The sequence below is a fragment of the Atractosteus spatula genome, chromosome 14 (genome assembly GCF_055471065.1).
Source record: "Atractosteus spatula isolate fAtrSpa1 chromosome 14, fAtrSpa1.hap1, whole genome shotgun sequence".
NCBI lineage: Eukaryota > Metazoa > Chordata > Actinopteri > Semionotiformes > Lepisosteidae > Atractosteus > Atractosteus spatula.
In genome coordinates this window covers 19470608-19530734 of record NC_142719.1, presented here as the reverse complement: position 1 = coordinate 19530734, position 60127 = coordinate 19470608, and the positions used below count along the sequence as shown (strand labels likewise).

At 38.8% G+C, this 60127-nt stretch overlaps 2 protein-coding genes across 2 annotated transcripts; both read left to right on the top strand.

Annotated features, from left to right (window-relative positions):
* The first annotated feature begins 28784 nt into the window (after positions 1 to 28784).
* On the top strand, positions 28785 to 49018 carry LOC148820874 (CD209 antigen-like protein C). The gene is made up of 9 exons (XM_088931529.1): positions 28785 to 28855; positions 29894 to 30005; positions 39367 to 39516; positions 40371 to 40472; positions 41155 to 41217; positions 43372 to 43425; positions 44224 to 44372; positions 45312 to 45421; positions 46325 to 49018. The coding sequence occupies exons 3-9, from the start codon at positions 39435 to 39437 to the stop codon at positions 46446 to 46448; spliced, it is 684 nt and encodes a 227-aa protein (XP_088787655.1). The 5' UTR covers positions 28785 to 28855; positions 29894 to 30005; positions 39367 to 39434; the 3' UTR covers positions 46449 to 49018.
* A 2872-nt stretch (positions 49019 to 51890) lies between these two features.
* LOC148820873 (uncharacterized) lies at positions 51891 to 54977 on the top strand. Its single transcript, XM_088933402.1, has 3 exons — positions 51891 to 52053; positions 54048 to 54142; positions 54856 to 54977. The coding sequence occupies exons 1-3, from the start codon at positions 51956 to 51958 to the stop codon at positions 54975 to 54977; spliced, it is 315 nt and encodes a 104-aa protein (XP_088789528.1). The 5' UTR covers positions 51891 to 51955.
* Positions 54978 to 60127: the final 5150 nt, after the last annotated feature.

Here is a 60127-nt window from a genome sequence, read left to right as displayed (position 1 = left end):
ACTCAACACCATTCCTTTTTAATGTCTCATGCATTAAATTTTTACTTTATGTAAAGATCCAATAGAGTTCAAAATATTTTTTGTTACATATTATATGTTTTTTTTACATTTTTTACATTACATTTTTGCTGAGTCAGTGTTTCAGTAAACAAACTCAGTTACTGGTCATGTTTACCGGCTGTAATGACCAATAGCGATTTAATTCATTACAAATTTATAAAACTTAAAATAACCTAAACTTGCTGCTCTTACACATACTGTATAAATATGTCTTCATTGCTGGGTGCAGCTGAGAAGTTCCTGAGAGGCTTCTGTAAGAAGAAGCCATTTTAACTAATCTGGGAAACCTGGGTAGTCACTGAGCCAAAATGGTGACTGACATCCCAGTAAGTGAATACAGCTCTAAGATAGGTGAAAGAAAGAAAAAAAGATAGATAAACAAAACATGAATGAGTTAACAAATGTGAATACTGTCAACAGTGGGAGTAAAAACCAGTTCAACCAGTTTAATTAAATTAAATTCAAAATACTTTCTTTATCCCAGGGGTAGGGGGGCAATTTAAGACAAGCCTTCACAACAAGCTCTAAAATGAAATCATATATGTTATAATTCAGGGGTCAGCAAACTTTTCAGAGCAAGGGCCACTAAAATGTTTTTACTAACCTTGCTGGGCCATTTGAGTGAAATCCTCTATCTAGCCGATAAACTCACCGACTGGAATAGGTTGCATTTCTCCGGGCACATCTCCTCCACGACCTCTTGCATACACTGCTTAATAAACTCACCATCCGTGAAGGGTTTGCCAGCTGCTGCTACAAGCTGTGGTACTCAATAACTAGCTTGGGTAGCCACAACATTTTCTCCTAATTTTCTCTTGAACAGTTTTTGGTGCCCCCAAAGCGACTTTTTTCTACTGTTCTATTTTTTCCCTCCGTCTATCTCCTGTACCATCATTTCATTTGATCTCATGCTGTGACATAATGAACTGAACTGCACAGAATGTGATGAAAAATGAATAGACTAGATTAGATTATTCTTTTTTGCCACATAACAATCGGTAAAGCAGGAACGCAGATGCGACATACAGCACATACAACATATACAGTACAAATTTAAATAGGACAGAAGACAGACAAACATTGTCACATAAATATGTAAACAACTTTCCATGTAGCAGTATAAATTATACAATGGAATTCAGAGTTCAACGTGAATTAAGAGTTTGTATGGCAGTGGGAAAGAGGCTGAGGTTGAAGCGGGCAGCCCTTGAGAGGAAACATTTGAATCGTATTCCAAAAGAGAAGCTGAAAGAGATTATGAGCTGGGTGAGAGGGGTCTAAGATTTTCTTGGCACGATTGGAGGTGTGGCTTGAGTAGAGAGATTACAGAGAAGGGAGTTCACAGCCAACAATTTTTGCAGCTTTGGACACAATCCTTTCCAAACTTTCCAAAAAAGTTTGTCTTTTGAGTAGTTATCGAAGCTCCCATACCAAACTGTAATAAAGGTTGTCAGAACACTTTGGATTAACAAAAAACATCCTCTGCTGTGCTTTCTTGACTATGTGGTCAGTGTTGGTGCTCCATTTAAGATCACTGTTTATGTATGTACGCAGAAATTTAAATGAATGTATGGTCTCTATAGGAAGGTCATTAATGAAGATTGGAAGTTTTGTGTTCTGGATGTATCAGAAGTCAATGACGATTTCCCTGGTTTTAGGAGCATTGAGTGGAAGGTCATTGTCCAAACACCAGGCTGTTCCCAAGTCAATCTGCTTTGGTAAGTCTCATCATTATTTGAGAAGAGGCCAACAATGGTAGTGTCATCTGCATATTTGAAAATCTTGACAGAGTCATCCCGAAATGTGAGATTGTTTGTGAAAAGGGAAAAGAGCCATGGGGATAGGACACAGCCTTGGGGAGCACCTGTCCTGACAGTCAGAGGGCAAGATGTCCTGTTATTCACTCTGACAATCTGTTGGCTATGTGTTAAAAAGTCCAGAATCCAATGACACATAGCAGGGTTGATGTTCAAGTCCATCAGTTTACTGTATAATTTATGTAGATCAATGGTATTGAATGCTGAGCTGAAATCCAAAAAAAGGATGTAGGCATAGGAATTAGGCTTCTCCAAATGCTGGAGTATAGAATAGCGAGCCAGGTTAACGGCGTTTTCAACAGACCTGTTGGCCCTGTAGGCAAACTGGTGAGGATCCAGCAGGGAAGATGTACAGTGCTTGAGGTGCTTAAGCACTAGATGCTCAAAGGTTTACATAGCCACCGAAGTCAGAGCAACTGATCTGTAGTTGTTGAGGCAGGATATTTTTGAAGATTTAGGTACAGGTATTATAGTGGATATTTTTAAAACTGTGAGGGACTTTCTGCTGAAGAAGTGAAGTCTTGGTAATGTTGGTAAACACAGGTGCCAGTTGATCAGCACAATAGCTGAGGGTTGCAGCTGACAAATTGTCTGGGCCTGTGGCTTTTCTTTTCTTTTGTTTTTTGAAGATTGCTCTTACTTCGTCATTATGGACGGAGAAAGGAGGAGGCAAAGGGGTAGAGGAAAATGAAGGAACGAGGAGGGCTTCACATCGGGTTTTTCAAAGCGAGTGTAAAACTGGTTGAGTTTATCTGGGAGACCAGGGGTCATCATCCAGTAAGGGTCAGCTTCCGCTGGAGCTGTTCCGGGCATGTCCCACTGGGCGGAGACCCCGTGGCAGACCAGGACACGCAGGAGGGTTTATATCTCTCGGCTGGCTTGGGAGCACCTGGGGATCCCCCAGGAGGAGCTGGAATCTGTTGCTGGGGACAAGGAAGTCTGGACTGATCTACTCGGCCTGCTGCAACCACGACCCTCACCAGGAAAAGCAGAGTGAAAATGGATGGATGGTTTCTTGTTACAGACAGGAAAATATTACCATCATTTTATGGCCAGCAGTCATATCAATCTGCAACTCACAACTGGCAGCACACCAAGGGGTCTGTGTGGGTCCTAATGCCCCAGTATAGTGACTGGGACACTATACTGTAAAAAAGGCGCTGTCCATCGGCTAAGCCATAGAACTAAGGTCCTGTCTCTCTGTGGTCATTAAAAATTCCAGGGCGTTTCTCGAAAAGAGTAGTGGTGTAACCTCAGCATCCTTGCCAAATTTCCCATTGGCCCTTACCAATCATGGCCTCCTAATAATGCCCATCTGTGAATTGGCTTTATTACTCTGTTCTCCCCCCCACTGATAGCTGACATGCGGTGAGCATCTAGGTAGATGCTGCACATTGGTGGTGGTGGAGGGAAGTCCCCTTTACCTGTAAAGTGCTTTGAGTGGAGTGTCCAGAAAAGCGCTATGCAAGTGTAAGCAATTATTAATTATTATTATTATATAAAAAGAGAGAGTTTTTGTATTGTGAACTTAATCTTGTTTAGATTTCAAAGCTGAGCATATGATTTTGAAATAGGATTTTAAGATGTTATATCTGAGACTCTGAAAATATAATTAATGAAAAAGACAGAAATGGGTGTTCTGTCCTAGCTGGATGATAAAGCTAAAATTAAGATTTTTTTTTTCACCCATCCTGTCCAACAGCCTGGAAACAGAAACTGACTATGAGTTTGGAACCAGAAATTCAAATTTGTCACTGCAGAGGAGAACTGAGAATCTGAAATGATGTAAGAACACCCAATTGGTGACTATATTGATACAATATTTGTATACTGGTAATTGCCATGACACAATTTGTACTTAAGGTACAGTCTGCAATGTACAATATTAGGTAGCTCAATAGAACATTTTCAGCATACACAACTTTAATCCCCAAACTAATGGCACCAATAAGAATGGTTCATTTTATTTATTTATATAATCAGCTGGAACCTATAGTATATCACAGACAGTATAAACTAATTAGTCATATAGTCCAATAAGATATAAAAAGTTAAAATCACACAGAATAGTTACATATTAGGGTCCATTATAAAAAACACTGTGCTAAGATGACATTCATTTTAGGTTGTTTGCATGCATAGTGTCTTAAATTAATTCCAAACATTGACCTTTCAGTGTCACTTTTAAATGAGTTTCACTGAACCTCTCTGTCTAAAACAATGGTTTGTCAATGCAGCAGTCACTTAGTCACGCAATAAGCCTGTGGTAAGTAGAAAGCTACTATCAGGTGATTTGCTTGAAATGTGTACTAAGTTAGCCTAGATAGGCTCTGTTTGGCCTTTGACTGAAAACACTGTGCCAGTGTTACAAGATCCCAAACACAAACACCCTCCTACACAGGTCTTGAACCCTACTAATCCTTCCAATGTCTGTTTCCACATGTATTTATATACAGTATTTTATATATACAATTTCTTGTCAAGTTTTGTGAAATATTTAGCTGTAGGTGAAAAAATAGGGTAAAAATGCAAATGAAGCAAAATTTAGTTTTTAGAAAGCATTTACAATCAACTCTCTTCTAATAAAAATAATTCCTCTACAGGAATGCAAAAGCAGACAGGAAGTGTCAGCAGACACAGGCAGTGGCCCAGAGAAACTCCCTCAAATGGATCTTTTTATTGTTTTTTTATTGTTACTGTTCTTAGTTCTCAGTTTCTCTCTCCCCAATGTTCACGTACATAACTTACGATTCACAAACACTTCTAGACATCGAAACAAGATCCGCAGGACTATCACTGGACTGCATCAGCTCACACGGACTTCTCCGACAAGGCCTGGAAACCACGGTATCAACTGAAGAAGGTAACCAAGCCAGGAAGCGTCGCAAGCGATGTGAACGGAAACGCGGTAAGTGGGCTGGGCTGCAAACTAGACTAAAGACTGAACGTAACAAACATCCTTTACCAACCAGTTTACTCGGCAATGTCCGATCCCTCGACAACAAACATGCAACATGCAAAAAACACACTCAAATGGGAATTAGAGGAATACTTCAGCACTAATGACTCTCGGTGCATGTGACAAGGTAGCAGGCCCTCACAGTCTACAAAGGGAAGAACATCTGTGCACCTGCCCATGATGCCGCCCTGCCAAACAAGCTCTACACCTTTTATGCTCGGTTTGAAGCCAGCACCACAGAACCAGCCAACAGAGCTGCCCCCTCCGCAGCTGACCAGGTGCTCTAGCTGTCTGCAGATGAGGTGAGGAGATCTCTGCTAAAAGTGAACATACGCAAGGCTGCCGGACCCAGTCGCGTCCTCAGAGCCTGCGCCAATCAACTAGCAGGTGTATTCACAGACATTTTCAACATGTCCCTTGCCCAAGCTGTAGTTCCCACCTGCTTCAAGACAACCACCATCATTCCGATACCAAAAAAAACACAGTGACATGCCTTAGTGACTACACCTGGTGGCACTAACCCCTGCTATCATGAAGTGCTTCAAGAAGCTGGTTTTGGGACACATTAAGGACACCATTCCAGACACACTGGACCCGTATCAATTCGCCTACCAGCCCAACAGATCCACAGATGACGCAATCTCCATTGTCATACACACTACCCTATCCCATCTGGATAAAAAGAGAACATACGCAAGACTACTATTCATCGATCTCAGCTCAGCTTTTAATGTGTGAGGGAGATTCTTTCAACCATATAATGTAGGAAAGGTGTGCTGACTTATATAGAATAACCCACTCAATAACAGGATGTCAGTAATGGCTGAGCAGCCCCCAGTAGTCAATAAAAAACGTGCTGTAAGTGAAGAGAGAGTGGACAGTTCTCTCCTGTAATCAGTCTAGTCGCATTAGACCATGACTCAGTGTGTCAAAGACTTTGTCCCTAGATTTGTAGAAGCCACATAACTTGTTTTCTTTTGATAATCCAGGTGTTTTTGCTAAATGAGTGCCAAAATTTCCATTTAAGATTAAGATGCTCCATATTCATCTTTAATCTCTGGACAATACAGTATCACTTCTTTACATCAGTAGTTCATATAACTTAATGGGCTGGATGCATATGGCTTTCAGTACTATGCTTATTTTGCACACAGCTGGTTTGAATGTTGTATCCCTCATATTTGAGATGCAAGCATAAAATAAGAACAGGTACAAATGAGAGGAAGTCATTCTGCACATTAGTACCTACCTGAGCCAAGGATCTTATCCAACCATCTCTTGGAAGAAACCAGGTATAACACTCACTTTCCTCATTCTGACTGTAACGGAAATGTGCTGTAAAACAATTGCTGCTTAAGATTTCCAATGTTTTATTAATATTATGTTCATGTTCATTTTTGTTTTAAAATTATATTGTTTCAATTATTTTGAAATGTTTAACTTATTAACAATGGTGTTGAATTTCCCAACTGAAGGTAATGAATCCACAGTTGTCTTAAACTTGATACAACAATGATACTATTTAATCATTTCAAATATTCTCACTTCGCATTATAAAATGTGTAACTTTTGATTTTTAAGATAAATATTTAGTGAAGGTATTGTAATGCATACGGCCGACAGGCACTGTGTAAGAGCCGGCTTACCAGAGCGGTGACGTCACCGCCCTTCCCTGTAATAGCAGGACCACAGCCACTGGGCTGTGGAGAGATCTCTCTCTAGCTCACCAGGCTGGGTCCCTGTTGAGTGATGCCGGAGGCCTGGGTTTGTGTCCCTGACGGTGGGGGGCTGACCTGTGTAGGCAGCAGGTGAGGGTGCCCACCTGAACCCTGTTGCGTTACAGTATTATTTGTTACAGTCAATTCTGACTACACCGTTTTTTTAAACTATTTTATAGATTCTGTGACCTTTGTATTATTTTAGCTTCTTAAGTTTAAAAAAATAAACACATTTTTAATTACAAATATTTCTTTATAAAACAATATATCTTTGAGCTGGTCAGTGTCGATTTCTATTTTTTTTCTTTCCCTATCAGCTCCTGTGATTCTAGACTCCAACACAACAGAACCTTGACTCTTACTGTCTGAGGATCTGACCAGTGTGAGATGCAGAATTGAGAGACAGCAGCTCCCTGACAACCCAGAGAGGTTTGATTATAATTTCTATGTGCTGGGATCTGAGGGATCTCAGGGAGACACTGTTGGAACGTGGAGGTAGGAGACAATAGCTTTAGTACTTAGGTTTGGGAAAAGAGTCCATCAACAGGAACGGATTAATCATTTGGAGGCCAGAGAAAGGAATCTGGGTTCTTCAGCTGTGTGGAGGTGTTTACAGTGAGCTGCCCTCACAAGGGAGACAATTTACTCAGAAGAGGAAACCCCAGATGATCAGAGTGCAGCTGGACTATGACAATGGGGAGGTGTCATTCTCTCAACCCGGTGATGAGACTCCCATCTGCAACGTTAAAGGCATATTTACAGAGAGGTTGCATCCAGTTTTCTTTCCTGGCTCTGACCCTAATTCTCTGGGAATCTGCCCAGTGAAGGTGTCTGTAACAGTGAACAGTAACACAGTGTATTGAGGATGAAGATCAGAGTAAAGATGGAGTGAAAAATCTCCATTGAGATTCAGTGAGTTCACTGTGTGATGCTGCTCAGACTCCAATAGCAGGTGGGCAGCACCACCCTCAACAGGACAGGAGGAGGAGACAAATCCAAACAAGACTTTCTGGAATGAATTCTAGGTGTTCATTGTGATGTGATAATGCAGAATACTGTATGTCCCAGTTGTGATTTAATTGTGTTGTATTTCAGACAAAACATTAAAAATTACTAACTGTACAGTACATGACATTCATTCTGTGATCGTATTTTGTAATTACCAAATATGTCCTAAGGATGTTATTGTTTACAGAGATATGATACAAGTGAATTCCTAGCATGAATGTGTTTGAATATCTAAATTATGAAGAATTTCCATCTTGTACCATCATTTTGATCAATCTCATGCTGTGATATAATTAACTGAACTGGATAAAATGTATAATTTCTGTTATGAAAAATACATAGTGTTTGTAATGAAATTGACATTAAAAAAAAACAAGTGTAATGATTCTAAAGAGATACTAAAACATTGGGGAATTTGTATTGTAAAACCAAATTATTTTTCTGTAAAGTGTTTTGCCAAGTCGCCAAGTCACTGTGATAATGATGGGTTTGGAGGAGGTGGGGTTTACAGACAATAGCTATCGAGACGTTAAGCTGTGTTCCTGTGTTCTCAGAGCTGATCTGAGAGTGTGTCTGTAACAAACCAGCCCATTGTGAGACTTCATCTGGTCTGGCATTTTTCCACCCTCTGAAGTGTGAATAATGAATATTCAGTGTTGCTTCAGGTTAGAAAATGAGGAAACCATCACAATTACATTGGGACATAAAGGGAATACTGAATTCTGTTTGTATGTTGAGCGTTTCTAGCAAGATTCCAGTTCCCTAGTATACTACATTAGTCTAGTACCAGTGTAAAAATCTCAATCCAAAGCACCAAACTGCTATAGCTGATTTTTCATGAGATTCAGTTGCAGACTCCCTGTATTTTCTTTAGTCTGTTCATCTGAAGTAAAGAAGTTCACACTGACTTATGCCTTTTAAAACTACAGTACACACTAATCTTATAAGCACTTAAGTGTATGTTGTCTGAGTTTGACTGTAGAAAAAAAAAACAATAACAGAATCACTTAAAGGCTAAAAGATCTCTGTTACTTGAGACACATTTATCCGCTGCATTTTTGAATGTCTGGTAAGTAATGAAAGAAGACCTGGGCTGCGAACGTCCGGTCTTGCTCTTGTACATTGAGTAAAATGATTGGCCCAAGTAGCTCCAATCCCCAGCTGTATTAATGGCAACCAGGATTGCTGGGGGCCCTGGGATGGTTTCATGTTCTGTTCTGTTCAGAGGAGGGAGTTACACTTCAAAATTTTTTTGATCAAAGTCAATGTTACACTTCTTTATACAGTATGTGGTTTATTTTTGAAATGGCATGAAAATCAAACATATATGTTCTCTTGTAATTATCTGCACTTCCAGACAACAGCTTTCACTTCATGTTTCCATTTTCTTATATTCTTGTTACACTGAAAGCATGATGGCAGATATTTGTTCTTATCCTGTTCATTATGTTTATTCTGTCTTTTTAGTTACCAAAATTATATTGTATAATTATATACAACCTGGCAAAAATTGTAATTAAATACAGAAAGAACCAGTAACATCGTACTGTTAACAGAAAAATAAATGGCTTTTTATGAAGTTTATTTCCTTTTGCATTTTTGTATTCATCCTCATCAGTTACTGTTGTGTTTCATTAAAAACTTTGCAATTTTCTGGTCTTTACTTGACAGTGTTGTTTTTTTTCTTTTCACTAAGATGTCTTCAGAATTCAGAAATGCAGAATCCAAAGTTGCTCAGCTGAAAATGTGCTTTATTGAATTCTTGAATGGTGTTTCCATTAATGGAAAGATAAAGGTTGTCGCTATTTCTTTCCTAACCAACAGGGACCCTTCCTAGAAATCAACAGAACATACAGTACATTGCAGTACAGATTCTCACACAAAAGGTATTGTGATTCTTTATCCTTCTCTGTGCCCTCAGTGTGCTGTTCTTCTTCACTCTTTGAGTCTAGAGGTAGTGATGACACTGCCTCTAGACAATGACCATCATGTCTTCTGTCAGAACAACTACTGTGGCTGCATGTCTTCATATGGGGGCTACTAAGATTTTGGGTTTGAAGTCTGTATGGATATTTGTACATGTTGTTTATACATTGTTCCTTTAACATCTCAGGGAGTGTTTTTAATTGGCTTTGCTATTAGGATGGCAGGTCATTGAGGCATTTGCATGGCACCATGGAAGTGAAGAGATTGTTCCTCTCAAAACTGTCCATGTGGCTGTTTTCAGGTCTAGTGTTGGAAGTCCTTTCGTCTGGCACAAGATGTCAGATTCAGAGGGTTATGAAAACTGTGATTTCTCCCAGAGAATAGTCCTAGAACAGCAGCATTGAGTTTGGGAAAGAAATGTTCAAACAAGTAAACCTTTTTCCCAAACAGCAGGCCTGCCATCTCAGAATTATATCCTAATGCAAAAGAGCTTCTTCAAATATACTGTACTTCATATAACTGGCAGCAAATTCTATCTGTGATTTATTGTTATTTATTAATCAATAGAGTGTTAATGTTGTCGGAAAAAAACTCTAATAATAATGAACTACATACAGTACATTTATATGTGAAGTTGGATGTTTTTATATACAGTGTCTTAAATGAAAATGCTATGCAGCATTCTTAGTTCATACAGTAGGTTGGTAAAGAATGATTGTTGCACAAAGTGTATTCATACAATATACAGTATATAATCAGTAATATGTATTGTATTTATTAAATCTATTCAACTTGTCCTAAACATACAAGTTGGAGTCTCAGTATAAAAGTATAAAAGTACTCAGTATAAAAAGTATTATAAAATATTATATAATTAATATAACTAAATTACAAATTGATAACTAAACCGAGAGGTTCCTAATAGGCCTTCATTCTTAATTGTTGTGCAGGTAAGTCCTGTGGATAATGGGAAATCCCAGACACATGAAGCCATTTACTTAACCAAACAGCCAAGCAGCTAAAATTCTGGACAGCCAATAAGCAGTTAGAAGAACAGTATTAGAACTGAAAACATAAAGAGTGCACTATGCAAATTTAGTGTTTTTTTGGAATAGTGGAGTTTTTCCAATTAATAATGAGTTTAAATTATATTTCAGAGTTGCAAAGAGATTCTAGCGAGATGCAATGAAGCTCTTTTCTGATGAGAACATCCATCAGCTTCTTCTGCTCCTCTACTGTTGCTAGAATCCAGTAGGGAAAGAATCTAGTAGTAATTAGAGGTTTTGAATGATGGTAATTGTATTACTATTATCTATATTCAGGTAATGTGTGGTAGCATTTATGTGCCAGCTGGAGATGGAGAAGTAAGAATTTACTTGACCGATTTAATTGAGAGCAAACTATGAGAACACTAGATATGCAGTACAAACCCCAAATGAAATTTAACCAGGATACAGGGGTTATCAATCCCAGTCTTTTAAAAAAAGTGTCATTGGACATTAATGACCAATTTTTCTGGCTCAGATGGTTCGAGGTTTGATGGATTGAGGGGTGTGATATAGCAGTCTCCCCAGTTACCTCTTAATAACCAGGGCTTATGTGTAGAAATTCCGGTCAAAAGAAGAGAGCACCACCTACTGGTCCTCCAACACCACTTACAGCAGCAGCCTAGTTTTTACCGGGGATGTTGCACCTCAATACTGAACAGGCCCAGCCTTGATGAGCTTCTGAGATCTAACAAGATCAGTCTATATCCGTTGCCATCAGATATACAGTAGACTGATCTTATCAGATCTCAGACATAGGTGGTAACCCTGCAACTACTAGTCTCTGCTCTCTCCATGTGAATAGTGTTTTGGTGCGGGTGGTGACCTATGGATTCACTCTCCATATTTCACAGTATCAGTTTGTACCACCAAATCAAAGCAATAGCCGCAAGGCAGGATATACACTGGACGGGATGCCAGTCAATTGCAGGGCACACACAGGCACAAACACACACACACTCACACCAGGGCCAATTTTCCCAGAAGCTGATTAGCCTAATAGTACATCTTTGGATGGTGGGAGGAAACCAGAGCATCCGGAAGAAACCCACATGAACACATGCAGAATATACTACACAAACTCCACATCTCAGTTAGCACCCAAGGTCTGGAATTGAACCCAGGGCCCCTGCACTGCAAGGCAGCAATGCTAATTATGACACCACTGTGCTGCCTGCACTCAAGAGCAATTTTAGGAGGAACCGGAAGCCTAGCAGCAAGATAGAGGAGGCTCATTAGACAGTAAAGGAAAAAATTGAAGTGTTGAAGAAGTTGTTACCATTCTTCTTTACAATAAAGGGTAGTCATGGAATTTATCAGTTTTGCCGAGACTATTAGCTTACTGTATGTACAGCATTAGATTTATGGAAAATAGCAGTACTGTTCAGTATCTTATAAGCATGTTCTATGAACCTATACTGTATGTACTTAATGTGCCATTTACTTTACAGAGTTAGAAAAGTTTTGAAAGGTACATCGTTGCTACATTTTCTTAGTGCTCACAAGATTGTTTCTTCAGAATAATATCAGGTTGAAATGAAGACAGTCAGACTGCTCACTTCTATCCACATTAAATTACAGGGGAGACCTCATTTCTTCCATTAACATGTTGATCATCTCAACTGTAGTTTTATTAGATAGATAGATAAGACTTTATTAATCCTGTAAGGAAATTGATAAAAGCAATGTGTTAAACACATTAAGCAATATGTTGCAGACTGTTCAAATACTGACATTACTTTCTTAATTGAGCTTTTCTTTTACAACTAAATTAATCATTTACAGTAGGTCAAAGAGCAAACCTTTAGTCTCAGAGAGAGATCTGCCTCAGTCTCTAACACTTATTAATACAGATACAAGAGAGGAAGTGAGCAAATCAGCACTTAAACTCCTACTGTATATACAGCATATTTAAAATTAACACCATTACTACCAAGCAAAATGTAAAGTGTATATCTGATGACAGATAAAGCATAATAACATATCCAAACCATTTAATAAACAGCTTCTAGAAGGATAGTAGATAATACATAATTTACATTAAATTATAGAACAAGGTTTTAACTATAATAATTCATTAACAGATATATTGATGTTTCTGATAATGATAATGCCCTATGTTATTCAGGACCCATGTTACAGTAGTATCTAGAAAGTCTTATAATTAATACATTGTTGTGTTCAGCTTTATGTTTCTTCACTGCTAGTGCAGTAGAAACTGCATTTATGGCAGATGTTAAAGTCAGGAAAGCTTTCAGTTCTTTTCTGTGAGGATTCATAGTTCATATTTCACTAAACCTGACATGTTTTGGGTCTATCATGAGACAATTCCTCTGTAATTTGCCAGGCTATACTGTAGTTAACACCCAGAGTGGCAAACATGTTTGAGGGAATTTTGCAATGAACATGTGCAGTACTAAAAAAACATAATTAAAAGTTCTTTATTAATTCACTTATCTGACACTTTCATTTAAAGCAATTTAAGAAATGAAAATTACCAATTGTTCTTAACATGAACATTTTAACTTCTATTTATACAGCTCAAGCAATATGAGGAAAGTGCCCCTCTTTGAGTTTACAAGAGACCGGTCCCCACTTAGGATTTGAACAAATTATCTTTTGGTCCAGAGTACATAGCTCTAATACTAACTACAGTAATCCATTCACCGATACTAATACTAACTAATTCATTCACCAATATTGCCATAGTGAAGTTAACCAAATGTGTGTATTATGTAAGGAACAAGAGACTACCTGCAGCCATTTTCTGAAACATTGTTGCTGGTGTGGGATGAACCCCATTATTTTTCACACTTTATTAGTGATTGCCATCATAACCTGGACAGTCCACATCATAGTGGTCTTTACAAAATATGAGTATTAGAATGAACTCATTAGTAAGACCACACTGTGTACAGCATAGTGAAGATTTATCAACTCAACAATACATTGCTGAGATTTTATTAACTGTTTTTACTGTACCTAATACAGAATATCTGACCATTTATTACAGGTTTGTACCTATTAATGTATGTATGTATTATTTTTTACTACCTGCAAATGTGTAATTTTACTAAATACACTCTCAAATTTTGTGGTACAAAAATGCACTGTGAGACTAAAATGCATTGCTTTCTATCTTGTAAAGAGTCATATAACACAATTGCATCATAAAATATCAAAACTCATAACACTGACGAGGAAAGAGGAAAGAGTACGGTACACTATCTAATCAGATTTAAAAATAAGACTGTGTTATTACTGAAAATGAAAATTCGAAAAGAAATTGGGCATGGACACATACTGTACTGTTTGTATCAATGTATTGAAATTGTGGGAAGCTACTGTATGTAGAGGCTTACCTCTTAGTTAAGAAAAGACAAATTATAGTATAGGTAAATGAGTAATAATACATTTAATAATGGGCTGGTAGAATAAAATCAATGAAAACTCTCTGGATTTTTAAGTTAACTTAAAGCCTAGAAATATATACATAGAGATAGCAGAATAAAGATACAAGCAATATCCTTATATGGGTTGAATTGTGTTATTGTTGTAGGACATAATTTTAGAGATTTATGTAAAATTACAGTTTGCTGGAGCACATAACCTGGTACATAAATTTGTGAGATGTGGTTTTAATATTATTGTTTTAAAATTACTGCAATCAGTCTGAAGAAATGAGCTGAGTACTACAGCTGCCAATTTATTCACCAGTAAATGTAATACATTTGTCCTTTCCTGGGAGAGTTTTAAAAAGTTCTGTGTGTTTATCACAGTAATCCTGGTGATTTCTATATGACAATAATGGACCTATGCAGTAGGTCCACCACAACCAACACTAACAGTGAGTAAGAAACAGCATTGGCACAGACATCTCTCTGTAGGGTCCTGAGCAAAAAGCTCATTATTTCTAATTATTTCTTAGACCTTGTTTTTTTCTTTCTTTGTCTCTTTGAAGCTTCTGGAAAAAAGGAAAACTTATTATATGAGGTTATTTTAAGTCTCCTACTGGACTGTATGTAGTAAATACGTAAAAATAAAGAGGATTCACAGCTCTGTAAAGTTTTTGTTTGTCTTATTACAGGGCACAAAGGTTAAGGCCGAGGTTTATTTAGGAGGATGTTCTTTCACCCAAGCACTACAAAGTACCGTAAAAGTAACAAAAGGGATACAGTCTGAACATGCAAGATATTAACTGAAATACACTTGCTACCCATAGCATGTTCACAGATAATGAACCAAAGCAGAAATAATTTGCTTTTTGTAGAAATAGAAATAATGTTCTATTTTTGTAGAAAAGGTCTCAGTTTCTGCTAGAAGTGATAAATATGATTTTTCTAAGTTTTCTAATCTCTTTCTAATTTTGCATGAATTCCTGATGTTTATCTGTAGCACCATTTGTATAACTCATAAAAATAGTATAAACGGTAGATTTGTTCCTATTAGTTCTTTATCACCAGAGAATAATTGGATATGTGTAAAGCATTTTAGTTACACTGTCTTTCCATGGGGAGGTGCAGTGATTAACACTGCTGACTCTCAATGCTGGAACACTAGGTTTAATTCTGGACCTGGTGTACAATCTGTGGAATTTATATCTTCTCCCCATGTGGAAAAATGGTCTAAGTGTGAGTGTCTGTGAATCCTGCTTTGCACCCATTGCATGCTGGGATAGGTCCCCTGTTCCTGATACTGTGTACTAAAAATGGTGAATGCAACCTTATTGCACCTTCTAATATCTTGCCATACTATATATATTTTTGTGTTTCACTTTGTCTTTTCTTATTAAATGTAATTATTTTTTTTGGACAATTTGCATTATTGGTGTACACATTAATTTCTTTATTATTTTCATCATAGTAATGTTGTATTTCCCATTTTTTAATTATTAGGGATTCGGCCAGTGAAACCGAAACCAAGTAATGAACCCACTTGCAGGAGCCGATAGAGACAGGTCGTGATCCAAATACCGTAGACGAAGGAGAGAGCCGAGAGTCCAGGGGAAGCCAGAGATCCAAACAGGGAGAGAGCAACCGAAGCTGAGCCGTAATCCAAAAAACGTAGTAAAAGGGAAGAAACCAAAGTCGAAACCAGAACAGGACGAAGAGGTAGAAAGCGTAGCGCAACTAAGTAGCTCGAAAGGAAAACCAATACTGAGCGAGGAGGTAGGGAAAGACTAGTGCTTAAATACAAGATGAGACGGAGCTGTGGTGGTGAAAGTGTACACTGATAGGTAGACTAATGAACTAAGACTACGCCTTCTTCTGCCTCTTTTGTTGCCGGGAGGCAGGGATCGTAATATTACCCCCCTCTCTACGGGCAGCTCCCGACGCCTTAGCGGGACGATCAAGGAAACTGCGATGGAAATCCCGGATCAGGTTTGAATCCAGTATATCCTTTTCCGGTACCCACGACCGCTCCTCTGGACCGTAGCCTTCCCAATCCACTAGGTACTGCAGGGATCCACGAGACCATCGGGAATCTAGGATCTTATTTACGGTGTAGGCAGGGAGTCCATCAATTACTCAAGGCGGTGGGGTTTTTTTTTGCGGTTTAGACAGAGTGGATCTGCGAAAGGGCTTAAGGAGGGAAACATGGAATGTAGGGTGAATCCTGAGGGTAGGAGGCAAGGCCAGCTGATAAGTTACAGGGGTAACCTGGGTGAGGACACGAAAAGGACCGATAAACCTGGGAGCAAGCTTGCCAGAAGGTTGCTTTAGAGGAAGGTTGTGGGTAGACAACCAGACAAATTGTCCACGTCGAAATCTGGGTATGGTTCGACGGTGCCGATCCGCCACGGTCTTCTGCCGAGCTGCAGTGTGAAGAAGGGCGGCTTTAGCCTTCCTCCAGAAGTCCTGCAGGTTTGTGATATACTCCTGAACAGATGGAACTTCTGTGTCCGGCGGGGAGTCCGGGAAAAGAGGAGGCTGATAACCTAAGGCACACTTGAAGGGTGACGTGCCAGTCGAAGAAGTATACAAAGAATTATGAGCATATTCTGCCCATGGAAGCAATGACACCCAGTTATCTTGGGTAGATGAGATATATGCCTGTAAGTAGGTTAGCAGTTCTTGATTCATACGCTCAGTTTGACCGTTGGCCTGAGGGTGGTAAGCTGAAGTAAGCGAAACTGAGGCTCCCAGTGACTTACAGAAGGCCTTCCAAAATCGTGAAATAAACTGGGGGCCCCTATCAGAAACTATCTTTAGGGATGCCATGAAGATGGAAGATATGCAGTACGAACAGGTCTGCTAGTTCCCTAGCTGAAGGCAAAGAAGGTAGGAGAATAAAATGGGCGGATTTAGAGAAACGATCTACTACTACCATAACAGTTGTGTATCCTTGGCTTGGTGGAAGGTCTGTAATAAAATCAACTGAAAGGTGGGTCCAAGGATGGTCGGGGATAGGTAAGGGTTGAAGAGGGCCTACCGCCCTCATCCGAGAAGATTTAATTCGGGAACAGATAGAGCAGGCCTGGACATCTTTAACCATGGTTGGCCACCAGAAGTCTCTAGAGATGAAATCCAAGGTATGTCGGAATCCAGGGTGTCCGGCGAAGCGGGAGTCATGTCCCCATTGTAAGACTGAAGATCTGACTGGGGTTGAGACAAATAACTTGTCCTGAGGCACTGAGGAGGTACAGTTTGTCCAGCCAAGGCGTGTCTAACTATGACTTCTATGTCCCATCTAACAGCTGCCAGGAATTTACCAGAAGGGATGATGGGTGTAGGAAGCAGTTCAGCCTCAGGAGGGTCGTGGATCCGTGAGAGAGCGTCAGCTTTGATGTTCTTAGAGCCTGGAGTGTAGGTGATAAGGAAATTAAATCTGGTGAAAAAGAGGGACCATCTGGCCTGGCGAGGACATACAGTAGACGTTTGGCCGATTGTAAATACTACAGGTTTTTGTGATCTGTGTATATCAAGAATGGATGATGAGCTCCCTCCAGCCACTGCCTCCATTCCTCCAATGCTAACTTAATAGCCAGAAGCTCACGGTTACCAACATCATAGTTCATCTGTGCAGGGGATAACTTCTTAGAAATGAAGGCGCAGGGGTGAAGAATCTGCTTTTCTCCATGACGTTGAGAAAGAACAGTGCCCACACCATGGCCAGAAGCGTCCACCTCAACTACAAAAGGCAAAGAAGGATCAGGGTGTTTCAGGATGGGGGAAGTAGTGAAAAGGTGTTTCAGGTGCTGAAATGCCTCTTCTGCTTGAGGGGTCCATTTACCTTGTCTGGGTCCTTTGCGAGTTAAAAAGGTTATGGGAGCAACCACCGAGCTGAAGTTTCGAATAAACCTCCTATAGAAGTTGGCAAAGCCAAGAAACCGTTGTACGTGTTTAAGGTTCTTGGGTGTGGGCCAATCAGTAATTGTGGAGACTTTACTTGAGTCCATTTCCACCCCTTCTGGAGAGATGATGTAGCCTAAAAAGTGAATCCTAGAAGCATTAAAAGTGCACTTCTCCAGTTTGACATAAAGTTTATTCTTTATGAGTCGGGAGAGTACTTCTCGGACATGGAGAACATGATCCTGGAAGGTATTGGAGAAAATGTCATCAAGGTATACCAAGACAAACCTTTGTAGCAGATCACGAAATACATCATTAATAAAGGTTTGAAACACTGCTGGGGCATTTACCAAACCAAAAGGCATGACTAAATATTCATAATGTCCATGGGTTGTCATGAATGCCGTCTTCCATTCGTCCCCTTCCCGAATATGGATTAAATTATTGGCCCCTCGTAGATCCAGTTTGGTGAAGATTTTGGCCCCATGCACAGACTCAAGCGCTGCCGGAATTAGGGGCAAAGGGTACCAGTTCTTAATAGTGATCTCATTAAGACCACGATAATCAATGCAGGGACGGAGCCCACCATCCTTCTTTTCCACAAAAAAAAAAACTGGCACAAGCAAGCGAAGTGGATGGGCGTATAATTCCAGCCTTCAGGGAATCTTGTATATATACTTTCAGGGCCTTGGATTCCATATTGGAGAGTGGAAATATACGACCTTTAGGAGGAATAGTTCCTGGCAAAAGGTCGATGGCACAGTCATAAGGTCGGTGGGGTGGGAGAGCCAAGGCCTCTTGCTCATTAAAGGCTTCCTGTAGATCAGAATATTGGGGAGGTATCGTAGGAACACCAGAAGGGGGCGTTTCCATGAGTGCAACTCTTACAGGCAGACGACAGCAACTACCAATACATTGGGGTCCCCAAGTTAAAATTTCTCTACGGGACCATGAAATGTTAGGGTCATGCTGTTGGACCCAGGGAAAGCCTAGTACAAGGGGATGTGATGGGGTCTCAAGGAGACAAAACCAGATATCTTCCACGTGTGTGGCGCCAATTTGCAATCTTATTAATTCAGTTTGCCATCTTATAAGTCCTGGAGACACTGGGGAACCATCAATAGATTGTACACGAAGAGGAGGAGTCACCTGGGTCAGGGGTAATTTCCAAGCTTGAGCTAAGGAGGCATCAATAAAGTTCCCCGCTGCCTCCGAGTCAATAAAAGCAAGAAGTGGCATCTGTTTATTACCCCAAAACAGTGTAGACATAATAGAAAATCCTGAGGAAAACTGAGAGATTGAGTTAACTCACTCACCACAGGATCTTGAGTAGTTGGGAGGCACCTCAAAGACGAATGTAAAGCAGGGCAGTCAGCTTTGAAGTGTCCTAATTTTCCACAGTACATACAGCGGCCCTCTCGTCTGCGTCTCTCTCTTTCTTCTGGAGTTAACCAGGTGCAGGCAATTTCCATAGGTTGTTCCGAGTCTAGAGTGTTGGTAGGTGGTGGCCGAGGAACCTCAAGTATCTGTGTCCAAGATCTTTCTCTACTCCTCTGACGAATTCTAAACTCTAATTCCAACACCTGGGAAATTACTTCCCAGTACTAAGACTTAGATCTTACTAAGACTACGCCTTCTTCTGCCTCTTTCGTTGCCGGGAGGCAGGGATCGTAACAAAACTAATTGTATTTACTCTTTAAGTGAGCAGTAAGAGTTTATTCTTAATATATCTGTAATGTATTCTTCTACTTTACATCATATATGTGTGTGTGAATCTAAATGCTTGAATTTTTCATACCGCATGTAATAATGTTTACCCAAAAAATAATGACTAATTTAACTCAATGAAAAAATTACCATAGGAACAAATGAGAGGAGAATATTCAGCCTGTCTAGATTGTTTGGTAGTTACTAACTAATTGACCAAAGAATCTCATTCAGATGTTAATGTTAATTGACGAATGCATGGTACCAGCTTCAACAATGTGGTAAACAAAAAAATAAACATTAAAGATGTCAAATACATCAGGGGCACTAATAAGAAATTTGTAGACAATGAAAGGAAAATGGCTGATGTACCAAAGGAGAAATTCACTAAGAAAGATGTTGACATGCCTCAGACATGGAAGGAAAACCACTTTACCACGTTTCCACTTTAAAACCATTCAGAAATGCCGTCATAAGCTGCCATTTTAAACCAACCTTTCAAAGACACACATCTGCTCTACTGACCAATATAATGGAGCTTATCTATGGGAATAAATATTTTTAATGTGGAGGCTCAAAAACCATTAAAGCCTGGAAAAACACAGCTACCATCAGGTAAACTTTATTCTCTCGCAACAGGTACAAAAGGTGGTCCTGGAGGAACAACTCTTCAAGAACACAGATGTATTTTATGTTCTTGAAGTGGTTGTTTCCTGCACTTGTATCTATATTTTACAGTCTATTAGAAGAGAAAAATCCTGTTGTATGCACCGATTTGAGACTGTTGATCTGCATTTGTTTGCATTCTTCTGTAATACAGTCATATCATTGAACAATCGTTTAAATATACAACTCAATACTTACTTTTCTTGCTTCTTCCACTATTTATGTTTGATATATTATTACTTATATACTGTATATATGCTTTTCATTATATTTAATCTTTCCTTTGTAATGTGTAGTATTCAACACGATTGCACAACTCTTTTTCCATGTGCATAACTATAGGGAGAAAATGTCTTGTTCTGTGGGTGTGTTAATCATGCATTGATTTGATGTATTTCTGTTTAAGTGCAAAATCTTTAAGCCTTTAAAGTCCAAGACAAAGCATATTTTTTTGCTAATTTGCAAGTTGTATATCAAGTAATTTTCATCAAATTTTATCAAGATGATCACAATAAAAGCATTATCTAACCCAATGAGCTCCAATGTTAGAACATTACATACTTTGCAACTTCAAGACCATGCCTTGCAGAACAACTTTATTTGTCTTAAATGTCTTAAGTAAAGATCAGATCAGATCAATTATATGTTCTTTAGAGATTGTTTCTGTATTTGACTAAAGAATATGATTTTAGAAATGTTTGTTTCTGCAGGGCATCAGTGTTGTGATGAAGATGATGAGAGTAATGCAGACTATGAAAGCATAGAATGCACCCTAGAAATGAAGGAGGCCAGCCATACCCCAAAATGCAGGAGTCATAAGAACTCAGAGAAAGCAAAAGAAGAAGTGAAATCCTACACAAGTACGGCCAAAACGCTGACTGCCAAATATGACCTGGTGTTGTTTCATGTATTTTTAAACGGCTACCTTCATGGTGCTGTTTAACAGAAGTTCAGAAGGAGGTCAATTTGTGTACTTGCACTACTGCTAGATACTCACTGGCTGCCCACAACTCTGTGTGCATCTTTTTACACCCTTTCCCCCACCCCAACTTCACCCTTGCAGCTGCCTCCATGGTTCATTCCTCACAAGTGATGGGTATTATCACGGTGCTATGTTTTTATCATCGAGGTTGATTAATGCCACAATATTAATTTGAGGATGAAAAATGCAACATAAATACTGTATAAGAAACTATTGCTATTATTCTGTTCAATTTTCAAACACCCGTGTTCCAGTTCTTCTGTTTCTTTGCCAACACTACAGACATAAAACATAATCTTTATTTCCATATACAGTATTTTGTAACATGGGAGAACTGTGATCTTCCTGTTCTTAGCTTGAGAATATCACCTGTCTCTGATAAAGTCCTCTTTCAGTTAGTATTCAGTTGAGAACTTGACATGGCATGAATATTGCAGGAATAAAAGGACAACTTCTAAAGGGAAGGTTTGACAACAGATTGAGCTCAAATCAGCATTATATCAGGTATCATCATTACAATTATTTAATTATTTTAATTATTTTCTGAGGACTGTCCTTTGCCAAAAAGCTTGGATTTTTATTGCTTCATAAGTAAAGTAAGATTTCCTACGTTTTCTAAAAAAAGAGAAGAAATTTAACTTCCCCCAAAGTCAGGACGTTCAACAAATAGGTCTTCTACTCCTTTTACAGATCCAGCTGCTGCTGCTGGGACCAAATCCATCATTCTGCCTTATGTCCTGCTGTTGATGGTCACTGTAGGGTGGATAGTCTTAATCTCACTGGCCTTTATAAAGTGTAAGTCCAGAAACTGACAACAAGAGAATGATGATTGAATGAGTCATATTACATCACAATTCTTAATTTCATATTTTGCAAATGAACAAAATGAAACATTTAAACTACCAGAAGGAACTCTTCGTTTCCATCTGGAAAGCCTTCTGTATGTGATGTGTTTTAAATATACAGTATGGGTTTATAATATAGATTTGATATAACAGTCTACTCATGTGAGGTGTACAGTGCCGTAGTGTTTGGCACTTTGGTACAAATTGACCGTGGTGTGAGTGTGTTCATATCTGTGTTTATGTCACAGGTTGTATCTTGCCTTGTATCCATTGCTTGTCAGTATAAGCTCTGACTGCCACCTTGATCCTGTGTTGGATCAACATGCAAACCCAGAGAAACCACTTTATTGCAGATTTAGCAATAGCCAAGGGTGTTTCTCATAGAAAAGCATTGAAATTAATCCATTGCTGAAGATATGACCTTCTCCTGTGCTCTTGACAGTCTATTGGCTTCAAGCTGTCATGGCATATCAGAAATTATAATTCCTCTTTGCCTCTCTATCTTGTTTGTCTTTTTAAGACTCTGCACTGACCGAAGAGATTCAGCACCTCCAAATGAGTCAAGTCACCTTGAAGGAGAGCAGTAAGATATCAGATTGAGACATTTTTCCTGTCTACTTTTATACCTGTAATAGTGTCGGTAGAGTTAGGAGGCTGCCTGAGCACCGGCAGAGCATGTGTTGTCTTCCCTGCGGTGTGCCGGTGTGTAGTCATCTGCAGAGGTTTCAGTTCTCTGGTACAGGAGATAAATCTTTCTCTAAGCGGAGAAATTAGTTTGGTATACCAGGTCATTCTTTATAATAAAAGAATTTGGGCGTCCCTGATGAGCCTCCACCGGTTGTCCTTTCCATTCAATCGCCTGGGCTCGGGCATGGGCCAGGGTAGTGTCTTCCTCTTGGTCTCGGGGGAAGCCTGCAGTAAGGATGCCCATCTCCCAGTTGTCAAGGGGGTCCATAGACGGCCCGGCTTGCTTAGATCTGGGGAGCGAAGATGGCGAGGTAGATGCACTAGTATTAGTTTGGGTAACGCCCCCTTTCCTTTTGCACTTCCCCAGGGCGCAAATGCCTACCTCTGGCTTGGAGTTTTGTTGGCGTTTCGGTTTCTTTGTCGAGTCGCAGTTCAATTTAGAGCTGTTTCCAGAATACAGCTCACTGAACAGGGGAAAATTCCTTCCAAGAATCAGGGGGTGTGGCAGCCCCTGTACTACGGCAGCTGTGATCACTACCGTGCGCCCTCTAAAATGGGCGGGCTACCGTATGTTCTTGTTGCTCCCCATGAATGCAGCCGACGGCGATCTCATGATGTTTTTCCACCTGGTGTGGTCGGACTACATCAGGGGTGACTAAACAGAGAGCGCTCCCTGAATCGACGAGGGCAAGGAGGGGCTGTCCTTTTAATGAGATGGGTTCTACCGCAGGATTTGTATGCGCCGTCCCCTTATGCCAGTTATGGGAGGAGTGGACGATGTTGCAGTCCATTTTTGTATCTTCAGCAAGACACTGATCAGACTCGTGTCCCTCTATGGCACCTCAGGTACAGCGAGATGACCCCTGAATTCTCCTGGTGGCCCAGTCCGCTGGGGTTGAGTGCACCTTGAATTTGGGGCGGACCACCCGGTAGGTTTCTAATGTCTTCCCCTCCTGCTGTGTACCTGCACTGGTGGCGTCCTTGTCCCGCCCTGCAAGGTTGGCTGCAGCCAGGTGTTTCTCTAGGGTGGCCATGAAATCGTTCACTGTCTGTGGGTCATGCTGGGCTTGGGGGGCAATTGCTGCAGGTACACGTCTAGGACGACCCACTCGACTATTTGACCTGGAGACAGGGTGTCTGGCTCAAGCCATTTTTTGGCCAGATATATCAAGTCGTACATCTGAGTACATCTGAGAGCGGGTAGAGACCCGGGTTCATAGCACCACTGACGCGAGTCGTGACCCCTTCCCGGGTGAGGATTTCTGCCTTCAGGCAGGTATAGTCCTAGGCAGATGTGCTGTCCAGATCGTAATATGCCTTCTGGGCCTCACCACACAGAAAGGGAGCCATGATGCTGGCCGATAGGTTGCGGTCCCATTGAAGGCGCTCCGCCGTCCGCTTGAAGGCTCATACCTGTAAGTAAGCCTCCACATCGTCTTCAGGCATCATCTTCTGCAGGACATGACTGGGCTGATCCGGTGCCGGTGATGCTGGGGTGGGTGAGGTGGGTGAAATCTGAATTCGCTCTCCCATCTGTTGGCACAGGTCCTGTAAAGCAGTTACTTGGTCCTGTAAATATCTGGTCTGAACAGAAGCTGACTCCTCCGGTGGAGGATCTGAGCCTGGAGGATGAGCTGAGCTTGTCACTGTAACTCGTTGTTTTCCTGTTGTACCGTTACAGTGGCAGCGAGGGCTCGGATTGCCTCTTCCATCAGGGTCAGGTGATCAGCCATGACGACTACAAAAGCAGGCAGCCCCACGTTGGGCGCCAAATGTGATAGTGTCGGTAGAGTTAGGAGGCTGCCTGAGCACCGGCAGAGCGTGTGTTGTCTTCCCCGTGGTGTGCCAGTGTGTAGTCGTTTGCAGAGGTTTCGGTTCTCTGGTACAGGAGAGAAATCTTTCTCTAAGCGGAGAAATTAGTTTGTGTCGCCGGTGAAGGGAACACATTCGGTTCTACCGTGAGCGCCATCTGCGGGCGCGTGGGGATCTTAAATCGCAGCTCTGATTGGTGTCAGGTGTGGATGCTGCACATTCCCACGCTGAGTAGGAAGTACAGTGGGAGGTGTGTTCCACTGTCACATACCCATGTAGAGGATATTACTTTTCTTAGAACAGAGCTGATGCATTTCCTTCATGTTACAAATATTTTGCAGAAAACATGTAAATGTTTTTTGTATATTGTATATACTATATACTGTAATATATACAATATATCAAAACATATGTGACAGAGACATTAGAAGCATTAGTAAGGTTCCATTGATTTGTTACTTATTTTGTATGCCATTTTTGCCTTTTTATAACAAAATGCATGCCTCAGTAGTTTTTGCTGTTTAAGGCCTGGTAAAATGAAGGAGGTGGCAGCAAGCAGTGGAAAACTCTTTCAAACCATCCTATTTAGAAATCTTCTTAAGTGTGATTGCAAGCTTTGAGCACTTCAATTTGACCACAAAACCCATTCACTCAGGACACCTTCCTGTCCTGAAGTAAGACACAAGATGATTTCAGGGAAAGATAAACAATCAGCATCCCAATATAATTTGTTTATTGTATAATAAGGTTCTCTGTTTTTAACAAACATTTCATTCTATGCATTTCATCTGTCATTAGTCGTGGAAAAAACACAAGTACATCCCTGCTTACGAAGTGAAACCTAAGAAATTGAAATTATGAGGCAAGCATACGGTATCCAGAATGAGGATGTTCTGGTTTTTCTTTGAAGAAGGCAAAAAAGGAAGAACTATCCAAAACAGGTTCACATACTGTAAACTTCGCTTTCTTCAAAGGCTTTCTGCATTTCTCTTTCCAGCTCTCCTTATGACTATCGTCTCACTTGTGTTCAGCATGCTGCAGAATAATTACATGTGGCACTTTCAAGCATGAAAGAAACAAAACTACTTTCCTCTTTTACTACGAACATTTTTTTCAAAGGTTCTGCAGAAATCCAAAGCCTGAGAATGAATAAAGCTGGGTTGATGAGCAGTGGTAGGTGCTGCTTGTGTGGGGGGATGTTTGTTTATGGTTTTCAGGATGAGACCAAATTAATGTGTTATCCAGAATTTATAGGAAGAAACCTGGGCTAGGTTAGTGCACATTTCAAGCTGGTAGCCTTCAGTTAATCAGATGCTTATTGCTAGACTCAGCAAGTGTTGCATAGAGTCAATAGTTAGTCATTACTGGTTATTTTAAAAGGAACATAATGATTATTTTTGGTATTATGTAGAATGTATGCAATTATAAATATTCTTTTTTTATGGGGCTACTTTTTTTAATAGATGTTGACAGAGGAGTTCACTGAAGCTCATTTAAAAACCGACATAGAAAGGGCAAGGTTTGAAATTGATCTAAGATGCAAGCATGCAAACAACCTGAAATCAATATCATCTTAGCACAGTGTGTTTTATAATGGACCCATTATAAAACTAAATTCTGTTATACTGTGTATTCTGTACTATATATCTTATTGGACTATACGACTAATTTCCCTATACAGTCTGTGATACAGATTCCAGCTGAACTAAAAAATAATTAACCATTCTCTTTGGTGTTATGTCTATGGGTATTGTGGTTATGTATGCTGAAAATGTATTCATATGAATTCTTCTGAGTTATCTGGGATTATCACATTGCTGGATATACTGTATCTAAAGCACATATTAAAAATGGCATGGTAATACCAGTATAAAACCATTGTAGTTAGCAATGCAGTCCATATTACCAAATTTCTGTCCTTGCATCATTTTAGATTCACAGATCTCCTCTGCAGTGACAAATTTGGATTCCTGTTTTCTAACACATGGTTCTTCTTCCGAGTTGTTGGACTGAATGGGTGAAAAATCATTCTCTCTTTTAGCTTTATTCATTCAGGTAGCAAAGAACACCTGTTTCTGTCTTTTTTCTGTGATTTATTTTCAAGAACTGGAATGGTGTTCATGTTGAACACCTTACAATCCAATTATAAAATCATAAAGTCAGCTTGCTTTATTTGAATAAATGTAGGCTGACATACTTTCTTTTTTTTGTTTTGTAGTAGTTAATAGAGATCATGCAACTTATAAATTGACAGATAAATAAGAATAATTCATATATAAGAATAAAATCATCTAGTTAACATATTCATTTAAACAAGATTAGGATAGCATTGTAAATTGTTCCTTTTTTGTTTGCTTTGTACTGAACACTAAAGAACACGGAGGTTCTGTTTTTATTTCAGTGGCTCAGATGTCATCCAGGCTGAACAGTTCATCTTCCCAGCTCCAAGCCCAAGGTCAGTGCTTTAATTTTGGATCAGGATAGATGATACAGTGTAGACAGTATAGACTTTAGGCCAGAAGAGGAGCTTCTCATCCTGGACATCTGCTCTTGCTGTCTTAAAGTGGTCAAAAAGAGAAATCACAACCTCTTGAAATGTATGGTTTTACCTGCTTTTGCAAGAAGTGTTCAATAAGCTATAAAATCCCCATGTTGTGTATGAGAATCAGGCTTATGTTATGTTTTTACAGTGTATTTATTGCATGATTTGGTAAAGCAATACGCTGCATTTTTATTGCAAGAAATTGTCAGGTCAATTTTTTTCATTTTTTTCAACATTTCTCGTTACTCAAAAAAAAAGTAAAAAAATAGCCTACAACATAAAGCGAAGAAATAATGAATTTCAAGACACAGAATCTCCTCTGTCAAGTGACAGATAAATAAGAAAGCCCCCATTACTATATTCTGAGTCTCAGATGGTGTTTACTGTAGGTTGAACATTTTATAATCCAGTTCCAAAATCATATAGACAGCTAAATTATTTAAAAAAAGATTAGACTGACAATGCAAATACTGTCTATTTTTTGTATTGTACTGGACTCTAGAGAACATTGTGGTTCTGTTTTTATTTCAGTGTCTCAGATGTCATCTCTCTAAACTATTTATCTTCCCAGCTCCAAGCTCAAGGTCAGTGCTTTGATTCTGGATGATGGATGGTACATATAGACAGTACAACACATTCAGCTGGACAGGAGCTTCTCATCCTGGACCTCTGCTCTTGCTGTTTTAAAGTGGTCAAAAGGAGAATTATCAGCCTCTAAGGATGTAATGTGTTCCCCACATTTCCAAAAAGTGTTTGATATGCTGAAAAATTCTCATGTACACTAAAATCCTGTCAGGAACAAGAAACTCTCAATTATAAAACAAAAGATTAACAGCATAAACTATTATTTATACCTAGTTATTTCTCATTAAAAATTGTATTCATTGAAGTATTTCTTGCAATCAAACCAGTGGGAGATTGTGGAACTATTTTGAAGAACATGTGAACCCTAACCCTAACCCTAACCTGACCAAAACCCTTAGCTAGGGTTAGGGTTAAGATTCTGACAAAATGTAGAATGTGTTTGATTGCATGGCTGTGTTTTAGGACAGAAATTAAATTTAAAAAGTGAAAATTAAAAAGTGATATTTTAATTGTTTCTTTACATATTTTCTTTATTTTTTTCTTACATATATGACTATATACAGTATTTCAGAAGCACAAGAAAGGGCACATGACTCCTTGCTGTATGACAGACTCTTAATTCAGACAGATGCCTGAAGTTGAACTTAAACCCAAACCCATGGAACTGGAAGGCTATAGTCGTTACGGCCATGCCAATTTTGTGCAGGCAGAAATGAAATTCAAACTATTCATTCAAACTATTAATCAATCATAATAACAACTTGCTGAAGAGATACATTTTTCTCTGAAGTCTTCTTAGTGAAGTCATCAGTGTATTGTGCGAGGGTCCCAATTATCTTGCACTCTGAATTTTCATAATTTCTACTACCATGGTTCTTTAATTCATGGGTTTCACTTGCAATTCTCTTTTACATCAAGAGAATCTTAGAAAAACAAACCTAATAAAAAATTACTTCCTTTAATGAAAAAGTCCAAAATGTCTTTTTATTGGGAAAGTGAATGTCAACGAGAACAAAAAAAACCTCTCACTTCTTGTTTTTTAATTTGCCTGTAGGTTGTGCAAAATCACGCCCCGGTGACTGGATCCTGTTCAGTGGAAGTTGTTACTATTATTCAAAAGAATCAAGAGACTGGAGTGGAGCTCAACAGTACTGTGTCAACCAGGCCTCTAGCCTTGCCATTATCAACAATGTAGACGAGCTGGTAAGAGTGAGATCCCTCCTTTTCTTCTCTACCAGACAGTGAGTTGAAAAATTTAGCCCAGAAATCTATCTGGGGAGGTTAGGTTATGCACCGAAAACAGACATTTTAAAATTACAATCACAATTGGTTGCATTCATTTACAAAAATAGTTATTACAGAAAGATGAGGGCTAGATTGCATTTCTTTAGTGTAAAATCTGTGAAAATGTGTTCACCTGTATTGTCTTGTGTTCTAAATTTGCTTGGTGAGTCTCTGTTTGTGTGAAAGTTATTAAATACCGTATGTTGCTTTTGTTGGTTTGACTGTCGAGAGAAGTGCAATGCAGGCCTGCTTAAATGAACCCCAGAGGGGAAATATAGGGAAGGAGATCAGGGAAAGCAGTCTAAAAAGGTGAACAGTGTCCTAAGTGAAGCTGCAGGTTTAGGGCTGTGGAACAAGGAGACCTCAGAGTTAGAGAGAAGAGAAGCAGACAGAACCAGCAGGGACAGGTGGGGGGCATTTACTTCTAGAACTGCAGCTTAGTTCTAGCTGAGCACTGTGTAGACAAGAATTCTTGGATGTTTTTATTCAGATACTAAGGTGCATTTGCTTGGCAAAATTTAGAAACATAATTTTAGAAAATTCTTTAATATTCTGTTATCACAAAACATTGTTTAGAGAAAAGGATATATTTAAAAGAAGTCTACTGCCACTTCTTGAAAACAAAGTACCACAAAATACTGTACAACTTGTTGGAAAGTGTGAGAAAATCTGCATTCTCAGCCTTGAACAAGTCATGAATCATCAAGATTGTTGAATCAAGAAGAAGAATCCTAGATGTTTCAGTTTTTACTTATCTTCTCCCATTGCTCCTTTTATTTTATTTTAAATCCTCATCAAAATGAGCACAACTGTATTTTTAGTGGGTCCAACAACTAGGATACTCCAGATGAGTTCTTCAGTGGTACAGCTGTGATGCCTACAATTAGAGGCATTATTCTATATCTCTAATAAGTTCAGATTGACTTCATCTTTCACATCTTTCATCATTGCTCCCAGAAACATCTAAGCAACATCTCTTCCAACCACTGGCTGGGGCTGAGTGACAGTGACAGTGAAGGGAATTGGAAATGGGTGGATGGAACACTAGTTGACAAGAGTGACAAGTACTGTAAGTACTGACACTGCCTTTTCTGTCACAGTCTTGTGTGATGAACAGACCCCCCTCATTAATAAATGAACAACCATTGTCTGAGTGAGTTTCACCCTTGAAACTGCAGTATTTCATACTTTTTTCTGGATATGTCACAGAAAGTTTATCATCATTTTGGCCCATTTCAATTTTTTTAATTTTGTTAAATTTGATATAAAAAACCTGTAATTTATTTGATTGAAATATTTTGTCAAACTGTTTCTGACTTCTAAAATTTGGCAATAAGAACTGGTAAGGATTTCTAGGTTTCAGAACGTTAAAATAATTTAAGGTCTGGACAATTCATACTGTTAGACTTACAGTACAAGCTGTCTTCTTCATTTCTTAAGTTGAGCAAATGAGTAGTATTAGGCTGGTCCACAGTTCAATAAACAAGGAATGGACCCTATGCGGGTTCCAAGCTCACAAAGATTCAAAACAGTAAATGAGGGAAATCCAAGACCAGGGTCAAAAGGTGAGCAGGAATTCAAAGCCAGAAGAAGTCTAGAATCAAGGTCTAGGAACACGGTCCAAAAGTCAGAGTTGAGTAACAGGCCAAAATCCAAAAACCAGGTTAGGAGTCCAGGAGGAAAACAAATGATCAAGGGTTGAGAACACCAAACAGAAGAAAACCAATACGGGAAGGTACAAACAGACAAATCTCAGGAACAATGATAAGGCGAACAACGAACAGGGAGGTAAACAGGAGCAGGAGACAAAAACAGGAACCAGGGAAGAATGTACCAAAGGCTAGAACTAGAGCTCAGATTAATGGCAACAATACTGAACACTGTTTGAACCACGAGTAGGGTTTAAGTACGCTGGAGGATGGGGAGGCCTGGTTAGCTGGGACACTGGGTGAGCATGGATTGGCTACAGACATCTGCTTAGTCTGTGCCTCAGCTGCGCAGTTTGAGCAGACAATAGAAGTCAGGATGCCGTAACAAGCAGCTTTCCAATATTGTCTGGTCTACTCATCAAATTAGTCTCATTGAACCAATTTGTACTCAATATTGACTACAAGAGTACCTGTGAGCTGGTGTTTTTGTGGTTAGAGAATTATTTCAAGGTCTACAGTACCTTAGTATTGCTAAGTATAATGAATTAAGCAAACCAATCCTAACTCTTACCCTGAAACAAAACAACTTCAACTCAGCAGCAACTTATACAGATTATAAACATGTGAGTGTTAGAAGGCAAAAGACACATCCTTCCAAATAAAAAGACAAAATGATAGGAAACAAGTGACTTCCTTTCGGGACTGTAGGTACTGGAATGCTGGGGAGCCCAACAATGAGGGTGATGAAGACTGTGGAAAGCTGAGGAACAACAAACGTAATGATGTATCTTGCACTTTACGCAATCCCTGGATCTGTGAGAAGAGAGTCTAACCACCACAGCTGTTCAAGCTTCATCTGCAATGACTCAGGTCTCTGAATTCAAAATCAGAAACAGCACTTAGATATTTAATGATAATCTGCCATGTTTGTCTAATTGTTATTCTTGCTGTGGTCAAAGGGTTTGTGTGAAACTGTCAATCATAGTCATCTTTATTTCTAGGGTTAATTTTAGTGCTTCTTGCTTTTCAATATAAAGGTAGAAACCAGAACAGGTGTGACAGCAGTCTGGTGTTTACAGTTCCACGTTGTAAAATAACTAGTACTGTAGCTCAGCCTGGATTAAGTACAGTTTGAATTTGGGGCAGTCATTGTCCATTTTTAGATGATCGCTATTTGTGTCCTATCCCAGTAATATTCAGATATGGTTCTGATCATGTCAGAATTCATGTGAATTTGTGTCATTTATTTATAAGTTCTTCATTTATATATTAGTACCAAAGATATTAGTGATCAAAGATATTCTGTCCTGTTGTGCGTGTAAATACAGAAGTAAAAAATATCAATCGTTCCTTTCTTATTCTTTAACTTTTTAGCCTTGATGTGGAAATGTGGAAACAAAGCAGAGCTGAAAAAAGTTCAATGCATCAGAAATGTAACAAAGTAAAACAGTGAAAAAACTTTGTTTGATCTTAATAATAAGAGATAATATGAGCATGTGAAAGTAATAAATATCTATTCATTCATTATCATAAAGTTTCTAATGATGTCAAGGTCAGTGAAGCCTATCTTGAAAGGACAGAGCTAAAATCCCAGAATTCCATACCCAGAAGCACATACTTGTACCTGCTCTTCTCCTGGATGGGGATCCCAATCCATCACATGGCCACACAGGAAAGGACAATCCAAGGATAGTTATTAACATAGCCAACTACCATTTGGAGTGGGGAGGAATATTGATGTTTATTGTACAAATCTCTACAATTGCACATAAAAGACAAGTCATGCCTTTTTTCAGTGTACTAAAGTCATGTTATTCTGTTAAAAAAATGTAATGAAAGTAACGTTTTTTTTCACCACATTGTTTTTCACAAATGAAGAAGTTCACTGTGCAAAAGATAAAGCAAAAATAGTCCTATTTGCACTACACAAAGCCACAACTTCACATTGAAGACTCCAACCTCAGCTCAACCTGATAGTATTACTGGCTTGCTTGACTTATTTAATCTTTGTGGAAACCAGGTTTTAGTCTATTTTTCAAACTTTCAGATCACAGATAAAAATTAAATATAGTCTACCCCTTGCTACAACAAGTTCAGTTTGTTCAGTCTCTGAATTGAGTATGAATATTTTTGCAAAAGCAGACTGTTTCCAGCTGTAAAATTACTTATTTCCTGCACTACATGAATAAGGCACTTACTGTATCTTACCTGGCTTCTTGTAGTTAGCAAGTTGTAATCTGTAGATTCCAGCACCAGAAACAAGTATAATCATATTATTTGTTCACCTTAAATGGAACAAACTGACTCTCTTCAGCTCATTAGCAGTGATGGCAACGTGGTGTAGAATGAGGTTTTAATGCAGCAGAGCTAATTACACCATTGTGACAGTACCAAGGCATACTGTATGGAACGCACAAAAAGCACAAACCAAGGATAAACATGTTGCTAGACACATTGTCAGGTCAGTGTCAGGAAATAGAAAATGACAATATCAAGCGCACAAAGAAAAGGAACAGGTAGAATAAGCAGTGATAGATTATTATATAAAGCAAATAAGAAAGGAAAACATTGAAAAAATGTTTTTGAAAATGTTTTTGCTTTTAGAAAATGTTTTGAAATAACCCTACGAAATCCCTCCACCACCTTCCTAGATTATTTTGTGTTCAAGTGCACAAGTTCTTACAAGTGGAAACCAAGAAAGCGCAAGTTATGACTAAAACTGCACTTTTTAAAAAACAGTTATGCATGGCTGGCACAAACTGGAGCAAAATGGAACAGACTACCCACCTTTGTTATTGAAGTAGACTCCCTGGGACTTGTATCAGGATCAGATGCAATGAAGATTATCTTGGAATCACAGGACACAAGGTGCAATAACATACCCAACTGGACAACAGTCCATCCTACACACATGTGCACATGCACAAGTACACAGGGATACTTTAGTCATTCTAAGCTTGCTTGTCTTTGGGAGGTGGGAGAAACCTAAAGAAACCCTGCAGAAAATCAGCAGAACGCATTCAAACTCCATGCAGGCAAAGCCCCAGTCCAGAACTGAAGCATTGACCAAAAAGCTCATCTTGTGAAAGGGCTGGGATTTTACCTTTTTCTTTACGCTTTCAAGAATGACAAGGCTTACACTCTGGGCCATGCAGTGATATTTATGTGCTGGCCCCAGGATTCATTTGAATAACATAGCATTTCACATTGAACAGATCCCATTCATAGAGACAGGTCTTCATGGCCCATGCTAAAATTAAGGAAGAAAAAAATAACGTTTTTGACTTATTGAGAGAGGGGGCACAGGAGAAACCTCAGGACAGATCACAGCACAAGAGTTGTGCTTTTAGGAGGATGCTGCCCCCTAGTGGGATCTTTAATTGTGAACAGTCCCATTTTCAATAAGTACTGTATATTCAACATGTTGCCCATGTTCATCAGAGTTGGGGTGTTAGCCATGCGGTCCTGGCTAAATAACATCATGGTCTTATACAATCTTGTCTCCCTAAATTTCCCTCTCAATTTATTTACTGATAATAAGTATGAGTCTTCTCTGCTGTGCAGTGAGGCTGCTGTAAGTCACACAGGTGGGTCTGGCACTCCAGTGGTGGATGAACCCTCCTACTCTCACAGAGGTAAAGCGCTTAGAGACCCCTTGAGATGAAAGGTCCTGTATCAGTTCCAGGAAGTTTTATACTATGGACACATGGTTTACAAGCACAATAGGATGGGCTCATCACCCACAAGGCGAAGGAGGGGAGTCGACTGCGATGCCAGTTGGGTGACTGGCATGAGTGAGACAGATCTAGAAAAACTAGACCTTGACAATGGAATCTAGCTCCTGTCACATAGAACATCCCTTCACTTGGGGGAAGGTGCCTGAGCTGGTGTGGGAGGTTTAAAAGTACCGACTAAACATAATTGGTCTCATATCTATACACAGCGTTAGCTCTGAAGCCAGATTTCATGATCGGAGCTGGTCTCTCTCCTACGCTGGACTTTCCCTGTGTGAAAAGCCCCCGGTGGGTGTGGAGATCACGAGTACCTGGCTGGGGTCCATAGAGTTGGAGTTTGTTCCGGTTGACGAGGGGGTTGCTTCAATGTGACTACGAGTTGCAGAGGAAAATACTGACTGTTACTGTACAACGGTTCGGAGGATTCATCCCACGCAAACACAGACACACTTCCATTTTGCTACAGAAACCAGCTGTGGCTCCTTACAGGCAGAAACATCTCTGGTGACTTTAGAATGTGATATGGGCATTTATCTGTCCATCCATTCATAATTAACAGGCATTTACCTTGTTAACATCAAGTATTTGAGTCCTGCCTTAGTCCCAGACCAGTGCAGAGTCATTGGGTTTCCTCGTTTGAGTCTCTCGCTTATTCCTAGTTGCACTTCATTGCTCTCTTATTCTCTTGCTTGCTTTCTAAATGCTTTGCTGTACACAGACCCTCACTTGTGCTCATGACCTGGCACTCAGATTGCCTCTGCTTGTTTACTCACTGTGTCTACTTGGCTTCGGACCCTACTTGCTATTTTGACTATGTCTATGACTATGTCTCCTGGATTTGAACTCGAGTTCCACCTTGTCTCGAGTCTCAGTGCGGTACTTTCAGTTACACTTCTGCTAGTGTGTTTGCTGCTGATCCAGAACCCAGCAAGTGGATTCACCCTCCTGGTCTGACACTGCTGCCCTCTTCAGGACAGTGCAATAACATCATAAAATGAGGTACAGTATATGTAAACTGCATGTAAAGTTTTGTTTAATATAATAAAATATATATAATATCTTAATGATATCTGTTTGAGAAATATAGTTATCAAGTCCTGTTGATATTTTTCAGAAGAACACGTCCATGAAGAGCAGGTACTGTATGTGAACTCCAACCTGCTTTCCTCTTTTCTATTGTACTGAGTCTAAACACACAGCTGCACTGACTCCTGAATATCATTGCAGAGCCCAGCACACACTGCAGGACCCAGATGGGGTTTCATAACAATGATAGATTTTGCCAAGCACCATGTAGAGAGTCTGGGAGAAGATGAGTACTGGGGTACTGGGGGGGCAGGATCACAAGGGGGAGCGCGGTTTACAGGTTTTCTTTGTACAGGAGGAACATTGAGAATTGTGGAGTCAATCAGATAAAAGCAATGAGAGTCTGATTGTCTGTGTAAGAGCCCTGGAGTGAAGTGACTGATCTCCTCCTGTTTGCTCTACAGGTGTCACTACATGTCCTGGTGATCCTCTCCCGACAGTGGGTCTTTAGTGTGCTGACTCTTTAGCTGCTGTCCTCATATTGACACTAACAGAAATGTGCTGCATTCTTCATTTCAATTTTGTACATCTGTATGACCTTTTTATACTACTTCAATTGCTTACATTTGAAAAAATGAACTTTTTAAAATACTTTTTTTTAATTATCTTTGGTTAAGTCAGTGTTGTTTTTGCTTTCTCTATCAGCTCCTGCGTCTCTGGACACCAACACAGCAGCACCCTATCTCTCATTGTCTGAGGATCCGAACAGCATGAGATACTGAGATGTTGGATCAGTGTCTCTTTGTGCTGGGATCTGAGGCATTCACCTCAGGGAGTCTAGAAGAAGGAATGTGGGCTTTACAGCTGTCAGGAGCTGCTACCATTGCATTGACCTCACCAGTGACACAGCTCACTATGAAGAGCAAATCCCAAAAGATCAGAGTGCAGCCAGACTATGACAGGGGGAGGTGTCGTTCTCTGAATCTAGTGATGGGACTCCCATCTACACTTATAAACAGACATTTAATGAGGGGATGTTTCCAGTTTTTAGTTCCTGGTTCTGACCCTAATCTTTTGCAAATCTTCCCAGTGAAGGTGGTTTGTAACAGGAAAAAAGGTAGAATTATAAAGCCTGTTGAGCCTCAGTGGCATCACTGTTATAAGTTATAAAAGAGTTTCCAGGAGTGTTTCAGTTGTATTCCAGGCTGGATGATCACTTTCATTAATCACATAGTGAACTAAATGAACCAAAGTGGATGAAATTGATTATTAATTTGATGAAGAATTTATAGAGAGCTTTTGGAATGAAATTGTTATTTATTTAAAAGAAGTAAAGCCTGATGATTCTGAAGAGATTTTAAAACATTGGGGGTAACATTGTTACACCTAATTATTATTTTGTAAAGTGTTAGTTGTGAGCTGGCCATGGCATTATGATACAGTAGTGATGGGTTTGGAGGAGGTGGAGTTTATAGACAGTATCTATTGTGTTCCTGTGTCCTCAGAGCTGATCTGAGAGTGAGTCAAACTCTGAAGTGAATATAAAGTGTAATTCCATGCTATAGAAACATGAAAAAATCACAATCACCTTGGAACACAGAGGAATATTCTGGTTGTTTGCTGAAATTTTCTAGGTTTTTCTAACAGAATTCCAGTTCCTGGGGGTACTAGTCTAGCACCACTGTAAGAATCTTAATCCAATACTCTGCTGTACAGTAGTTGCATTCTCATGAGCTTTGCCTGTAGCTCCCTCAGTCTCTGAAGTACAGTAAAAGATACCAAACTGACTTGTGTCTTCAAGAGCTTTACACAGATATTACAAGCATGTAAGTGTGTTACAGAATCACCTAAAGGCTAAGAATCTCTGTTACTTGAGAAACATGATTAGCTGTTGGCTTTTTTGTCTACTGGGTAAATGAAATAAAATCTGGGCTTTGGACTTTTGGTCCTGCTGTTGTACATTGAGCAAGATATTTGACCCTAGTGGCTCCAGTCCACCGAGCTGTATTAAATTGGGAATAGCATTGTTGGGGTCAGGCCTTGCTATGGTTTCATGTCTCTTTCGGAGGAGGGAGTCATATGCAGATTGTATCTTACATTACCTACTGTATCAATGTGACATAGCTGCAGCACTAAAGAGCTACAGAGCATGACAATCAAATTTAAGCTCACTTTGTATTGTCATATTCTTAGCACCCTAAAAGCATGATGACAGATACTGTATTTGTTCTAATCCAGTATTTTTTTTTCTTTTTTAAGTAACCAAAATTAAACTTACAAACTGGCACAGTTAATATTTTAAATCAATTCAGTTTATTGTCATATACACATAAAGTGCATTGAAATGCTTATTTGCATGTATACCCCAATACAAAGACATTAAGAAAACACCAAAAAACATAAACACAGTCTTGACTTAAACATCTCTTCTGAAGGATTGTACCTCAATCCTGGGCCATTGCACATTGTGATGCAGGAGGAAGAGCTCAACCAACAACACTTGCAGCAGCAAAGTGGGTGTCTTGATGGGTTCCCATTCCAGTACTCATAATTCCCAGCCTTGCTGAACTTCTGAGACCTTACAAGATCAGTCTATAAAACAGTAATGTAGCTACCAGAATTTCTCTATTGGGGTTATGTGATGATGACCTAGAGAGAATAGAAGACTGATAAATGAAGATTTTGTCAAAATCCTGTAGCAGTTTTATGGTCTGTATTTAAGCTCCCAGTCAAAGAATACAGATACATGTACACAAATCGAACCCCATATCTGTTGATAATTTTGGCTTCATGAGCACTTTCATCCATGGTGCATAGCATTATGATAAAATGTATCACTAATTAAAACCTACAAAATCTAATGCACAAGGCAAAGAACTTCTGTCATGTTCAAAAAAGAATGCTGAGCTTCTTTTGCTGAGCATCAAACTATTTTAGGTGAGAATCAAAAAAGGAACTTCTGTTTACTATGAACTGCTGGCAGTAGGACTCTCATTTGTTCTTTCCTGTGACACATCAACTACTTTACCACATATTTCCTCTTTAAAACAACTCATATTGTAAATGCTGTGATAAGTTACCATTTCAGCTCAACTGTGCAAAGAGACGCATCTGTTCTACTGACCAACAAGATGGCAGATATCTATGAGAATAGTGATTTTCATCATGTGGAGGATCAGAAACAATTTAAGGCTGGGAAAACACCAGAGCCATCAGGTATACAGTACCTTATTCTCTCTCAACAGGTGGTCCTGGAGGAATTCTTCAAGAACACAGATGTTTTTTTTCTCGTTCTTACCATGGTTGTTACCTGCACATATACTGTACTGTATCTGTATTTTACAGTATGTTGGTAGAGAAAAATCCAACTGTCTGTACCATCATTAAAGATTGTTGATTATTCTGCATTTGTTTGACATTCTTCTTTAATCTTTTAAATACCATTAGAAGTATTCTGTTTGTCCGTGGTTTCAAAATGCAACACAAGCCTCAATTATCTAGCTTTTTGTACTATTTATGTTTATTGTGTAATTATCTACTGTACGCATTTCATTAACTTTTACCTCTCCTATGTAGTGGCATGATATTCCACATTATTACACAAATCTTATCCATGTGCATAACTATAGGGTGAAAATATAACCAACTTAAACACAAAGGAAGAAATTCATCCTTTGTAAGAAAGGAAATGCCTTTCATATTTTTTTATGAGTGTGTAAATCATGCATTGAATTAATGCATTTTTGCTTAAGTTAAAAAAATTACTTCATATTTCCCAAATCAAACAATAGCATTTTTCCATACAGCACCATAAAATAATGTTCCACGTAGGATTTAGATCTACAGTACTTGATTGTATATCAAGTAACTTTTGTTGAGTGTTATCACGATGACCACAATAAAAACATTATCTAAATAATGACCCAATGAGCTCAGATGTTACAAGTTTGGGCACTTCAAGAACATGCCTGACAGAACTGTTTTAATTGATTTAAGTGGTTAGAGATATTTGTTTCTGCAGGGCATCAGTGGTGTTATGAAGATGATGAGAGTGATGCAGACTATGAAAACATTGAACACACCCTAGCAATGAAGGAGACCAGCCAAACCCCAGAGAGGAGAAGGGAGGACAACTCAGAGAAAGGAACAGAAGAGCTGAAATCCAGCATAAGTACGGCCAAGACGCCGACTGCCAAATACAATCTGGTGATGTGTCAGGTATTTTTAAACAGCTACCTTCATGGCGCTGTTTAACAGACGTTCAGGAGGTCAGTTTGTAACTCTGTGCGCAGCTTTTTTACATCCTTTCCTCACAAGTGATGGCTTTTGTCAAGGTGCTGTCATTTCATCAGCCAGGTTAATTAATGCCAAAATATAAGTACAGTATCTCCTTTATATTAATCTCCTTTTATCATTATTAGATTTTAACAAACTACTGCATTAACTATTTCTCTTGAGCCACTTTCCAGAGTAATGTTATGCTTAAGTTTTAAGTTTTTGTGGTCATTCAGGATGAAAAGTGTGTAGCAGAGCTAGTTTGGACACGGTGACGTCATCGCCCTCCATGCGCATAGCAGGGACCTCAGCTGCCTGGGCTGAGGGAGATCTCCTTTAGCTCATGTGGCTGGTCCCCTGTTGCGTTATGTTGGAGACCTGGGTTCGCGCCCCAGGTGTTACAGGATGAATCGGCAGCGTGGAGAGGTGGAGGGCACAAGAACTGCCGAACTGTGAAAGTCACAAGTGCAATATACTGGAAAGTGCATAATTAAAGGGAGCCATTTCAAAGGAAATATTCCACAAAAGATTGGGCCCAAATCAACATTATTTTAGATATTATCAGTCTTTTTTTTCTTGCTGAAAACCCAGGCTATTTGTTGCTTTATAAGTAACATAAGACTTCCTAAATTTTCTAAAAAAAAAGAGAAGAAATTTCACTTCCCCCAAAGTTAGAATGTTCACAGAGGCAAATATAAAAAGTAACCTACTGGATTGTAAATAGGTCTTCTACTCCTTTTACTCCTCCAGCTGCTGCTTTTTCTAGGAACAAGTCCATCATTCTGCTGTATGTCCTGTTGTTGATGGTCACTCTGGGTTGGGTAGGCTTCATCACAGTGGCCTTCATAAAATGTAAGTCCTCAATATGGCAGAGAATTAGGCTTGAATGAACCATTTTATTTTATAATTCATGTGTTCCTATTTTGCAAAAGAAAAAAAACATGAACTCTTCAATTTGACTTGGACAAAGGTTTCTTAGTGTGATTTATATATATATATTATGTATAATATGTATATTATGTACTATATATTATATATAGATTTATTTAGTTAGTATAAATAACTGTTTGCTATTGTGGAGTGTGTAGTGGCATAGTGATTAGCACTAGGGTCCTGGCTTCAATTTCTGCAGCGCCATTTTGTGGCTGTGTTTTTTATGTTCTTATGGGTTTCCTCTGGGTGCTCTTGGTTCTGCCCACAGTCCAAAGAGTGTGTGTTTTTGAAGAGTCTCATCCAGGGTGTAACCCGCCTTGCACCAATCACTTGCCCAGATAGGATCCACGATACGATAATAAATACGATCCTGTATTTGAAAAGGAGTTAGAAAATGTCTTGAACCTATACATACAAATCCAGAGAAACCACTTTATTGCAGATTTTAATAGCCAAGGGCCATTCTGGTAGGAAACCATGAAAATGAATCCATTCGTGAAGATGGGAGCTTCACCTTTGCTCATGACAGTCAATTGTCTCTGTCACAGCAGATCAGAAATTGTAATTCCACTCTTGATCTGGACTTGTTTCTCTCCTTCAGATTCTGCACTGACAGAAGAGATTCAGCACCTGCGAATGAGTCACATCACCTTGAAGGAGAACAGTAAGATCAGAGTTACAAGCATAATTCCTGTCTGCTTTTGAACCCTGTAGGACCCATTATTTCTGTAATTACATTATTCTTATTATCGAGAAGAGCCAATGCATTTTCCATATGTTATAAATGTTTTGCAGAAAACATGTAAATGTTTTCTGAAAATAAAATTTGACTGCATTTGCATTTTAATCCATTTTTGAAACTTAAGCTAAATCTTTTGCAAAACCACACACAAGATATTGTATATACTATATAAAATATGTCAAAACATGTGTCAAAACAGTTTCACATACTGTAAAACTTCCTTTACTTCAACAGCGCTCAGTGCCTCTCTTTCCAGTCTTTCCCCAACTCTCCTTATAACTGTTTCACTTCTGTTCAAGTTCAAGCACCAAAGAAACAAAACTGTTTCCCTCTTTGACTAGTGGTTTATTTATCTTCAAAGTTTCTGCAGGAATCCAAAGCCTGAGAATAAAACAAGCTGGGTCAATGAGCAATATTTTTGAATGGGGGAGAGGGGGGGCGGGTGTTTGTGCTTGCAGTGCTGACACAAAGTATTCAGACATATACCAAATTGATGTGTTAGCCGCAATTTACAGGCCTGGGCTAAATTAGTGCACATTTCAAGTAAGCCACTTGAAACTAGCTTTCAGATTACCAGAGGCTTATTGCATTAGGCTCAGTAACTGTTGCATAGACTCATTAGCCAGTCTGAAAAAGGCACAACAGCGCCTGCACTTTCTGAAGTGCTTAAAGAAATGCAGTATGGGGAAGTTCCTCCAGTTTCTCATGAACTTTTATAGCAACACCATAGAATGTGTCCTCACTAGTGGCATCACTGCATTTCTATTTATATTTCTGTCTTAGTCTTTGTATTATGTGGAATGTCTGCATTTATAGATTTCTTTTTGTTTGGGCTACTTGGTTGTTTTAAATGAGTTCAGTGAAACTTTGTCCAAATCATAAAGTCAACTTCCTTTATTTAAATAAAATTAGGATGACAATGCAAATACCATTCTGATAGGAAACATGTAAATGTTTTCTGAAAATAAAATTTGACTGCATTTGCATTTTAATCAATTTTTGAAACTGAAGCTAAATCTTTTGCAAAACCACACACAAGATATTGTATATACTGTATAAAATAAGGAACAAGTAATAGGTTTATTCCATGCTGAAAAGAGAAGAAAGAAAATACAATGTTTCGGCCGTGGAGCCTCCTTCAGGTGTGAGAAAGACAGGGCAGTAGGCAAAGGTAATGTAGCGGGAGAACAAAAACTGGGAGAGAGGAGGAGCGAGAGGCAGGAGCAGGAGACAAAAAGAGAGGCCAATCAGGAGGTGTGAAGTCAGGATAGGTGTAGAAAGGTGTGAAAATAAAATATTTTTCTGTATAAAATATACTGTATAAAATATGTCAAAACAGTTTCACATACTGTAAAACTTCCTTTTCCTCAACAGCTCTCAGTTGTCTTTGTATTATGTGGAATGCCTGCATTTATACATTTCTTTTTGTTTGGGCTACTTGGTTGTTTTAAATGAGTTCAGTAAAAATCATAAAGTCAGCTTCCTTTGTTTAAATAAAATTAGGATGCAATGCAATGCAAATACATTCTTTTTATTATAGTGGAAAATATAGACCGCGTACCCTTTAAAGTGAAAGATAAGTAAGAAATAGCCCATTATTGAAGATGTTTGTGTGGGTAGTTGCATCAACATGCGTAGGCTGCAAAGGAACAGGTAAAGGTTTATTCCATGGTGAAAGGAAAAGATGATAGACACAACATGTCGGCTGTGGAGCCTTCTTCAGGTGTGAAGCAATTCTAAAATCATATACTGTAGTCATTTATACAACATTAGGATGGCAATGCATATATGGTCTCTTTTTTGCTGTGCTGGCCGCTAAAATGTGTGGACTCTGTAAAGTGACAGATAATACAGACAGACAGTAAATAAGAATAAGTAAATACAGTAAGTAAGTAAATAAGAATAATACATTATTGTTTTCTTGAATTGCACTCATTTTGAACATCTGACAATCCAATTCCAAAATCATATAGTCAGTGTACTGTAGTTATTTAAACAAGATTAGGCTAACATTGGAAATATTTTTTTTTGTTTTGTACTGTGCACTACAGAACATGGAGTTTATGTTTTTTTCAGTGTCTCAGCTGTCATCCAGCCTGAACAGTTCATCTTCCCAGCTCCAAGCTCAAGGTCAGTACTTTGATTCTACGGTAGTTCAGAACAGATGATACATTACACACAGTATTACACATTAGGTCAGACAGAAGTGTCTCATCCTTTGAGCTTGTTGTTTTAACCTGATCAAAAAGAGAATGCTCAGCCTCTGGGAATATATGGTTTTACCTGCATTTCCAAGAAATTATTGATTTGCAGTAAAAATCATACAGGTTTGTGTAATGCATTTGTAGGATTTGGTAAAACAATATTCTACATTTTATTGCAAGAAATTGTCAGTTAAATTCAATAATAACATTATAAATTAGTATAGTTAAATTTCCTTCTGCTAAAAAGATTAGTAAAAACATCAAGCCATATCATAAACCAGAAAAACCTGTTTGGGAAAATCATACAAACTTCATACAGATACCTGAGGCTGGACTCAATCCCATGGAGCTGGAAGGCTGTAGTGTTAATGTCCATGCCAATTTGCTGCAGGCAGAAATTAGATTCAAACTATTTATTCAAACGATTAATCAATCATAGCAACAACATGCTGAAGAGAGTTCTTCTTAGGAAAGTCATCAGTCTAGTATGCAGAAGTTGAGTGCCAATTGTTTGAATCCTCAAATTTCATCAGTACTGTCACCATGGTTCTTTAATTCTTTGGTTTCACATGTTATTCTGTTTTAGGTCAAGTGAATCTTGGAAAAACCAACCTTATAAAAATTACTTTTTTTAATGAAATAGGTGAAACTGTTATTATGCTGGAAAAGCAACAATGTCAACAACAACAGAGAACAAAAATATTGCTTCTTTTTTTGTCATTAGAATGTATAAAAGTGTGCCCCTGTGACTGGATCCTGTTCAGTGGAAGTTGTTACTATTATTCAAAGGAATCAAGAAACTGGAGTAGAGCTCAAGAGTACTGTGTCAACCAGGCTTCTAGCCTTGCCATTATCAACAATGTAGATGAGCTGGTGAGACTCAGATGCCTTCTTTCCTTCTATACCTGACATTGAGTTTAAATCACACTTGGTTGCATTCATTTACAGAAATAGTTCTTACAGAGTGATGAATGGCTAGATTGCATTTCCAATAGCCAGTAAAGCTAGAGGTGAGGGGTGAGGGAGGAGATGAAGTTGAATAATTTGTGGGTAAAGTTTTGGAGCAGAAAAAGAAGTTACAGAAAGTCCGATATTGGAAAGGGAAAGAGTTTTGAGAAGGGAAGACAACTTAGAGAAGAGCTTTGAAGGATTGTTGGTAGAAGACTGGATGATGGATTGAAAATGAAAATGACTGACTGAGACTGAAATGAATGAGGAAAGAAGAGGACAACAGAGATCACCATTTGTTTTCAACTAGGGGGCAGCTTAGTTCTAGCTGAGCACAGTCTGGAGGAGAATCTGTGGATGTTTTTATTCCGATACAGTGGTGGGTTTGCTTGGGAAAATGTAGAACCATTTTATAGTATTTTACACATTTTTAGGCAAAGGTTTTAATATTCTGTTATTACAGAACATCATTTAGTGAAAAGGATATACTGTATGATTTACTGTATAAAAAGTCTACTGTCACTTCTTGCAAATCAAGTGCCACTAAACACAAACTGTTAGAAACTGAGAAAATATAATTTTTTAGCCTAAAGCAAGTCAAGACTCATCAAGACTTTGGAATCAAGAACAAAGATCAAGATGTTTTTTACTCCCTTTCTCCCAGTGCTACCTTTAATGTTCTGTTTTAACTTTTCATCAAAATGAACACAGTTGTACATTTACTAAAAAAGGTTTAGTGGATCCAACAACTAGGATATCCTAGATGAGTTCAGAGGTACAGTTGTGAGGTTTACAATTACAGGCAGTATTCTGTATCTCATGATTTCAGATGGGTTTATCACATCTTTCATCATTGCTCCCCAGATATATCTAAGACAAAAACTCTCTTCCAACCACTGGGTGGGGTTGAGTGACCGTAACACTGAAGGGAGCTGGAAATGGGTGGATGGAAGACTAGTGGACATGAGTGACAAGTAAGTACTGACAGACCCCCGCTGAAAAAAATAACCCCCAATAAACAAGCAACCTCTATCTGAGTGAATTTCACCCCTGGTCCTGCATTATAATCTCTTCTGGTTACATCACACAATGAGTTTGGCTCATTTTAATTTTTAATTTTTGATCAATTTGATATAAAAATGTATTTGATTGAAACAGAAACAACTGTTTCTGCTCTCAAAAATTTGGCAATACAACTTGTTACGCCCAGGCCAGGAGCAGCTCTCATTGCAATGTTGCCCTTGCAACCAGAATATTCACACGGGCTCTCAGGTCCTTCCTGTCCCATGCAAACGTAGTGGGGTGGCATTTCGCATCGACAGCCTGTCTTTCAATCAGGTATTCAATCCCAAAATCAATCAGGGAATTAAGCAGGCTGTTTAAGTATTTTTCCCTGAGCCAGAATTAACCGTATTTAATGCTTGGCCTACAAATGCCTTTATCTAACTCTTTGAACACTGAATCAGCTGGGCCTGCTGCATTCTCTGCTGGCTTGAATTCTCACTTTTTTTGACTAGCTGTCTCCTCCTAGACTTCTGCTCCCAGCCTTCTCCATTCCAGACAGTTGTCTGCCACTCGGAGCATGTGCCTCATACTGACATCTCTTTTTTTCAGTTCTGTCAGCCTTTCCTCTCTAGTTAAAGGCAGCTTTTTCCTGCTTCATCTGGGGAATGATTTTGAAGGTCTGCTAGTACAGTATGTTGCAAAGTACTGTGTAATGAATTAAGTAAAGTAATCCTATCTCTAACCCTGAAACCAGCTCAGCAGTCAGTCTTGTGCAGATCATAACCATGTGAGTGTTCGCAGGCAAAAAACAAATCCTCCCAAACGAAAGGCCAAAACTCCAGGAAACAATTGTTTTCTTTTCTGGAATACAGATACTGGAATGCTGGGGAGCCCAACAATGTGAAGGATGAGGATTGTGGAGAGCTGACAGACAGAAAAATAAATGATAGGTCTTGCAGCTCAGACATTCCATGGATTTGTGAGAAGAGAGTCTAACCACCTCAGCTGTTCTGGCTTCATCTGTTCTACCTAAAATCCTTTAAAATTTGTAACAACACTTAGATATTTAATTAGAAACTATCATATTTATCTAATTGTCACTTTTTACCCAGACTTGGGGTCAAAGGGGTGGGTGTGAAACTCTGTTAAACATTTGCAGCTTTATTTCTTGGTTTCATTTTAGTGCTTTCTGCCTTTCAGTATAGAGGCAGAAACTACAGGCTACAAATAACTGGCCTGAAAACAGCCCGGTGTTTTCAAAATCACATTTGAAAATAACAAGCAGCTCAGTCAGCATTCAGTATGAATTTGAAACATCAGTGTCCACCCTGTGACTGTCATTATCTGTGTTCATCCCAATAAGTGACTGTAATATTCAGATATCATTCTGAACATGACAGAATTTAAAAATTATTTTAAAGTTCTACATTTATAAAATAGTATTAAGACCAAAGATATTTTAACTTGATGTATTGGTGAATTCAATCACTGAATTATTCCTTTCTCATTTTTTAACTTTGTGGCCCTTAAGTGGAAATGTCACAGCTCAGTTCATTCTTATACTAGACAAAGCAGAGTCATAACAATATTTCAAAGTGTCAGAAATGTAACAAAGTGAGATTGAAACTGAAAAGATTTTGTGATCATTTAATGTTTGAAGAGAATATCACAAAGTCTCTCGTGATGCCGATGGCAGTGAAGCCAGTCCTGAATGGACAGAGGTGAAATCCCATCATTTCCATTCCCAGAAGCGCATCTCAGTCCTTTCCCAGATGGGGATCCCAATCCATCGCAGGGCCACAGAGGAAAGAAAAATTTGAAGGTAGTCATTATCATAGCCAACACACCATTGGGAGTGGGGAGGAAACAAGAGCACTAGAGGGGGGGGGAGAGAATACACAAGAACATGCAAACTCCACACAGACAGATTGTCAAGGCTGAACACTTAAGCTATGAGGCCGCAGTGCTTACAACCCAAAATAAATCTGTGCTGATGTCATACAATGTTTGTCATACAAATCTCTGCAATTGCACAAAATTGTAATGCCTTTTCTGTTTCTACTAAAGCCTTGTTTTTCCATTTAAAAATGTAAGAAAAGTTCTGATTATTATTTTCAGCAGGCTTTTTTCACAAATCTGAGAATTACTTTTCACAAATGAAGAGGTTCACTGTGCAAAGGTTATACCAGATAATGGAAAATTAGTTCTGTTTACACAAAGCCACAACATCTTTCACTACCTAAACCACTTCTATTTCTGGCTTTCTATTCTCTCTTGAGAATTTTACTTCCGTCTTGAATAATTTAGCAATTTAAATGTGTGTTACATTATTTGTCAGTTTCTTTGGTACTTCTTAAAAGCCTTTGACATTTAAAAATGATGTTTTATTCATGCATTTATTATTTAGTAGAATCAATCTTTCTTATATCTTAGTGGATGTACAGTACAGTAAAAAATATCTTGGAACTGAAGGAAAATTTCCTTTAATAAAATAAGAGATCCGACCCTTAAGAGAGCAGGGTGCTCATATTTCCATTCCAAATAAACACTTACTGTAGTTTTAATGAGTGAAGAAAAAAACTTCAGGGGACTGAGACTTTAACAACACAAAAAGAGCTTCAGCTATGTAACTGCTCTCTTGACAGATCTCAGTAAGTTTAACAGGTCTCTGGCAGGGATCCACAGTCTTCACATCTGAGATTCTAACATAAGATCAATCTGACAGTATTACTGAATTGACTATAATTAATTAAAAGTATATTTTCCAAACTTTCAGATCACAGATTAAAATGAAACACAGATCCCTTCTTGCGGCAAGAAGTGGAGTTCGTTCAGTCTCTGAATTGAGTAGACTCTAGCACAAAAACTAGTATGATGATATTTTTTGTTACATTTTTGTACAGTATATGTAGTTTAGAATGAGATTTTAATACAGCAGCGCTTAACAGTGCCTTTGTGACAGAAACAATTGCAACTGCAAAGGTATATGGTACATAGTAACCAAGGCAAACACTTTGCTAGAAGTCCAAGACAATGTCAGGTAAAATATGAAATAACAACTTGTGCACAGGAAAAAGGAAGAGGTGGAATAAGCAGTGTCATGGAAATATAACTATCAAGGAAGCCACAAGAGAGAGTTCTCACCTGAGTAAGGTCTTTATTTCAATATTGCAATATTGGGAGCCCTGTTGTCACTCTGCAAAGTGCATCAGAGACTCAATTTGTTACAAGCATTACAGGGTTTTTATAAGATGTTGCGCTATAAGAGAAAGCTCAGCACTTTGTCCCTTCTAACACTTCCCCTTTCCTTAAGACAAAACAGATTACATCATAAAAACGAAAGAAGAAGCACCACTAGATTTGTTTTCAAAGCTTATCAGTTACTTTCGGCTAATCTAATGACCCAGACAGCATATATTGTTTTGGTACATTGTCTTCTAAAGTAACCTAAACAGTGTACTTTGTTGACGCACTGTTTTCTAAAAATCTGCACGTACTGTAGCACAGCAGTTACATCCTTGAAATATATTTTCTAAAAGCACAAATATATTTTTCGCATAGCTCTCTACATTTTAAGAATCAATTAACTTATTAGATTTCCATTTCAGCAGTTATAACATAGAAAGCAAAAAGAAAAGGAAAGCGCCAGCAGCCATATCACCCTGCAACTCACAACTGGCAACCCACTGAAGCTATGCAGGTGTGAGCCTGGTCAGTACCTGGATGGGAGACCTCCTGGGAAAAACTAAGGTTGCTGCTGGAAGAGGTGTTAGTGGGGCTAGCAGGGGGCGCTCACCCTGCAGTCCATGTGGGTCCTAATGCCCCAGTATAGTGACGGGGACACTATACTGTAAACAAGCACTGTCTTTCGGATGAGACATAAAACCGAGGTCCTGACTCTCTGTGGTCATTAAAAATCCCAGGGCTTTTCTCGAAAAGAGTAGGGGTGTAACCCCGGCGTCCTGGCCAAATTTCCCATTGGCCCTTACCAATCATGGCCTCCTAATAATCCCCATCTATGAATTGGCTTAATTACTCTGCTCTCCTCCCCACTGATAGTTGGTGTGTGGTGAGCGTTCTGGTGCACTATGGCTGCCGTCGCATCATCCAGGTGGATGCTGCACATTGGTGGTGGTGGAGGGGAGTCCCCATTACCTGTAAAGCGCTTTGAGTGGAGTGTCCAGAAAAGCGCTATATAAGTGTAAGCAATTATTATTATTATTTAAATTATTTTATAAAATGTTTTCACTTTTTAAAAGGGATTTACCCTACTACACCCCTCACCCACCATCCCAGATTTGTGTTGAAGGGCACAATGTCTCACAAGTGGAAATTGAAAGAGAGTGAGTTCATGACTGAAATGAGGTAGCAGTTCTTAGAAAACATTTATGCGTGTTTGGAACTAACTGCCTGTGTTTGTTGTTGAAATAGATTCCCAGGGACAATCTATCCAACCATTATTAAGAAGCTCCTTATTCCTGTTAGGATCTCAGCAAGATTATCCAAGATTATTAAAAATTATCCAGAAGCACAGGGCACAAGGTGGAATTACACCCTATACACGACACCAGTACATCTTACACACACATCTTGGCAGCAGTCTGCCAGCAGCTGTATCACCCTGTAGCTCACAACTAGCAGCCCACTGAAGCTAAGCAGATGTGAGCCTAGTCAGTACCTGGAAGGGAGATCTCCTTGGAAAAACTAAGGTTGCCACTGGTAGTGGTGTTAATGGAGCCAACAGGAGGTGCTCACCCTGCAGTTGTGTGGGTCCTAATGTCCCAGTATAGTGATGGGGACACCATACAGTAAAATGATGAATTATAAAACCGAGGTCCTGGCTCTCTATGCTCATTAAAAATCCCAGGGAGTTTCTCAGAAAGAGTAGGGGTGTTACCCTGGCATTCTGGCCAAAAGATCCTATTGGCCTTTAACCAATCATAGCCTCCAAATAATCAGCATCTATGAATTGGTTTCATCACTGTGCTCTCCTCCCCACTGATAGCTGATGTGTGGTGAGCATACTGGTGCAATATGGCTGCTGCCTCATCATCCTTGTGGGTGCTGCACATTGGTGGTGGTGGAGGGGAGTCTCCATTATTATTATTATTATTACACCTTGCTATATTTTGTTATTCTAAAACATTTAAGTTATTTAGATCTCACCAATGTCTGAATTTCCCAACTGAAATCTGAACAAAACACAATTTATTATTTCTCTGACAATCAATTCATAGAATGTTTTTAAAACTATTTGTTTAAAATAAGTAAAGCCTGATTATTCCAAGGAGACAATAAAACATTGGGGTTTTTTGCTGCAAGCACTAGTAATTTTTTTATAAAGTGTTAGTTGTGAGCTGCCTATTGTCACTGATGTCGGAAGGGACAAACCGTGGAGAGGCAGGAGAGTGGAAAAAGACCCATATGCCTAGCAGCGGAAGGGGGTATTAGCCCGGGCTCAGCAGTTCAGGAGTCGTATAGAAACCAATGCCCTCAGGCAGTGGACATGGGACGACCTGGATGCTAGGCGGGTCTCAGGACATCCGAACGTCAATGCTGAGCGAAGCTGAATGAGAGACCAGGAAATATATAGCCCCAGAGAGAGAGAGACCGGAAGGACAGCAAAGCACAGGAAACCAGGGACAGGACAGAGTACGAGCGCCCGCTGGCTGCAGAGGGCGTGACACCTTTGGCACTGTGATAGTGATGAGTTTGGAGGAGGTGGGGTTTACACACATTAGTTATTGAGAGGCTGAGCTGTGCTCCTGTGTCCTCAGAGTTCATCTGGGAGTGTGTCTGCAACACATCAGCTCAGTGTTTCAAATTTGTTTCAAAAGTGTGGTTGAAGTGATTATTCAGGTCAGTTACTGTACATGTTTACTGTAATGGAAAGTTACTGAAGAAAAGTGTTTTATCCTTAAAAATTTAGTTTCTGGGCAGAGCTGTGTTACAAAAGCAGCTGGATTCTTGGAACAGTGTGATTGCACCCAGTGAGTCAAGGGTACGGGATGCTCTAAGAATATGTTTATCTCTGCCACCAGCAAAAGGCGGATGCGAAACTGCCCATACAGTAGCTGTCTTCTCTGTCCTTCAAGAAAATTACTGTCTTGCCTGTCTTTGTATTACTAACCAACCATAATGAAGTAAACAAGTTGAGGTGTTGCATCAGCTAAGTGTATAAAATAAGGGACCTTTCCCTGTTTTACTTTGAAAATCAGCTCCCTCTTGCTGCACAGACTAGTGGTTGCTGTTTTCCCTATTGCGCAATATGAATAAATGCCTTACTGAGTGAATGAGAACACCTTTCCTGGCTCTTCTTTGATAAAAGTCCATGACATAGTGAACAAAGAAAACATCACAATCACATTGGGACATAATGGAATAATGGAATTCTATATTTTCAAGCATTTTTTGACAGGTTTCCATAGTGGAGCTAGTTTGGGCACAGTGAAGTCATCAACCTCCCTGCGCGTAGCAGGCACCTTTGTTGCCTGTGTTGAGGGATGTCCCCTTTAGCTCTTTTGGCTGGCTCCTCGTCGCATTACGCCAGAGACCCAGGCTTGCGCCCAGGTGCTGCTGGACGAACTGATGGAGTGGAGAGGTGAGGGCATGAGCCCACGCGGAACCGCGACGGTCACTTTTCCAGTTACTGGGTGTACTGGTGTAGTACCACTGTAAAAATCTCGTACTGAAACATTGCCGTAGCAGTTGGTATGAATGCTGGTGAAAGATATTCTTGTCTTTAGATGAACACGGTGAGGTAACAGTATTATAAAAAGTCCTAAAAGATATGTTTAATTGAGAGAGATATTTCATAGTTGTAGTAATGCCAGTGGTAAATGATACTGTACACACATGTGATATATATTTGTAATATATTCAGAAAGTACTGTATTTTATTTAATTGGTAATCCTTTGCAGGTTCAGATGAAGATGATTACCATGATAATCGATAATGAATACTGTATGAAATTCTTACAAGATACCTGGAAATAGCAGAGAGAAATTAATATGCAGGTCACAAAGAAAAAAAAGAGAAGAACAAAAACCCTCCAAAACTAAAGATATAAAGTCAACGTTTATGTTCTAATGGAAAAGCATCATGATCCATCCATTTTCTAATCACTTTATCCAATACAGGGTTGTGGGGGAGCTGGAGCCAATACCAGCAAGCAATGCCAGTCCATTGCAGGGCACATACAAACACATCAGAATTCAACTGATTTCTCAGAATTCAATTAATTAGCTGGTTATGTTCTGTAGTATACAGTGTAGAGTCACCATCACCTGTATATTGCCACTTCTCACATTTATAAATAAACTCACAAAATTATCATTCTGTAGAATCTGAGTATAGTGTTTTAAGTGCCTGCTTGGTCTTTTTTAGCAGCATCCACAATTTTAAATGTGACATGTTGCCATTATTATGTGGAGGAAAGCAGTGGTAAATTAAGAGTATGGATTGGAGCCCTGGTTGGTTGAGGTTTGTTTGGAATTTACACAGTGGATTAGAAGAGAGGTACCCTTCTGTGAGGTAATAATTACAGATAAGTATGTTCTGATGCTATTGAATATCACATGGCAACAATTCATTATATTAAATAACTCTGATTAGATTATATAGTTACTGTATCTTTGTAAATATTACACTCAGATTCTACAAAAACATGTACAGTATAAAGTATCGCAGTAAAGCATGTACAGTATAGTGTAATATAGCATGGTTATATACTGTAATTACCTGTACATTGTTTCTGTATCTTAGTCATGAATCATGAATATGTTTCAAGTTCCTGCTGGGTTTTTCACAGCACCACCCAAAATTGCTAACATGACATGTTTCCATTGTTACGTGGAGGAAACCAGTGTTAAAATATGAATATTCTGTTATTGCTAATATCTACATGCCATATAGGGAATCTTGCATTAGTCACAGAATTTGCCACTGAGCATTTGGAATCAGATGGAAAAATAATCAGAGTCCTTCCTATTTCTGTCTGTTTCATTGGTTAGGAGATGTGAACGGTCATGCACGCAACTGCAAAACTTTCTGTGCTATTTGTTCATTGACTATCTGATCTTAGATAGTTTACTCATATACTGTACAGTAAAAATGATGTGATTGATGATCACACAAATAATGATGATAATGTATATTTCCATATACTGTAAACAGAACCATTATTTCTAACTGTTAAAAATATACTGAAATTATGGATTTTGGAATTTTAATATTTCACTCTATTCATTTTATTTGCTCTCATCTTAATTTCTTAATTGGTCTTTTCATTTACCTTTATTCTTTGGCTCATTTATTCCTAGTGTACTGCAAAGTAACTTTCTAGAGGCTGCTCCTTTTCACTCTGCTACAACACCACATTAGGACATGGTCACAATCTACCAAAAGTGGCTAAAAACCTGTGCATCGTGTTTTTTATGTCTTTTTATATTGCCAAAATTACAGGTTCAACCTGGCACATACAGTATTTTAATTATGTTTTTAATTCCAATGGAAGTGAAGAGATTGCTCCTCTTGAAACTGTTCATAAGGCTGTTTTCAGTTTTAAATTTTGGGTGTCTGTTTATCTCACACAGGATGTCAGATTCAGATGATTATGAAAACTATGATTTCTACCAGAGAACAGTCCTGGAACAGCAGCATCAAGCTCAGGAAAGAAATGTTCAGGCAGGTAAACCTGTTCCTCAAACAGCATGCCTGCATTCTCAGATGTGTATCCTACTGTATATATATCTATTTACATGGTTGCAAATTCCATCTGTAAATTATTGTTATTTATTCATCAATAGAGTTTAACATTGTAGAAAAAAAACACTGCTAATAATTTATATAAATTTAATATATACAGTAATACCCAATTGATCTGTGGTAGCTATTAGGAGCCAGTAGACCCACTACACAGCAGCTGAGATGAAGAAGTAAGAACTTACTTGACCGATTGAAATAAGAAGTTTAAGAAGAGCAAATTATACAGTACAGTGGAATTTAACCGGGATACAGGGGCAATCAATCCCAATCTTTTAAAACGTTTCATGGGACTTTAATTACCAAGTATTCCTGATTTTGGTTAAAGGTGTCACCTGAGATAATACCTTTTAATAACTGAGGCTTATATTTAGGAATTCTGGTCGAGAAAGGTCGAGAAAGAGGGGCATCTTGTCATCCAAGTCCACACAACAGCAGTCTGGATTTATTGGGGGTGTCCTGCCCCAATACTGAACAGGTCCAGTCTCGATGAGCTACTGAGATTGGACAAGATCAGGCTACAAAGTGGTAACTCTGTTGCCATTTCTCCCTGCTTTGTCTATGTGAATCATCTTTTGGAGGGGATGGTGATCTGTGCAGTTACTCTCCATATTTCATGGCATCAATCTGTTCCCCCAGATCAAAGTGCTGACAACAACGATTACAAAAATGTCCACATATCTGGAGATGAAAGAGAGGCCAGCCAGGACAACGACATGGCCAGAGACCTGACGAAGCAGCTTGTATGTGTCTGCGCTTAAAATAGAACCAACAAAAACCAACTCATTCAAACAAGCTGACTGGAATAAAATAATAATAAAATAAAAGACACCAAAAATGAATTTTAAGAGCATTTACAGTTCCTCTTCGAGGTTAACCAGTCTTCATGTGAAAGTATCTCATAGAAGTAAGAACCCACACTTCTATTATGCATATATTGTAGTGCACAAATACCTCAAAACGTAGCTAGTTTTAATAAATCAGCCATCCACTCAAGGGTCAATAAATGCATTTTCTAACTGTTTCTTCAAATTCCAGGGGAGCCAGAGCCTATCCCAACAGGCACAAGGCAGAGTACACCCTAGACAGGATGCCAGTCCATCATACTGTAATGCACACACACACACATAGCAGGGCCAGTTTTCCCAGAAGACAATTAACCTACCAGGATGTCTTGAGACTGTGGGAGGAATCTGGAGCACCCAGAGGAAACCCACACAAACACAAGGAGAACATACAAACTCCAAGCAGATATCAACCCCATTTCCCAGCACTGCTGTGTGAATGCACCACTGTGTCACCAACACTCAAAAATAATTTTAGGAAAAACGCTTTAATATTCCCATAAGGAACTGCAAGCCCAACAGCAAGGTAGAAGGGGCTCATTAGACAGCTAGTAAAGTGAAAAAGAGATGTGTTGAAGAAGTCAGAAGTCACTACCCATCTTCATTTCAGTAAAGAGGAGTCATATAATTTACAGTACCAACACTAGTGGCATACTGTATATATTACATTTATGGAAAATATCAGTAATGTTCAACAGTATCTGATGTAGTGCCACTTACTTCAGAGTTAGAAAGGGTTTGATCGCCTCATCATGCTACATTTTCTTAGTGGCCACAGAATTAGGTTTCATCAGAATTATATCAAGATGAATGAAGACAGTAAGACTTCCTCAGTACTCTCCACATTACAATACAGGAGAAACTCTATTTCTTCCATTAACTTGTTATAGTTTATAGTATATCACTTGGTTATAGGTTATAATTTTAAAATAGTTCTAAATAAATGTTTTTTTATTGTAAGTTGTAGTTTTATTTGTAAGTTTAAGCTTTATTTACCATTTTATAAATTCTCCTGTCTATAGCAAGTTGTTAACATGATTGTACAATACTGCCTTTATCAACTTGCAATAAGGTAAATTGTGGTTTTACTGTATTACCATATATAGTAAAGAGCAGTGAAGTAGTTTTAAACTATACAACAGTTCATTTGTAAATTCTTCATTGCATATGCTTTCCATAAAACACGCAGATATTGGGGAACTTGTTTCTTTTTTGATGAATTGCAATTTCAGTTCTTGTGAGACATTTCCTAAGTACACGACTGTGGTTGTATTAAGTTCTGTGTTGCAGATTGTTCAAATAAAACTTATATCAGCATAATTCAGACAGTTTTTTTTAAGAAAAGGAAGTGACAGTTTATTTTACAGGTCTCAGATAATGTATAAAATTCATGGAGGCTATCAATTAACTTATGTCCACCAGGTCCAATGAAGGATTTTTTTCAAGGTCTTTTGAAAGATGTGTTTGATTCATGCAAAGTTTTTAGGCCAGGAAAGAAGTATTGTATTCCCCCAGGTAATCAAATACTGTAAGTAGATGTAAGAGGTAAGGTCACTTTATTGGCCATATACAATTTCTTATATTAGGAATTTGTCTTTTTTCACATACCCCAACTTGCTGTCTATGAGACACACAGACAATGAGAGAAGTTCGGGTGGGTAGCTGCGTCAGCATGCGTATGCTGCAAAGGAACAAGTAATAGGTTTATTCCATGCTGAAAAAAAGAAGAAAGAAAACACAACGTTTTGCCCGTGGAGCCTTCTTCAGGTATGAGAAAGGCAAGGCAGTAAGCAAAGGTAATGTAGCAGGAGAACAAAGGCTGGGAGAGAGGAGGAGCGAGAGGCGGGAGCAGGGGACAGAAAGAGAGGCCAATCAAGAGGTGTGAAGTCAGAATAGGTGTAGAGAGGTGTGAAATGAAACCTTCAATAAATGGAAAAAAGTTCTGAAGAAAATTCTGTCATTAAGGGAAGGGGGAAGGTGTGATCCTAGCTGCAGGATAATTTTGGTTTCTGTAGTCTTTCTGATGTATGAAGGCTCCACGGCCGAAACATTGTGTTTTCATTCTTTTTTTTTTCAGCATGGAATAAACCTATTACTTGTTCCTTGACAAGGAGAGAAGTTTGGGCCAGAGCGCAGAGTCAGCCATTTTTAGTGCACACCTGGAGCAGTTGGGGTTAAGGGACTTAGTGAGGGACCCAAAGAAGTAGGATTCCTCTGCTAGCCATGGGATATGAACTGGCAACCTTCGAGCCACAGGTGCAGCTCCTTAGCCACAGAGTCACCACATTGCCCGGTGCAGATGATCTGGGACTGAACCTGGTCTGGAGGCAATGGCAGCTACAGTATACTATACAATCCTCTTATGTATCTATTTACTATATACTACTAATATATACTGTACACTATTATATACTGTACAGTACTACTATATACTATATTTTATATACTACTACTGTATATACAACTTACTGCATGTATCAATATACTATCCATACAGTAGTATATTCTCATGTCTTCTGAATCTGGTTCTTGTTCTCACCTTATTCCTCTTGATGTTAGTGCTGCTCTTAACACTTTTAACCATGATATCTTACTTTCTTGTCAGTTTCTTGGAGTTTCTGACACTGCTCTTAAACGGTTCAAGTCTTACGATATTCAAGTCTTGTGATACTCAAATCTATACCCGTGCTATACCTGACACTAAAGTGGCTGCCACTCCCTAGTTGTATCTGTGACATAAAAACATGGATGACTAAAGATTTCCTTCATTTTATCTGTGACGAGACTGCACGTCCCGTCAAGTATGTAAAGCCAATGCAGTAACACTGTCTGTGGATGGTACTATACTGTACATGTGTTTCAATTTAAATTGAAGAATGCAGGGGTAATATTTGATCCAGGCTTGATGCTTGACCCACATGTGCAACATACTGTATTGTAAAATATGTAGTATGGAAGTATCATTCTTCCACCTCAGAAATACAGTATCTGCAGATGATGTCCTACAGTATGTTGTTACTAACTGAAACTGAAAGGATGGTCAACACTTTTGTTTTCGGTTGTATTGGTTATTGTAATACCCTTCTCACTGGGCTAACTGCAGTGTAAGTTCACATTGAAGAAACTACAGTGTGTTCAGAATTTGGCATCCAAAATCCTGACCAGGATAGTGTAAGTGACCACATTACTCCTACCCCGGAGTCCTTGGATTGGCTTTCTATCAGATTTTGTGTCAACTCACATTTAATGCTTTGCATGACTTCAGTTTATGTCTGAGTTACAGTCATCCTACACCCCACCTTGCAACCTTTCTACTGTACATCTAATTCTGGTCTCCTGTCTGTTCCCCAAGTCCATTTATTCTATGGGTGACAGGGTCTTCTCCTGCTGGGCCACAAAGCTCATCAATTTTATTCCTAAGGATGTTAGAGATATTTCTAGGGATATCACTTCCATTGAACTCTTCCAACTCTAGAATCAAAACCTTCTCCTTTAAAATGGCTTTTATTTAACTGGTTCTGAGTCAGCCACTTTGTTTTCCTATTGTATTCCAAACCCTCAGTGTAACTGTGTAATTCTGCTAGCTCCTCTCATTGTGTATTTTGTCATTTTTTGAAGTGCCTTTAAAGGTGCAATATTTAAATAATTTTTATTATTATTAGAGAGCCCTTTGGTCGACACCCTGTTTTAAAAGCCAGTTACCACCCTTGGCGAAGTGATTTAAAGCCAAAGACATTCCAGGTACAGTACATAATCCAGAATCCTTAAATGTCATATAAAAGATGAAATCAGAGAGATCTCCTATATATATTTTATGACAGATATAGTTAGAATTGAATAATACATATAAACATATATAACCATTTCCAAAACTGCCTCTACATTGCTAGCAGATATAGATAAATTACACCATGTTATAGAACAAGGTTTAAACTGCAATAATTCATAAACCACTACAGCATATTGATGCTTCTGATAAATATGCCCTACTTCACAAAAACACTCTTTTATCATTACATCAAGAAATTATTGAAAGCAATAATTTGTTGTATTCAGCTTTTTGTTTCTTAACTGCGATAGTTGAAGCTGCATTTTTCTAGCTAACATTTAAGTCAGAAAAGTTTTCAGTTGTTTCTGTGAGCATTCATAGATTGTATTTCACTGAACCTGGCATGTTGTGCATCTATCAAAAGACACCTGCTCTGAAAGCTATCAAGTTTATAGGCTTCCTTGAACAGGAAAACATCCAGAATGGAAAATATGCTTGATGGAATTTTGAATTTACATGTGGAGTCCTAAATGAACATAATTGAAAGTTCTTGATTAATTTATGTCCAACGCTCATCTAAAGCAACTTAAAGAAATGTACATTTCCAATTTTAGCTTATATTTATACAGCTTAAGCAATTAGAGTAAAAGCACACCTCTTTAAAAAAACAAGAGTACAGTCCCTAATTAGAATTTGAACAAGTGACTTACTGGTCCAGTGTAAATACAGTAGCCCTAATCATTATTCTCAAAGCAAAATAAACCATACATGTGTATGCACTATGTGTAGAAGAAGAGATTAATATCCTGTATCTGCTGTAGAACATTGTTGTTTGGGGTCCAGTCTCTGCTGTGTGTTGGATGAACCCCATTATTCTTCATATTATCCTGCAGGTAGTCATCTTCATCTGGACGGTCCTCATTATTGGGTTTTTTTACAAATAAGATAAGTTAAGAAAAAATCTGTCAAAGCAACAAATTATTATTTTTCATGTATTGTGTTGCAAAGTATGTACTGCATAGTGAAAATATTAACCTTACTGGGTTTTCATTAAAAATGTACTTTTAGACATTTATTTTTACCATTAAGTACTGTATCATACACATGGCACAGAGTAGATGAGCCTTTATTACAGCTCTGTACCTATGAATGTACATATTTATTTTTTTACTGCCTGCAAATATACTACAGTATATGGATTTCTTAGCTATGCTTTTAAACTTTATGGTACACGGAATGCACTACAGGAACAGGCTGAATGGATTTTGATCCTGTAAAATCCATTCAGCCATATAAC

Excerpts from the sequence above, each read along its gene's own strand:
- LOC148820874 (XM_088931529.1), top strand. The coding sequence starts at position 39,435 with ATGAAGGAGACCAGCCAAACCCCAGAGAGGAGAAGGGAGGACAACTCA. Across the intron at positions 40,473-41,154 it reads CACAGTGGCCTTCATAAAAT|ATTCTGCACTGACAGAAGAG; the intron begins GTAAGTCCTCAA and ends TCTCTCCTTCAG. Across the intron at positions 43,426-44,223 it reads TTCCCAGCTCCAAGCTCAAG|AATGTATAAAAGTGTGCCCC; the intron begins GTCAGTACTTTG and ends TTTTGTCATTAG.
- LOC148820873 (XM_088933402.1), top strand. The coding sequence starts at position 51,956 with ATGTCCCCTTTAGCTCTTTTGGCTGGCTCCTCGTCGCATTACGCCAGA. Across the intron at positions 52,054-54,047 it reads CGAACTGATGGAGTGGAGAG|GATGTCAGATTCAGATGATT; the intron begins GTGAGGGCATGA and ends TATCTCACACAG. Across the intron at positions 54,143-54,855 it reads GGAAAGAAATGTTCAGGCAG|ATCAAAGTGCTGACAACAAC; the intron begins GTAAACCTGTTC and ends CTGTTCCCCCAG.